The sequence below is a fragment of the Mus caroli genome, unplaced genomic scaffold, assembly GCF_978045245.1.
Source record: "Mus caroli unplaced genomic scaffold, Mus_caroli_1 scaffold_2, whole genome shotgun sequence".
Classification (NCBI taxonomy): Eukaryota; Metazoa; Chordata; class Mammalia; order Rodentia; family Muridae; genus Mus; species Mus caroli.
The window spans coordinates 48088868-48160956 of NW_028227257.1; the positions used below are offsets into that span (position 1 = coordinate 48088868).

A 72089-nucleotide genomic window follows, 5' to 3' on the forward strand; every position below is an offset into this window, starting at 1 on the left:
AGTATAGTATTCATTCAGGAAGACAGGAAAGTTCTGGGATAGTGGCGGTGGCGGCATAACCATGTGATTGAACATAATCTCACTGGATGGTACACTTGGAGGCAGTCAAAATGGTGACTTACTTTCTGAGAGTGTACCACAATTAGGAGAGGGAGAGGAGGAGGGAGGGAGGGAGGGAGGGAGGGAGGGAGGGAGAGAGAGAGAGAGAGAGAGAGAGAGAGAGAGAGAGAGAGAGAGAGAGAGAGAGAGAGAGAGAGATTATGTGGTCACTGCAAATGTCTCGAGGTCCAGGGTGTCTATGGAGGGCCAAGCCACACCTGTGGATCAGGTGTTATCAATGACAGAGAAGTGGAACTGGGATGGAATCTGATTCTGTCACTTCCTTGCTTTGGAGCTATGGGAATATCATTGTCCCTTTCTGTGCCTTGGGAATCAGGGCCTGTGTTATAGGAAGGCTTTAATAGGTGGTGGCTGTCACCTGTCCAGCACATCCAGTCCAGGAGAGCTGGGATTGGGCAGTCTGGGCTCCCTGATGGAGAAACTGCAGCATCTGGAAGCTCAGCCTGTTTATAATAGGGTTGACATGGAAGTAGGTTGTTGCATACATATAAATAAGAAGGCAGTGATTGTATATAGAACAGGGAGATGAGCTTATCTGATCTCTGCAGGTGAGCTGCTTTCAGGCTGTGGGTGGGGTGTGTAGGGAGAAAGCAATGGTAGGCATCTTCTATGCACACTATTAACAACCACACATAAACTGGAGGAAGGCATTGCCGTCCCCCTGAGCCTCACCCAGGGCAGGCTTGGCCACTACCACTGGTCTAAGGCACTGGGGTCTTTAACACAGCTGTGCCAATGTTAAACAATCCACACTCACATGCTCCCTGTGGTGGGGCTCAGAGAGTGGACAGGAGTCCAGCTGCATCAAAGCCAGCTGGGGGTAGACCCTGCCGAGTCAGAGATGGAGATGACACCTAGGGAGACTCTACAGCTGATCTCTGAGGGACCCTGAGGTTGTAGCCTAAGCTCAGGTGTACCAACATCTGGTTAAGTTAGAAGAGTCCTCGGAGACCAGTTCTCGGCCTGGGGAGGCACAGAGCCCACTGTGAACTTTGGTCCTTGGGGCGGGGATCATGATTTTGTTGTCACTGGAAGCAACAGAGGGGCAGCACCAGCTCACAGAGCAGGTTGTGTCCCAGGACTCTGCAGCTCTGCACTGATGGCAGGGCAGGGAGGTCCGTGCAATGTGACAAGCAACAAAACAACTCGATTATCCCTCTTGGGGCACCGTTCCCAGGAGGGGGGGCAAGGGAGGTCATGGGAGAGACACAAGGTGTCCATGTCTGTTTATCTCAGGGAAAGAGAGTTGAGATGCCGTCTCCTTGCGTGCTGAAAAGAACAGAAAAAGCAACATGACAACAAAGGACACTAGCCTGGGAAGATGTCACAAGACCACGTGCTGCTCTCAGAGGGGCACCCTGTCCTTGGACCTCCCTCACTCAAGGGTGCTAACCTGAAGGAACACAAGGACCCCGTGACAAAGCCACCAGTTCTCTGCCTCCAGGCCTCGAGACCAAGCCTGTTCCTGCTGCTCCTGAGAGACTCAGCCGATGACCCGGAATAGGACACAAGGTTCCATTCTTTTGTTTAAAGCAAGTGGCACATGGTCTACTCATGAACTGCCAGGGACAGAAAGATTGTCTCTAAAGCAGGGGACAGTGTCCCTCGGGACTGGAGGTCTTCTGGGGAAGGTCCGGATGTGTCTTACAAAACCCATCTCAGATATGGGTGTTTACTGTCAAAAGAACACACTGTCATGGATCAATCACAGACAGAATTTATTCATGGTCACTACTGTTGCTCGGTAGACTCGGGACAAGGACAAGGAATTAATTTTTATGTCCAATGGGGACCTTCAGCTTGGGGGCCACATAAAGAGTAGAATGAAAGAATAGTGTATGCAAGAGATATAGGGAACACTGTCAGCTGCATGTGTCTGTGAGAGGCTGGAAGGCTTTTGACATCTTAAATGTTTATTTAATTGTGTTGAAATTCCCATAAATCTAACTATCCTTTTAAAATATTTATTATATTTTATTTTATGTGTGTGTACATGTGTGTATGCCTGAGTGTATGTCTGTGCACAACATTTAAGCAGGAGCCCAAGCATGCTGCAAGAAGGTGTCAGATCCCCTGGAACTGGAGTTATAAGCAGTGTGAGCTGCCATATGATATGGGAACTGAATCCAGGTCTTCTGCAAGATGCCCCTGAGCCGTCTTTCCAGCCCCTAACCTAACGTAACAGGTGCTATTCCGTGGATCTTAGCACAACCACAACGCTGTTAGACATCCCTCTAACAATGGTTGTGAGTCTATCTGAGGAGGCAGTGACAGCTGTCTGAGGAAGGAAGTGAGCCTGTTAGCAGGTTCTAGGGCTTTGAGGAGGGCCTCAAGGGATCTGGTGGGAAGAGTAGGTTCCAGGGCTTGGAGGTGCAGTGTAGGGGCAGAAAGACAGTGTGGGGCTCAAGGAGCACACTGATTCTGCATATGAGTGATCCCCGAGTGAAAGAAAAGTCAGGGGGAAGGAAGAAGACACTAGGTGAAATCTAAGAGCCCTTAACATCTACAGAGGTCTGGAGGAGGGAGAGGAGGAGGAGGAGGAGGAGGCTGAAAAGTCCATGTAAGGCCAGAGGAAGGCCCCTTACGGCCAGGACTCCTCTCTCTGCTGGCCTGAGACACTGGAGGGCTGTGGCTATCAGTGTATGGACATGACTTTCTCAGACTTTAATGAGGCCTAGTTACTTTCCATTAATGGCTGGCTCTTTCTTTTCCATCTGCCTAGATGTATTGGGATGACATTGTAATTTAAACTTTCTCTGAGCAGAAGTGCACTCTGGGATCCCAGTGACCCCAGTATCCAGAAGAACCGGGTACCTGGCCTAGGCCAGGGCTCCCCAGGCTCTTTGATGAGCCCCTGCTAACCACACCCTCCATGGAAGAGAGGCACATTGGTCAGGAGACATGTGGACTGTATCTTCCCTTTCCATGGTCTGAGTATCTAGGATGCAAGAATTCTTCCTCTGCTGCCTCTGAGCCTGATTCTCCCATGATTACCCCGTGGGCCTGCATTTCTAGCACAATACCCTTGTGCTTGGCTTTTGTGTTGAAGGGGCTGGGGGCTGCTTGCCTGGGACAGTGTAGATTGATCTCACACATGCCAATCTGGGTGACTGTGCTTTGTTGAAAATCCTAAGGAGCCTGGGCAGGGATGGCAGGCAGGCTTCTCAGTGTCTGGTATGAGTTCCAGGAGTCCAGCCAACCCTGCAGCTCATGAGTAGAGTGCATTCGTTAATAGAATTTTCTTTTACTGATTCATTTTGCTTTCAATTAGCATATAAAATGACGGACTGCAGGTCAAATTTCATAATGCTTCCCTCTTGGTGATTCTCCTTCCTGACTCTGCCTGCCTCCAACACATCCTCCCTCTGGTGGCCAGTCACCCTTGGAAAGTTCTGGTCCCCTTGTACCCTCCCTTGGGGCTTGAGAAATGATGGTTCTGTGGCTAAGAACCATTGTGTCTCCTCCAAGAAGCCCTGCTCATAGCCACCTGCAACTCCCATCTCTAGGGAATGCAAGGCACTCTCCTGGCCTCCACAGGCAGCCCCTCCCCCCGACACCTCACACACCCTGCATATAAAAATAAATCTTAAAAAAATCATATTTTTAAAGCAAAAACCCCTCCAAAGTATTTCATATATTTTACTCTTAGAAAATTTCATGTTTATATAATGTACTTTGATCATAGCCATCCACCATTTTCTCTCCAGCTCCCCCTGCTGGCTCAGTTTTTCACTTTACAGCAAGCAGCTCCTCCCTGGGCACTTGGTGTTAAACATAAGCAGGCACAGTCTTGCCTGTGGCTCCTCACCCAGTCATGTGCTGGGCTGATCTGTAGGTTTGATGTGTTTTCTTCTCTTTGGAGCCTCAACTGTGACTGGAATGAATTGAACAAGTGATAGCTGACTGTGCCTTCTGGCTTCTCACATCACTCACACAGGAGGGACAGGAGTGTGGTGCCCCCACCCCACCCCACCCCACATATATTCATATATATATATAAATATATATACATATACATACATACATATACATACATACATATACATACATATATACATACACATATATACATACATATATATACATATATATACATATATATATTTATATTTATTTATTTGCACATGTATATACATGTGCATGAGGGACCAATCCTCCCTATTTCCACCTAGGAATTGAGTGCCAGAACTCACACGCTGACAAAGCTCTTTCAATGGTTGAGATCTCTAGAACCTTCTAGAAGTCATCTGGTCTTAGGTTTGGATTCCATTTTCCCAGATTACCCTGGCCAACCATAAGATGATAAGTATCATGGCAACGGCTACAGCATCAGCTGCTGTTCCTTGCGCTGACCCACTGCCATCTCCACTATAACCACCTTCAAAGCCGTTGCCACCATCATTACAAATCCCCATCAGCACCATTCTTATACAATCATTTACCCAGCAAACACTTGCTGTACATCTCTCTCGGGCTTGTGGTATACATATTAGGACGAAACAGTCTCCTGAGAACTTACACTTCAGGAGCTAAAGGGACCTGAAACCATAAGAAGGAAATTATCAAAAAAAAAAAAAAAAAAAAACCCGCTAGGATTCGATATATACTGTAGAAAGGAAGCAGAGAGTGGTAGCGGCTGGAGGGCGGGGCCAGTGGCAGGCTACAGTTTCCTACAGCATGGTCAGCGGCAAGACTGAGTCAAGATCAAAGTGAGGGATTTGACGGTACTCTCATCGTTCTTACTGAATGATTATTATTGTGTGATTTTTATACACGAAACACTTAATAAAAACAGTTTGGGAAGAGTCTAAAATGTCAAGGACAGATCTTCAACTTAAGGTCTAACTGGATGAACATTTCATGATGCTTTGGAGGATCCTTGCTGGGTTTCTTTCACAATGCTGCCCTCCAGTGTTCAGTGTGAGTAGTGCATGATCAGGAATTCAAGCGCTTACTATGAGTCCCAATTTCTCACCCAGACATTAGCAAACTATATTAAAGTTCTCAAATATACAAAAATATTATGAAGTAAATATGTTTTAAATTTCAAATCCTCACAAGGGTGAAGCCAAATTAAAAGGGACAGATTCGCCTGAAATTCCCACAATTTGTAAAAATATAAGTAAAATAAAATTTATTTTTATATCAATAGTCATATGCACTTGTGATATTTATGGACACTATGTGTCACAAAATAGGCTGGTTATTGCCTTTAATTTTCTGTTAAACTTCACAATGTTTGATAAGGGAAGTATTAAAGCATTTTATATGAGGCTCAGATCATTAATACTCTATTCCTGGAACATATATATTAAGACTAATTAAAATGAGATTTATTTAGTTTCAACCCAAGGGACTAGATGTGATGGAGTCTTTCTTAAGCATCTAGAAAACATGCATGTTAAATTTCATGGTAAGTACTAAGTAAAAAGAGGTTGCTGGACATACCCTTAGTTAGAAACAACATTGGCATCCAACCCCCACACCAGCACCATGCTTTAAGAAAAAGCAACAGACTCATCCTCGTGCAAGTTTGGAATGAGACAGGTCGTTCATCCTGGAGGTGCACGCCATGACTGCTTGTTTGTTGGTTTGATTTGGTTTAATTTTGTTTTGTTTCTTTGTGTGAAGCCCTGGTTGTCCTAGAACTCACTCTGTAGAGCAGGCTGGCCTTGAACTCACAGCCTGCCTCTGCCTCCTGAGTGATGGGGTTAAAGGAGTGCCCCACCACCTCCTGGCCAAAAGCCTGATTTTATTAATTTAAACATTAGAAACGAGGGGGTAAAATCACCAGTAGCCTTGAGGTGAGAAACAATGTGTACTCAGCAAAAGGGGGAAACAGTGGGGATGGACAGAAGGTGACAGGGACCAACACACACTCAAACCCAAAGCTTCCAGATAGCAATCGGTAGATGGCAGAGGGGGCGAGACCCCTTTGCCACACCAGCTAGGAAAAGAAAGCCTTGGGCTTAAACTTAATGTAAAAGGGATAAAGTAACAGGACTCAAAAGGCTTCTGAAGATCAGGGACTTAGACAAATGGAAGTGCAAACTGCATGCTTAGACTGAAAGATCCCATGTCATAAACATAGCCACATAAAATGTAAGGTGAAGGGGGCCATAATGCAATCGCCCATAAGGATTTGTGGAGGGGAGAATGAAGTTTATTACTCCTAAGGCTCACAAAAACATGTCTTTCACACTAAATTCATGATGAGCAGAGCTAATAATGATCTATCCTATCTTTCAAAGTTACTGTGAATACATTTAAAATATTTTTCCTACAAAAACAAGAATGTGAAGTGATATGTACATTAACTAAATTTGACCATCCTACATCATATTCATGGGAGGGTCATGGTGGCGCATGCTTATAACGCCAGTCTTTGGAGGCTGAAGTAGGAAGACCATAGTTTATGGCCAACCTAGGCAACACAGGGACGGTCTTAAAACAAAAACAAGACTCACCATGTACTCCCATAATACACTCAATTATTATTGGTCAATTAAAAAAAGAATGGCTAGAAAATCTTTTCTAGGAAGAATCATGAGATAGGATAATTCTACCAATTATTAAAACGCTGTGAAATTATAAGCATTTGAGCAAATTAGACAGATCAGTGGGAAGCCTCTGAAAGGAGAGTCAAGAGGCAGGCTCATGCAAATAGATTTTCCTGTATTATTATTATTAATTACGATTATTTTAAGAGATTTATTTTATTTTATTTTATACATGAGTGTTTGCCTGCACGTATGTCTATGTGCCATGTGCTTGGTTGATGCCGTGGCATTTCTTATACTTTAAAGATGGAGTTTTGAATTCCTGGGGGCGGGGGATAAGTAGTGGGACCTGGGGAACCCGCAGGCACCTGGCACTTTGCAAATGTGGCTGTGCCCTTTATCTTCCATAAACATAGACCCTAGATTCAGAGCTGGGAGTCTAAATGGTCACCCCGTAAATGCCCTTAATGACCTCAGAGGGATGATGGTTTACAAAGTATGACACGAAAACAGGAGGCCATTTTAAGAAATGCCTGACAAGCTGGCTCAGCAGTGCAGCCTTTTAATCCTGGCACCTGGAAGGCTGAGGCTGGAAGGTCATCGAATTCAAGATCAGCTTGGGCCACAGAGAAAGATTGATCTCAAAAACAGTGTGTCAAATTCTAATCACCATCAAGAAACGAGGAAGAAGGGCTGGAGAGATGGCTCAGCAGTTAAAAGCACTGGCTGCTCTTCCAGAGTTCCTGAGTTAATTTCCCAGCAACCACATGGTGGCTCACAGCCATCTATAACGGGATCCAATGCCTTCTTCTGGTGTGTGTCTGAAGATGGTGACAGTGTACTCATATAAATTAAAATAAATAAATCTAAAAAAAAAAAAAAACAAGTGAGGAAGAAGATGGCAAGTTAAAGTTGGCAAATTCTAGAAGACAATGACGATGCGGGTTAGTGTTACAATTTCATATTGTGCATGGCCAGAGCCACTGAGGGTCATCTGAGCCATGGGTGGAAACTGGCCAATTCCCTGCACAGGGTTTGTTACATGATTTTGTGAGGTGTGAGGAGCAGGTGTGGCAGCAGTCCCAAGATGGCGCCTGGGACTGCAGCTAAGTCTTATGACTTGCACCTGACCTCCTCATACACCTGAAAATAAGCCACGGCCATTGTGAGAGCTGCACAGGTGCACAATGATGCTGGCAGTGTAAACAAGTCCATATTTGGTGGAGACATGCCCCTGCCACCCTGATTGGCTGAAGCTGCGTGCCTGGTGAGGTGACGTGGCCTGCTGTGAGTGGATGGGGGCTGAGAGTATTTAAGCAGACCTCCCTGGGTGCCCGGGGTCCCCGTAGCAGCATCGAGGCATTCCTGCAATAAAGGCTGTTGAGAAGAATCCGACCTTGTTGTGTCTCCTTGCTGGCCGAGGTGGACGCAGCATCTGGTGGCCCTACAGAGACCCGGGGACAACGACCTCGCGGATTCAGAACTCTTCAGCTGAGGAACGGTGGTACCGGTAAGTCTCCTAAATTGATCCCCGGGTTTAAGGGGGATATGTTTTTCTCGCCCATAGACCCAGTGTGGGTAGCTCTTGCCATTGTTGTTTTGTTTTTTGTAAAACCCGGCGTGAAACCGCTTTGGCGTGTACGAGCTTGTTTAGAAGATAAGCGGTGTGTCGAAGCAGTAAAGGCAGGTCAAGAAATTCTTACAGAACAACAAAGTATGTCAGAGGAAGATAAGGAACGAATGAGCAGAAAAAAGAAAAAGGGCGAAAGGGGCGAGAAAGAGAAAGAAAAGGAAAGAGGAAAGGAAAGAAAAGGGGGAAGGGAAGGGGAAAGGGAAGGAAAGGGGAAAGGGAAAGGGAAGGGAGGGGGAAAGGGAAGAGAAGGGGAAAGGGAAGGGAGGGGGAAGGGAAGGGGAAAGGGAAGGGAAGGAAAAAGGGAAGGGAAAAGGGAAGGGAAGGAAGGATTGAGATGATAAGGTTCCCGGGTAAGTGGGACAAGTTAAGGTTCCCGGCTTTGGGACAAGTTAAGGTTCCCGGCTTTGGGACAAGTTAAGGTTCATGAGTTATGCTTTTTTCTCCCACTGACCCTTTGTGGGTAGGTCTGATAGTTTTGGTCTTGTTTGTTCTGATATATGGACTCTGTTACTGTTTGAATTGTCAGGCAGTCAAGACAGGTCAGAAAATCCTTACAGAGCAACAAGAGAGTATGTCGGAAGAGGAGAAGGGCTTAAAAAGAAAAAAGAAAAAGAAAGGTGACATAGTGTTATCAGGTGGACAGAAAGGACAAAACAAAAGAACTGAGGCAGAGGAGGAAGGTGAATTAGCTTCCGCGCCCCCTCCCTATGCCTCCTCGGCAGCCGCCTATAGGTGGACCTTCTGTCCGGAGGTTTGGAGAGAGGTTAGATTCTCCTTGCTGGGATGTCCTATTTTCACCGACCAAGCAGGGCAGAGATATCACGAGCCTCTAGATTTCAAAGTAATCAGGAATTTGGCTTAATCCGTGCAGACATACGGTTTAACTGCCTCCTATACTGTGACTCAAGTAGAGGCCTTGAATAGACACTGTATGACGCCGTCCGATTGGGCAGTCTTGGTGAAGGCATGCCTTTCACCTGGGCAGTATTTAGATTGGAAAGCCTTCCTTATTGAATTTGCAAATGAACAGGCAGCTGCTAATGCTGCTGCAGGAAATTCAGCATGGGATAGGGATACGCTGCTTGGTCAAGGTTGCTTTGCACAACAACAGACGGTGCAGGTGAATCAGATTGCCATAAGGACGTGGAAATCATTGCCCACTGGTGTTGACATGGGCGAGAGGAGCTGTTTGTGTTTTTCCCCAGGAACAAAAAAATCCAATCTGGGTACTGGAGCGATTGACTCGAAAGCTGCCTACAACTTCTGTCCCCCCCCCCACCCCCCTGAAGATGAAACTATGGATCCTGTGGCTGGGAATGCTCCCGCTAGTGAGAACTGAAGAGCTCTGTGTTCCTGAGGCCCATGCTGTTGACGCATTCAAGTGTTTCCTCAATTCTTTACATCTCATGCTTCGCTAAAATTGCCTTTTTTCAGCTAAAGGGATTGTTGTGTTTTCAGATGATTCAAAATATTTCACAGATGAGTGATTGTGTTCAGCTGTATCTACTAAAGCTAATGCTACCTGGATTCGAGGGGTGTGGCCTGCCAGTATATCCAAGGGCAATGTTACTATACCCTCCCAACCTAGATGGGCCCCCTTCCTTTTTGTAGGAGTGTTCATGATTCCCTTCCACCTTGAGCAGTGCCCCCTTAAATTATAGTTATGTGGGGTGAATGGTAGTTGCACTGATCCCTTGCCTCAGGGCTGATGGGAGCCCTGGGATGTATGCTTGTAATAGTGTGTGTGTTGTGTGTTTGTATGTGTCGGGTGCAGGGTGTGCAGGCCTGCACTTCCGCCATGGTGGCACAGGCCTTTGCCACAGTGGAGGTGGGACAATCTCCTCAGATTTGGCTTGCCGCTCTAAAGAAATAATGCTGCATTATGCCGTGGGTTGCGAGGCTAAGCACTGCACAGAGGATAGCTTGCTGTTGGCATCCTGTGGAAGGCATGTCTGATTGCATGAAGGTTCAGTGTTCTAGTTCCCTTCCCCCAGGAAAAATGACACGGGAGCTGGCCAAGACCTCTTTGGGTGATGAGCCCAAGGGATGGTTTTGTGTAGGGCCCCTATGCTTGCACACTGGGGATCAGACCTCTACCTTCACCCATGAGGCTTGCTTGCAGCAACCAAAATTGGGCCATAGGTTAATCAGTGTCCTGGCCTTCTGGTGCACCTGCCGCATGCAGACAGGACAATCTCTCAAGTGTGGCTTGGAATGATAGAGAAGTCGTCAATGACGGATAAGACTCCCTGGGCGTGTCACCAACCTAAGACAGGGATCAAACCAATGCTGTTTGTCTCCCAAGGACGGGTAAGGGGCATTGCTGCAGGGGGCAATCTAAGACAGACATTCTCTCTGCCAAAAGAAAAGAAAAAAAAGGGGGAGATGTGAGGAGCGGTGTGGCAGCAGTCCCAAGATGGCGCCCGGGACTGCAGCTAAGTCTTATGACTTGCACCTGACTTCTTCATACACCTGAAAAGCCACGACCATCGTGAGAGCTGCGCAGGTGTACCATGATGCTGGCAATGTAAACAAGTCCATATTTGGTGGAGATATGCCCCTGCCACCCTGATTGGCTGAAGCTGCGTGCCTGGTGAGGTGACGTGGCCTGCTGTGAGTGGATGGGGGCTGAGAGTATATAAGCAGACCTCCCTGGGTTCCCTGGGTGCCCTGGGTTCCCGGGGTCCCCGTAGTAGCATCGAGGCGTTCCTGCAATAAAGGCTGTTGAGAAGAATCCGACCGTGTTGTGTCATTCTTGCTGGTTGAGAGCAGACGCAGCAGTGAGGAAAGATGTGTTTGGTACCAACACAAGCATCCCCCTCTCTGGCAAATATCAGCCAGGGTTTGGTAAGAAAAGCTTTGCCCTCAATAAATGATCAAGAGAAAAGAACTAAACTTTAATGAAAGCCCAAGATGATGAGAGTCACTGTCCAGAGTACTGACAGAGAGGGCATGATAAAGGTCAAAGGTCAGCCTAGCGCTTCCGAACACGCCTGCTTTAAGAACGACAATATGATGGGCTGTAATACTGGAGCATCCTGGGTAATTAAAAAAATAAACTGAAAGTGGATGGCCAGGAGAGCATCAGAAGATGCTGGGCTTTAGTTAGTACACTCTTCCACGCACTGGGAGGGAAGTGTCGAGGCCTTTACTTGCTGGGCTGAACTGGGACCATGAGGTAGTGCCATTGTCAAGGGTCTGTCTTGTAGAGACGGACAGCCTCAGGAGCAGAGGTAATGCCTGGCAGGTCTTGTCACATGGTTCAAGCTAGGCTTAAAGTCAAGATTCTCCTGCCTCAGCATCCCTCATCTGGGATTACAGGTGTGCACCACCACACCAAGGTCTCTTGCCTTTCTTGAAGTTTGTTACATCAGTAAATGAGACTCCTTTCTTGTTTGTTGAATCATGTATCTGTCCCTGAGGGCCAAAGAATCTTTTTAGAACTTAAACATTTTTTGAGATATAATTTACCTCTTCACTTCCCTCCCTAACAAACCTCTCACATTAGCACTCCCATTTGTACTCTTTCTAGTTAATGGCCTCTTTTTTCCATAATTGTTATGTTTCCATGTACATTAGACACACACACACAGAGCCTGCTCCATCTGTATAACATTGCTTGTATGTATGCTTTCAGAGCTGACCATCTGGTATTGGCTAACCATTGCGCTCTTCTCTGGGGAAGGCTGCTCCTCCTGCTCTCGGCTTTCCTTAGTTCCCCGTGGTTCTCTGTTTAAGGTCGAGGCCTTGTGAGCTTTCCTCTGTCTACCTGTCCGAATGTCCACATGTCTGTCTGTTGATGTTGTCTTTCGGCAGTCATGTTGTGAGGCATTAGCTTCTGGCGTCCCTAAGAGAAACAATCTCACAGCAGACTCCCTGTTCCCTGGACTCCTACAATCTTTCTGCCCCTCTTCTGTCCCGAGGCTTCGGAGCAGCACTGTATTGCAGATGTATCAAAGGGGACTGGGCTCCGCAACTCTGCACTTGTACTGCGAGGTTTCTGTAATGGTCTCTGTCTGCTGCAAGAGAAGTTTCCTTTATGGGGCAGCGGGACTCCTTCTCTGTGAGTGAAAGGACAAATGGAGGGCAGCTAGGGACTGTGTGGGTTTTTGTAAAGTGGCAGCTGTAGATTATGCTCCAAGATTGCATCCTGTTACCTCTCTTATACAGCCCAGGCCAAGCTGCCCAATCAAAAACACGCTCCAGAGACATGTCCATAGGCCAGTCTGATGGAGGCAAGTCCCAAATGAGACTCCTACAGATAGCTCGGTTATGGAGAGGGAAGAGGAAGAGAGGAAGGGAGAGAGAGAGAGAGAGAGAGAGACTTGTAGTGCACAGAGCACATTTCTCCCAGCATACAAAGAACACGCCCCCCCCATGACAACATATTGAACTACAAAAAATTTTTAAAAAAGCTCAACATATTCCAAATAATTATTTTGCAGACCACAATTTTTTCACAATGAATAAAAATTGGAAGCAATCTGTGAGTTAACAAGGAAAACATAATAAAAATCAGATGAGTTTGGAACCACATTTACTTACTAAACTGTAAAGACAGTCGCCATTGTCAAGTAAAACTTTAATTTTAAAATGGACTCATTAGAAAAAGAGGACGGAGGAAAATCAAGTCACTTGCTGGAAACTGAAATCCAGAATAACCCACACGTGAGGGAAACAGCTCACCAAACCGAAAACTCTCCTAAACACACTCCCTACTGTGGTTACTCGTTAAATCAAGGTAAGTGGTCTAAAGCCCGCCACTCTTTCTAAAGATGGACTGTGAATCGGATCATGAGGAAACAATCTCAGCATAGTGTGGCTTAGGTTGGAATTATTCATATACACATATGATGACATTTCAGGAATACGGTCAAGGATAATGTGTTCTAACTCACCCAAAGGCCAGCACACTGGAAACCAATGAGTATGTGAACTGTGACATAGTCTCTTGACATAAACTGCAGAAACAACGAGCAGTTACAGCACCCCATATCTGCACAGAGGAGTCTCACAAACTCACGCAAAAGGACAAGTTGCAGAGGTTTTGATGTGCAGTAATATATTCATGCACAAGATGATGCTCCAGGGACACATGCATTCACATTTGATGTGCAGTAATATATTCATGCACAAGATGATGCTCCAGGGACACATGCATTCATGGTGAATGTATGTACGAAGGCACAGAAATCACAACTGATAGATCTGAGATGCCCAAGCCCGAGGAACACGGGCTGGAGACAGGATCCTGGAGGAACCAGAGAGGAGTCAGGGCAACCATGGGTGTGGACTAAGGGATTGCATTTTAAACCTTGGTGCTGGGTGTGTGAGGGTGCAGCTCACTACTGTTCACCCTCTTCTGTAATTTTAACCACCATGCACGGGCACTGTTACACGTGTTGCACGTTATTAGAGTATAAAGCACACACAGCACACATCTCTTTCAAAAGGCTTTCAGGTCTCAGATCTATGCTGGATGCTCTGGAACCTTGCTCTTGCCTGACTGTTGGACTTGAAGCCCATGAGGGAAGTGGATGGCTGTGCCTACCTAGCACAGATAACAAGCAGGCTTTAGCTCTTCCATTTGTGTGGGCTGCTTACTGGGTAAATGGAAAGATCAGCTGGATCTCTGAAAAACCGCATGCAAGGGTGTTAGCTGGAACAGTTGTATCTGAGGCCTGTCTGTCTAGGGGAGGTGAAGCAGAATCATGTCCCATATCCGTTTCAGCTTTTCTTCTAAAGCCTTTAACCACAGCACGTTGGTAGAAGTAACTATAGTCACCCTGTGTCTATAGCACATCGAGTTTAACAAAACAATGCCTTTAAGCATCGTTCATTTAAGGCACTGGGTGTAAACAAGGTAGGTATTGGCCTGCGCCACAGCTGAGTCCAGGAGAAGCTGCATAAAGACAGAACATTTATTGACTCAGCACTTTCCTCCCACAGACTCACACCATAATCTCAGATGCCTTCTTTCCCCATTGACAGCCTTTCAGTGAAGGGTAAAAAGAGCCGATAATGTTTTAGCTACAGAAATCTCCTGACGTCACTAATGAACTCTTTTCAATTGCTTTAGGCTCACTTCTAATGGAAATCTTTCCTGATATATGTATTTATAGTCCTATTCACCAAGACCCGTCCACCAAACCCTTCCACGCACATATAATTATCCATCTAATTACTGTCACATGGTGTTGTTATCAGCCAGGCTCTGCTGCGCTGCACAGAATGAAGAGCACATAAAAGCACAGCCATGGGCTTTGAGATGGCTCAGTGGTTAAGAGCATCGACTGCTCTTCCAAAGGTCCCGAGTTCAAATCCCAGCAACCACATGGTGGCTCATAACCATCCATAATGAAATCTGATGCCCTCTTCTGGAGTATCTGAGGACAGCTACAGTGTACTTACATATAATAAATAAATCTTTAAAAAAAAAAAAGCATGGCCATGAGTAAAGCTCTCGCTGTGTTTCTGCAAGCCTGGGAGCTGGGCAGAAAATACCATGACTTCTCCTTTGCCACAGGAATGCCTTGTTTCTATTTGGCCGTGCACTTGGGGACGTCGTTTGTCAATCTCTAACCTTTGTAATGACGGTTGATGTCCAGAAATTTCAGGAAAGGAAAGGGCGGGCTGTTTTTGGCAAAATGAATGGTTCCTGTCAGTTAGGACTGCTGGAAAACAGATTTCTGCACGGCAGAGGGCAGGAGATCTGAAGTTGTGAATTCAGGCAAGGTGTGAGTGAGATGTGGTGAGCTCCTGCTCTTTTTTGCAGGGATAGACCTTGGGATGGAGGCTGGTTTCAGAGAAGAAACTCGGTGCCCTGTGGACAAGGTGTTCAGACATCTTAAATAGCCAGATAACTACTGATGGTGCCCATGGCTTCTTAGACACACTCCCAACTGTCCAGCCTCTGCCTTGAGTGGACTTCCCTCCCAAGTTCCCCCAACTACCTGGCATGGCTTAAGCCAGGGGAGCTGTGATAGTTCATTATATGTCAACTTGATGGGTGTGCTAGGCATTTGGTCTCACACTGTTCTAGGTGTTTCTATGATGGAACCTGGATGAGGTAAACATCTAAATAAATCAAACAAATCAAACTGCCCTACTAATGTGGGTGGACACCATCAAATTAGTGCATAGAAATTGTGACCTTCATTGAGGTAAGAGGAGCGTTTTACTGTTTGACAGCCTTCAGGCTTAGACACCCCAAGCCTTTTCTTGCCTTGGCACTTCATTGAAAATAGTAGTTCTGCTCAGGTCTCCTGTCCTTGGGATTAGAACCGCCCCTTTGGATCTCCTAGTCTTTAGTTTGTATTGGGAAGATGGCGTGAATCTGTTCAGTTACAGATATGGAGACAATGAATCCGTTTTACTCCACAAAGTAGAATTCAAGTGTGTGTGTGTGTGTGGGGGGGAGGTTATCAGGAGGAGCGCTGGGGACAGAGAACTGATAGCAACTTGGAAAGAAGCGGGTACATGTAGAACTCAGTCTAGTTTGGACCTCAGACGGACTGCAGTAGGCACGACTTCTGCGGATAGCCTTCTTTCTCACACTCCAGCCTCTCTGTTGTGGGCTATGCCAAGAGCGAACCTTCGGATCCCATCCAGGATGCTCACGCTTTGTGGGAGGAGGATTAGATGCCGCCACTAGGCGGCGCTACGACCACGGGTACCAACTGCGTAGTGCAAAATGTTCTAATAGTCCTGTCTAAGGCAGCAGGCGGCAGGCAGAGCCCAGCCCTCCTACCATACGCTGCTCTTCCTGCCTAAGTGGAGGTGTGGTGTTGGGATTTAGATCGCGTGGAACCTTAGGACAGGGCATATCTTTTTACCCTGTCGGAAACCTGGCTGAGGGATTGGTCTTGTTGGATTCCTGAGAGCTAGCAAATATAGACAAAGTTCTCCGTTTGGGTTATACTCTCCCCGCAAGCCCACTTGACAGTGGCCTCCTCCACAGGAAGGCTTACCCACGAGTAGATCCTCTGCACCTCCGCAGATTTTCCCATCTGTCGTGGGAAAACACCCGGGAGGGGCCACAGATCCAGAGCCCCTGCGGATCAGTGATAGTTTCTCTCCAGACGAACTTTAGAGTCCACGGGCATACAAGAAAGGTAATTATGGAATCCCTATATTCAGGCCAAAGCTGGCTGCACAAGTCTGTGTAATGTTGAGTGTTGCGCAGAGCTAGAAACTCAATAGATGAAGAAGGAAAAGGGGAAGGGGCGGGGCAACTAGTGTTCCACTGGGATTTGAAATGAGTATTATACTTCGGTACAGGAAATTATCCTAGCTAGGATCACCCTAGTAATCTCTTATAATCCAATCACAATCAAACGAACTGAGCTGAGTCCAAAGAATCAACCAAATGGTAATTTTGAATGGCAATCAGCTTCTTTAAACAGTGAAGGGCTCCATTCTTCCACGTTCAAAACTATGAAGTTACAGAGTTTGTGGTATAATATGGAGGGCAAGGAGCAGTAACCTGGAGGCACTGATTTGCCCTTGCCCATATGACCCAGACCGGACAGTTTACCCTCTTACACCCAGGACACTTCCTCCCATCAGAGAGCAAGAGAGCATTTATATCAAGAACGAAGAGTCGTTGACTGTTTGCCCATTGCATCCGTAGAAACAGGAAATGCCCAGGCAACTCAGTAGCTCCGAACTGAATCAATCACAGTTGAGTCAGCACTGTTGAGAACATGCCTCCTGGAAGGATGGAGCAACACCTCTCAAAACCTAAATCTGTCTAGTGCTCCATTAGCAGCCAATGCTGTGCTTTAAATTTAAACAGGAAAGGCAGTGTTTGGGGTCTTGGGGGTTGCTATAACAAAACGCCACAACTGTGTAGAACTATAAACAACACACATTCTCTCAATTCGTGAGGCTGGGAGGTCCAAGATGGAGGAAATGGCAGATTCACTGACTGGTTTGAAGGGCTGGCTTGCTGGCTTGCTGAGAAGCCAGGACCTTCTCAGGGTCTGTTCACTTGGTGAAAGGGGCTAAATATCTTAATGGCTTCCCTTTTCTACAGCATTTACACCAGTCAGGAGGACTATTACCTCCCAACACCCCTCACGGTTCAAAACTTAACACAAAAAATTTAGGTGTGTGTGTAAGCACAAATGTTTAGGATACACACAGCAGACATTCTCATTAGAACAAGCAAAGTCTAAAGCTCAAAGCATTTTTATTTTTTGCTTGAATATTTTAAGATTCTGTACATTTTTAAAGATTAGCAATTATAAAAAGCTTATTCTCAGATATAACTGAATAAAGCTAGAAACCAATGTTAAAAAATACCTGGATAAATTCTCCTGAATATCTATAAATTAGAATATATATATATATATATATATATATATATATATATATATATATATGTTTAGTTTTTTTGAGACAGGGTTTCTCTGTGCAGTCCTGGCTGTCCTGGAACTCACTCTGTAGACCAGGCTGGCCTCAAACTCAGAAATCTGCCTGCCTCTACCTCCCAAGTGCTGGGATTAAAGGCGTGCACCACCACTGCCAGGCAATATATTTCTTTATAACATACAATGAGGAAAAACAGGCTAAAGATGAATTAAAGATTACTTTGAACAAGTTAGATGCTCAGATACAATCTATTGAAACACATAGGCTGCAGCAATCTTGGTGACTAGAATTTGTAGCAGTGTAGTGTAGTATATACCCTAGAAAGGAAGATGTGAATCTCATCAGCATGGGAGCCTTGAGAAAGAAGAGAAATTTAAATCTAAAGCAAGACAAGCCCCCCCCCCCATCAAACCAAGCAAAAAGCAGCAGCAGCAGCAACAACAACAACAACAACAAAAACCAAACACAAGTGAATAGAAAAAAAATCGATAAAGTTCATAAGTGTCTGGCCTGCTAACTATGGAAAAAAACCCATCCAAATTGCCAATATCCAAGATAAAAGAGGGGTCATTGTTAGTGATGCCTGGCTGTTGTACAAATTACTGAGGAGCACTGTGGACACCATCATGTCCACAAATTTGATAACTTGGACGAATGGACCACATACTTAAAGGATATTATAAAAACCCATCCAAGACAAAATGAAGAACATAATATCCCTGTTCCTGTCAAAGGGACTGAGTGAAGATCCTGTGCATTTTAATAAAGATCTTATTTAGTTTTGGAAAAGACCTCACATAGATGCGGCTGGGTACACCATCACTAAGTAGCTGAGCCTGACCCTGATTCTTCTGACTCTACCTCCCAAGCACGAGGCCAGCAAACCCAGCCATAAATAGCTTAGAAATCAGATGTTTTCATGAGTTGAGAAGAGGAGTAGGTGTGGTGGCTCACACCTCTTTAATCCCAGTGGAGGCAGAGGCAGATGGATCTCCATGAGTTCAAAGACAGCCTGATACATAGAGTGAGTTCCAGGCCAGTGAGTATGACATCCCGGGACCGCCTCTCAAAACAAAACAAGAGTTGAGAAAGAAGGAAAGTTCCTTAAAGGCAGATTTCTTTTAATGTTTCTATTTGGAAATGTTGTAACTTGATACTGGAAACTAAAAACAGAAATCTTTTACTGCGTTTACACTGTGCAAACTGAGAAACTAACTACAAGCTGTAAAATAAAGAAAAAACTCCTGTTAACTGGAGCATTCATAATTTCTCCTTAACATTCATAAAACATTAACTGTTTGTTAAAACCACGGAGTAAGACTGCCTGAGTTCAAATCCTGGCTGCACCGTCTGTTGGTTGTGTGACCCTTGGCAAGATCATCTCTCCTCTCTGGGCCTCAGTTTCCTCTGTTGTAAAATGGGGACAATAATGTAGTTGCCATGAAGAAAACTAGATAATCTGCATGATAAGTCAGATTGGACTATGAAATTGATGTTTTCAAAGCTGAAGAACCATTGCTCTGCCCGGAGTTACAGTCCTCCACCAGCCCTGAGCTGATGAAATGTGAATGCTTTAGTATATAACATAGTAGCAAATATAGTGATGTAGGGGTTATGAAAGAGGATTATACAACAATTAATAAACAGTTAAAAAGCCAAGCAACGCCACTCTTTGTGAAATGTAAATAAAATTGGGGACAATTTTGTCTTTAAAATTAGCAAAGCTTTCTTTTTTTCCCCTCTTAGTTCTTTAAGAGCTTCATACAACACGTTTGATGGTATGCAACCCCTCCCCCAACTCCCCCCAGATCCACCCCTCCCATCCCTACTTACCCAACTTTGTCTCCTATATTCTTTTACATCTGTCAGGACCAGCGTATGCTCCCCAAATAGTCTTCCACAGCAGAGTGTTCAATGTGGCAGGGGCCACACTCTTAAAAAAAATGTCTCCTTTCCCAATAGCTCATAATTACCCTCACCTCCACATCTAGGGGTGGGATTGTATTCTCCTCTCCATGCTGGGATTCGGTCTGGCGTGGGCCCACACAGGTCTTTTGCATGCTGTTGCAGCTATTTTGACTTCCTACATGCAGCTGCCCCACTGTGTCTGAAGACATTGCTTCCTTGCGGTCACCCACTGCTCTGGCTCTTAGACTCTTTTGGTCTCTCTTCTGCAATGATCCTGAGCCATGTCCAGTGTGGGGTGGTGGCTTATGTTCCCTTTAGGGCTGAGCCTTCTGTAGTCTCTTATTCTCTGTACCCTGGCCAGTTGTGCTCAGTATGTTAATTACCATCTAGTGCAAACAGGGGCTTCTCAGATGAGGGTGGGGCCTGCATTGATGTGAAAGGGATGTGAGAAGGGGCCCAGGAAATCAGGATGGATTGGGTATTTCTTCCCAAGTTTCCCTTTAAGCCATCAGTTCTGTTGTTTGTGAGGAAGCATAAGAAGCACTTTCGTTTCCTGTTGGGGGTCTGGAGTCCATGCCACCTATCCTTCTAGTAAGCATGGAGAACCACCATGCTTGTCACCCATTTGTGCTTTTTAGGGGTTGATTTGAAAAGCATAAGTCAGTTTTTTCAGAGAGATATGTGTGGCGAGGTTTGCCACAGCAGGTTTTATTTATTTATTTTTTTATTGCTATGCTGAAGCACAAACCCAGAGCATGCTGGGTAAATGTTATACCACTAAAGCCATACTCCCAGCCCCCACAAGCCCACAGAAGAGTGAATGTCCAGCAGGGAGAGAATATATTTTACTGCAACCTTATTTGGTATACACGCAGTCAGAAATGATTTTAAATACAATTTAACAATGTAGGAAAATACAATACAACATTAAGAAGAAAATAGTTCAAACTGCGCGTGCTTTGCTCCAGATTTTTGGAAATAGGTTGCACTTGTAACTAATGAATATGTTATAATCTCAGAAAACACTTATTTTTTCCACTTATTTATGATGCTTCCTGTATACACAGAATAAACCCCGAGAGTCTCAGATTTGCATCTGTAAATGAATATATGTTTAAAATTATGTTTGTAAATGAAAATAAGAGCATGGACTCAAATCCAATTGGATTTAAGTGGAAGATGGACAGAAAAGGCAAGAGAGGGGCAGCCTAGAAGACCTGTCAGCAAATGTCCCAGAACTGCAGCTTGGTTACGATTGCGTCCCTCCCACTGAGAGTGGGCCAGAGGCCTGGGACACTCTCTGCTCAGCTCTGGCTCTGCGCTTTCTCAGAGGGGCTGGGGGGCAGCGGGAACAATGAAACCTCTGTGCCCGAGAGTCATCCTAGCATTGTTTGGACCTTGGCTTCACTCTGCAATCTGGGGATGATGATGATGATGATTGATGATGATGATGATTTATTTTATGTGTGTGATTGCTCTGCTGCGTGTACACCTGCATGCCAGAAGAGGGCATCGGATCCCTTTATAGATGGTTGTGAGCCACCATGTGGTTGCTGGAAATTGAACTCAGGACCTCTGGAAGGGCTCTTAACTGTGGAGCCACCTACCTCTCCAGTCCAGCAATCGAGTGAATCCTATGCAGACTGCTCGGTAATCTCATATCTAAAGAATAAAGTACTCGGAATGACAAAGGAAAGTAAGCCCATCCAATCCCACTTACCAAAGTGCTTTACAAAAACCAAATCGGGCGAAGGGGAGATAGCCGTGCGTCTCTTTGAAGGGGCCATGTAGCTGAAAAATAACACGACATAACAATAACATGACCCGGCTGAAAAATAAATTCCAAATGTCAATGGCAGCTGCCATGTCAGCTGGAAAGCAGTGTGCCAACAAACACCTGCACTGTTTTTCCATCCGAGTTTGTCGACCCTCAGCTCTGCCGTGGGCCCTAGGTCAAGCTCCTGCAACTGCTGAGAGCCAGACCCCAACTTTCTATTCCAGCCCTTCAGGGCACTGGGATACCGGCTTTGGTTTATTTGTGTCCAGAAGAAATTGAAGCCAGCATGCCTGTGAGAGAAAAGCAGTTAAGCCAAGCCGGGCTTGCTGGGCCTGATCAGAGTGGGAGATGCTCAGAGCAGTGAAGAAGGATGGAAGGCTTTAAACACACAGATGCAGATGTACACGAGTGTCAGAAATTCCAGTTCTTTATCACCACTCCAGGTCCAAGGTCAGTTACTCCCTCAGGCACTTGCAGATATTTCTCCTCTCCCATTGACTTAATCCATTCTCTGTGGCTGTAACAGAATACTACAGCTTTGCATAAGTCAGCATCTGGTAAGGGATTCCTTTCTGTATCACAACATAGCAAAGAGTGTCATGTGGCAACTCAGGTCACCTGTACTGACTCCGACCTCCTTTTTTTTTTTTTTTTTTTTTTTTTAAGATTTATTTATTTATTTATTATATGTAAGTACACTGTAGCTGTCCTCAGACACTCCAGAAGAGGGAGTCAGATCTTGTTACAGATGGTTGTGAGCCACCATGTGGTTGCTGGGATTTGAACTCCTGACCTTCTGAAGAGCAGTCGGGTGCTCTTACCCACTGAGCCATCTCACCAGCCCCCGACCTCCTTTTTTATCAAACCACTGACCCTACCCCAGAGGTCATTTCAGGACCTTGCCTAATCCTGATTCCCTCCCAGAGACCTCACCTCTGAGTACCACAGGCACATGCACTTGGTATTAAGTTTACAGCCTATGAGCTTTTGGAGGAATGTATGAGCCAAAGCAAGGACCAGGGAGCCAGCCTGTTGCAGGAGCGGGACCAGCCGCTGATCTCATGGTCTCCACTCTGTCTTTCATTTCCACCAATCAGAGACTGCTTTTCTCACATATCCGACTTGAGTGTGTGCTTTGCTAAGCCTGTGTGGTTTACTTAGAACGTTGCCTGTCAACTTCAGTGACTCCACAGCGAACCATCCTTTCAAAGGAACCGCAGTGATCCGCGGGCTTCCCTCCCTGGAGATGGAGCAGGTTGTATGGCTAGCAGGACTCTTGAGATCCGTTACACCTACACTGGGTGTAACCGATTATACTTCATTGCAGAATGAAGGTCTTTGTTCCATGCAATGCCTTGAATTCTGTGCAATCTGAAACGTATGTATCTTGTTATCTTGGCTCTTCTTTATTGGCCTGATAAATCTCAGTTCTCCTTTTTTAAAAAAAAAAAAAACATTTATTTTTAACCGTCCGATAACCATTTTGTTTGGCGTTTGTTTCTTGGAAGCACCATATAATTTAAGTTTCTATTTTAACCTATAATTTGAGTCCTTCTTTAAAGATGTTTTTCCTCCTGCTTTGGTTGTTGTGTATTTGCAGGTTCTCTGCTGAAGGCACAGATAAGAGAAGGACTGAAGTTACTCGGTCTTCTCTCCTCAGAGGTAAGTATGGGTTTCTGGACACGGCTTCTGCAGTGCTCCTGGCTTTGTTAACTCTCTTGATGGTTTCCAGCACACCCCTCTTCTTCCCGAATCACAGACTCAGTTCTCACTGCTCTCCCTGGAGGGCTCACACAAGTCTCCTTTCACCTCCCAGGTTTGGGAAGGTTTGGAAGGGCATCTTGGAGTCCCCCCACCCCAGGTTCCGGTGGCACTGCTCTGTTCACCCTTTCTCAGGGGTCACCTTTTCCACTGAGTGGGAGAGAGTGTTGGGGCCACAGCAGAGTGGGCACATAGAGGGCAGAGCAGGGAGGCAACCATGAAGGGCTTACTTAGAACATCACTCAAGTGCCCATCACTTATCTGCAATCCTGTCTTCTGTGGTTGTTAGAATGAAAATGGCTGCCACAGGCTCACAGGGAGTGGCACTGTTAGGAGGTCTGTCCTTCTGGGTGTGCCTTTTCAGTAACCAGAAGCCCTCTGCAGGTGGCCTTGTTACCTCCTCTAGGACTGGCACTCTCTTCCCCAGGAAAGGCTTTCTTCTTCTGGAACTTGACTCTAGTTCTTCTCTGGTTTCCCCGATGCCATCCACCTGCCTGTGGACTTGTGTCGGTTTTCTTACTCATTCTTGGGGTGACCATTTGTCCCTAGGACTTTCAATTTTTTTAATGTGTATAAACTGCTGTTACTAGTTTAAGAATTTCCTTTCTCCTGTTTTATTTATTTATTTTTTTAATAGGCTCTCAAAAGCCTCCCCTTCCGAAGTGCAGAGATTATATGCACGTGTCACACACTCTATTCTAATTTATTGCCTTACAATTAAAACAAGATTTAGTTATTTTATGCATAAGAAGTTTTCTGCTGGCATCCATGTATATACATTACATGTGTGAGGTTCCGTGTTTCTCTCTCACTGCTGGGGTGTGGGAACTTCACTGGGGCAGATGAAATGGAGGCACTGGACTACATTTTATCCTATGCTGGTGTTGGGTGAACGCAGCTGAAGGGTCCCAGCCCAGGTGAGAGACGATGCAGGCTAAGGCTAAAGCTGGGGTTCCCCAACTTGTGGAAACTCAGACTCTGCTGGGAAGCACAGGAGTCAGGAATGAGGGGCCAAGGGCCTGTGATGAGCCTAGGGCTTGTGTGTGTGTGTGTGTGTGTGTGTGTGTGTGTGTGTGTGCTCAGGGGATGAGCGTCTGGGAGCACAGAGGGCCTTCTTCAGGAGGCAGGGCTCTGTATGACAAAGGCTTTCCCCCAAGGGAGATGACTGTCTCTTGATGAGAGAGGACAGAACCTGGTTGGGAGTAGATGAAACTCCTACTATCCTCAGGTATGAGGGTACCAGAGTTTCTGAACCCACTCAACCTCACCAAGTGTCCTGGCATGGTCCACTGCCCCACAATGTGTGCCTGAGGAAGTCAGAGAAGGCCATAGGATCCCTAGGAACTGGAGTTACAGATAGATATTAGCTCTCTTGTGGGAGCTGGGAACTGAACGTGGGTCCTATGCAAGAGCAGAAAGTGGTCTTAACAGCTGAGCCATCTCCTCCGCCCCCCACCAACCCATTATCTTTCCTAACTCTTCTCAAGTTCTCTTTATTCAATCGTCTCATTATAGTTACGGGAAATGATTATAGTTGCATGTTGACAGAGTATGCGATCTACTCACCATTTAACTGAACAATGAGATCTAAGAGTGTCTTGTCTCTTGTGCAATTTTACATTTCCTGGTAGCCTGGGGCTATAAGCAAGCAGTGAAGTGTGTATGCATAGGCTCTGAGTTCATCAGGATTTGTTTGTTTGTTTCTTTTCTTTTCTAGAACTGCACCATTTTAAAGCTTGCTTAATTTTCTCTATGACTGCTAACTATTTCTTGCCTCTATTTCTTACTCTTTAAAATTAAATATCTATTAGCTATCAGGGAGGGGTGGAGCCATATCTTGAAGGTCATCTGGAGAATGGTTCAAAGAAAAGAGAGTGACTCAATGTGTTTCATACGAGCCAAGTGAGCCAAGGCTGAGAACTGTTTGGCCAATGGATTTGGTAACGTGAAAGTCGCTGGTGACCTTGACAAGACTTGGGTTGTGGGAACAAATGTCTTGCTGGAAGGGATTCAAATGAGCATGGGGGACAGGAAATCAGAGACTCTGACTGACACAGAAAATGTTTGAAAACATGAGTTTTTCTCTACAGGGACTAGAGAAATGTAGAGAAGAATGTAGGACAGAGGACGGGATTTGAGGAGGTCAGCCTCCAGAGTGGACCTGAGGAGCTACTCACCTCCTGGGATGCACGATTCTGCAAGGAAGTCTCCTTCCTTGTTATAGCTGGGTTAGTGTGTGCATGACCTCAGCATGTGGCAGAAGAGATGATATGTCACATGTGTCACATGTGTCGTCGTCACATGTGAGGGGAGTTTATAGAAGAGTGAAGTTTCCAGTTTGGATGTTCTTTTATCCTGTCTCTGTCTCTGTCTCTGTCTCTCTCTCTCTTATGCTTCATTTTGTGAGAAGCAATAAACTGTATCAAGTGTGGCCCCTGGGATAGGTCTACCTAATGACGGATGTGCCAGCCAACAAGCAGTGAGACTGAAGCCTGCCAGTAACCATGCAGCTGAGCTTCAAGCCCCATTTGAAGTTAAGCCCTGGAGTCATAACCAACAAGGAAAGTCACTCCCAGTTCCCTGGCCTTCATGGAGTGCCTGAGAGAGTAAGTGTTCCAAGCTGCTGACTGGGAGGATGACTTATCTATAATATAGGCTCTTGTAGGCTTTTTAAAGAAGAGATGGTGAACAGCACACTTGTGTGCTGATGGGAAGAACTGGGTAGCACGGAAAAAGTGATAATGGAGGAGAGAGGAATTTTCTGAAAGATGTTCTGTGCACGTGGGGCAAGCTGGGTCCCTTCCTCTGGCCCCCCCTTCTTGGTTTCTTCTCTAGCTCCATCTCTTCTGTACTTTCTCAGTTTTTCTCCTGTCATTTGGTCCTCTCCTCTGTCCCAGAGACATAGCTGTCTAGGTTGAACAAGTCCTTGATAATTCTTAAAGGACCCACAGGAAGCCCCTAGGATACACAGTGAAGTTTAGGGATGACAAGTCGTCAGTGTGGAGCCCCAGGAGGCTCAGCACCAGCTCCTCTGCCACAAAGCAGTGCATCTCACATCCCAGAAGCTGGCCTGTAGCTGGTTCATCTCCTGAAGAAGTCATAAATCTCTGGAGAGGGCTCCAGCTTTGCATGAAGGTATTTTATCTTCCCCCTGCGTCCTGCCACAGATTGTATGGAGGCTACAGACAGACACTTTGTATATTTAGTTTCACGGGCCCAGGGATGGGGAAGACTTTTAAATAACTTACTTATTTTTATGTACACTGGTGTTTTGCCTGCATGTACATCTGTGTAAGGGAGTCAAATCCCCTGGAACGGGAGTTACAGATAGTTGTGAGCTGTCATGTAGGTGCTGGGAATTGAATTTGGGTCCTCTAGAAAAGCACCCAGTGCTCTTAACCACTGAGCCATCTCTAGCCCTTGGGAGAGACTTTTAAGACATGAAGTTTCATAACCCAGAGCCTCATGATCATCCAATTGGTATTATAAGTATTTAGGCTTTGAAATAACAAAGTATGTTTTTATTGTGGCAAGACACAACGTGGCATTGTTTGCTCAGCAGATTTCAAATTCATACGACCACGTTTATTATTGTAAGAGCAATATTGCAGGACAGGTCTCTAGAATTCATTCGTCTGAAGAAAACACACAAATAGGCAACAGATGCCTGAAGATGTGCAACACCGCTGACAAGTAGGGTAGTGCAAATGGAAAGCACAACAACAACAACGCGATGCGATGTCAGATCTGGGGAGGAGGCTCAGTTAGTAAAGTGCTTTTTACACACACATGAAGACCTGATTTCGGATCCTGATACCAACATAAAAAGCAGGGCGTAGCAGGGTGCCCCTGAAATATCAGTGCAAGGGAGGCAGATATAGGAAGATGCCTGTGGTTCACTGGCTGGCTAGTCAGTCAAACTAAATAAGCAAGCTTTGGGTTTAGAGAGATGAGCAGTTCAAAAAATAATGGGAAAGCAACAGAGGGGAAGAGACACCCCATATCTACCTCTGGCCACTGTCTATATATGCACCAGCATCTTCACTATCCCTTCTCATACAAGGAGACAGAATTCCACACTCTGTAAGAGGGCTGGTCTTACAGATCAAAAGATAACGAGTGTTGTCCAGAAAGTGGAGAAAGAAATGGTTTAGCTATGGGAAAAAAAATGTCAAGGCTATGCAAAACAAAAGGAAAGTTAAAAAGAGACACGGCTGAAGCTTCCACAGTGTCACAACTGGTCATCTTTAAGGGGCAGAGCCATCTCATTTTGTAGCAGCGTTATCCACAGTAGTCAAGATACTGTAGCAACAGAAATACCTACCAACAGAAAAAAGTGACCTCAGAGATTTCAGTCCACTCTCAGTTGCCCGAGTGTCTCCTCCTCTGGAGGGGCAGTACCTCACAGCAGCGGATACAGGCTGGCAAAGGCTGCTCACCTCACGTGTCACGGCAGTTTGTGCGCATGTGCAAAGGCTGCTCACCTTATCCATTACCACAGCGTGTGACTGTAGAAAGGCCACACACCTCCTCCATCAGGGTAGTATGTGCAAGTGGCAATGGCTAAACACCTCGTGGCAGACAGGAAGCAGAGTGGAGAGACAGGAAGGGGCCAGGCACAAGATCACTGCAGGAAGCCATGTATCGTGGCACATGCCTATAAACCTAGCACTTAGAGAAGTCTGAGACAGGAAAGTCAAAAGTTCAAGGCCAGGTTAGGCTTTATAGGGCATTCAAAACCAGCCTATATAAAGCAAGACCCTATCAGAAAGGAAAACAACAAACAAACAAACAAATGCACAAAAAGAAACACACAAGGATCTGTCCCCAGTGTGGCATTCTCTTCCTGCTGCCTGCCAATCTGGATGTAGAACTCTCAACCCTTTTCCCAACCATGTCTGCCTGTGTGCCACCATGCTTCCCTGTGATAATAATGGACCAAACCTTTGAACCTATAAGCCAGTCCCAATTAAATGTTTTCCTTTGTGACAGTTGCCTTGGTCATGGAGTCTTCACAGCAATGGAAACCCTAACTAAGAGCCCCATGCATGCATTCATTAATACTCAATAAATGCTTCCAACAGATACTGGTGGATAACTAATTAATATCACTGGAGTTTTATGGCAACTTGATATGACAACAATGTTTTGCAATATGTACTTGGCACGCATGTTTAGTAACTTGGATTTTCATACCCTTGACCTACTTTTGGAAGGGAGAGAATGTAGCTCAGACGAGAGCCAACTCTCCCTCTGTCCTTTAGCCTACTCTAACTCTGTAGTCCTGAGAAAATTACGACCATTCTTCACAACCACAGAGACACACGTGAGACTTCTCGCTGGTCACGTTGAAGATCTCCTCATTAGGCTTGGGTGAAGAGAGAAGCATCTTTGTCCTTTCTCTTTGTGGGAAGGTTTGTGTCTATTATTCGAAGAAAGTTTTCTTTTGAGTCCTCTGCATCACTTCAGCTATCTAGCACCCTCTCCCTTGTTCCATGTGGGAAAGGGTTTTGACGGAACCTGTGAGAATTCACATGATGATTTGGCAACTTATTTCGTAACGTGTTGTGATAGCTTTATTGGAAGCTTCCACTTCATTACCTCATTACACTGAGTTTGATTGGCATTTCTCTCTCCTCTACTAGAGTCAGCCCCACAAGGCTCCTCTTGTTCAAGCTTTGAACACAAGCAGCAAGGACAATGCCAGACACACACAACGGCCCACAAACACTGAACAATGTAAATGAAACCACTGTAACGTGGGTCATGAATACTATGGATACATTTTTATATTTTTCTTTCACAGAGGCTAGATCGGGTCATTTTCAACAAACCTTTTAAGAAAAGCCACAGCGAATAGCCTTTTTCAGAAATGCTCAGACAGGTAGACTCCCCACTGGTTTTCACACTTGTCGCCTGGGAGAGAACACAAGAAAGTAATTTTTATATAAGACTTCCCTTATAAAACTTCCCTAATAAAGTTCACCTAAAAGCCCTTCAATCTCCAACTCAAAGAACAAAACGAGACTGTTACCAACGCGAGTGCTTTATCCCACTCCCTTGTATCTGCAATGCCAACCCTGGCTCCTCTAACTAGAGCATCCATCATGAGGCTACCCAGAGCAGGAATGAGGCTCTTCCTGTTCTAATTTTAAGGAAGTGCAATTAAAGTGCCTGACTCATCCAAGCCATTCATGAGGAGCATTCACGAGTTCATAAATGATGGAATGTGCTCAGAGTCTGAACGCTCCCTGGCAGCTCTTTTAGCATCTCGCTGGATAAGAAATGAACCAAGATTCTCTGTCTTTTCTATTACGGTTACTCATTATTATCCATATTAAACAGTATGATTCATGTCTGGCTATCAAGAGAACAGGAGAATTTTAAGGGCAAACTATAAAAGTGAGAGTAAAAGAAGGAGAACGGAAGTGACCAAGAGTTGGGGATCAGTGGATTCTTTCTGCCCATGCCTTTTTTTATTCAGAGGTACATTAAGAGTCAAAATAATTTAGTACACACTTACTTGTGAGATGAGCAACATTTATCATGAAGCTTTGGTAATCAAAGCCCAACCCATTTTAGTATGGCCAAAGCTCCAAAGCAAAAGGCTAATATTCTATGGTGGAGTAGTTAAGTTATGAACAACCTTGGAGTGACATCTATCAGGACTGATGTTTATATAGACCGATAGAGACTGCCAGCATGCACAAGTTCAAGTCAGACAGTGTCTCAGGGAAGTGAACACATGGTCTCACCTGTAACCAAGAAGCTATTTGTGATTGCTACCCACTGGCAAAGGCAACGGTGTGTGTGTGGGGGGGGGGTGGGGGTGGGAATCGGATCTGGGAGGAGTTGGATAGGAAGGGAAAACATGGTCAAAATACATTGCATGAAAAATATTAAAGAAAAGGTACGAATGACTAGTGTTGAAGCAGAAGGAGTGGTCCCGGAGGTCTGGGAACCATCAGGGGCAAAGTCATGAGATGAACTATTTTCCTTACAGAAGAGTCCAGTGGTGCTACTCCTGGGCTGGTGGTCTTGGGTTCTATAAGAAAGCAAGCATCCTGAGCACCCATTAACACCTCTGCATCAGCTCCCGACTCCACGTTTCTGCCCTGTTTGAGTTCCTGTTCTGACTTCCTCTGAGGATGAACAACGATACAGAAGTGTAAGCTGAATAAATCCCATTCTCCCCTACTTGCTTTGGTCATGGTATCTCATCACAGAAATAATAATTCTAATTAAGACATAGAGCTTTTAACATGTTATAAATATGGAGTTGAGATTTCAAATAACAGCATCTGCAATGTTCTTTAGAAAGGAGCCAATCTAGTTATCACAGTGATTTATCAATATGCATCTACCTCCTTGTAGAAGTATGTACATTGCTCTTTAACAGGTGAAGATTTTTATAAGGTTTACATTTTATCCTTGAGTTTGTATTCATATCTCACATATACTCTAAACTATGTCATAAAGGTATTTATGCTTAAACGTCTTGTATCACCCTAGTGTGTTTCTTCGTCAAAGGGTAAGTTTATAAAATAAAACTTAGTATTGGGTATTTTCAGTGACTATAAAATCATCAAATTTTAGAATGTCCATAGGAATTACTGCTATTACAGTTACAGGTGTATATAATAAAAGATTAATATATTATACCTCAGACAGGCAATCATCAAACTTTAAAGTTAGGGCCACTGGAAACATTTCTTTCAGTGAGATGAATGAAAGCAGTTTTCCCACTGAGTGTGTATCTACATCAGTGATGTTACTTTTTTACTTAAGAATGAGATGATTTCAACAGAAACTGTAGGTCTAATGTTCATACACGAGCACTAAAAAGCCCATTCACAGAGATAGATGGTGGGGAATGGAAGGAACTGTGTTAGAGCAATGGCATTCAATGCATTGAGCTATTTCCTTAAAAGTTGTTAAAATTATTTTAATGATTTTCAAGAAGTTGCAATGGCTCTCCTTCAGCTTTTAAAAACAACATAACAATAAAAAAATAGGAGCTTCCTAAGTTAAAGAGAAAATTTTTGCTTTGTTACCAAATTCACCCACCTTTTCCGTTTCTGGGAAATGTACCAAAAGGCTTTACCAAGACATAGCAGTGACTATTAATTATACCTATTTCTCTTTCACTTAAACATTGTATTTGGATTACATCAAAATTATCATTCATTATGACCAAGGTGGCTTCATTCCAGGAGGCAGGGCTGAGTCAACATAATCAAAATGACAAATGTAGTACATGACATAGATGGGCTTAAAGCCACAAATCCTATGATTTTCTCAAGAGACACAAAAAGGCCTTCAACAAAATCCGATTTTCCTTTTTATTTTTTATTTATTTATTTATTTTTTTGTTTTTCGGGACAGGGTTTCTCTGTGTAGCCCTGGCTGTCCTGGCACTCACTTTGTAGACCAGGCTGGCCTCGAACTCAGAAATCCGCCTGCCTCTGCTTCCCGAGTGCTGGGATTAAAGGCGTGCGCCACCACGCCTGGCCGATTTTCCTTTTTAAAAATTATTTTATTTATTTACATCCCAGTTGTTGCTCCCCCTCATTCCCTTTCCACAGTTCCTCATTCCATTCCTCCTCCCCCTTGCCTCCGAGGGAGTGCTCCCTCCGACCAGGCTTCCCCCTTCCCTGGGGCCTCAAGTCTCTTGAGGATTAAGTACATCTTCTCCCACTGAGGTCTGACTAGCCAGATGCCACACACACTCCAGTGAAGTCTGCTTGACAGGCTGAGAAGCCTGGGAGCACTCACGAGGCAAAGAGTTTCGCAGAAACTCACCTCCTGGAGCTTTGGCGTTCTCATTAACCTGTATACTCATACCCTATCCCCGCGTTAGTCTGGTGTATGGATCCACGTGCTCTCTTTTAGTATTATTTTATTATAAGTGCCTTTTAAGATTGAATTCTGATATAGTTAAGCCTCCCGCCAGTGTTCCAATGTTCCAGAAGCCAACGAGCTTGGAATCTGGTAGGAATGCAGTAAGGAAGTTACCTATTCAGTAACTAATTAAGCATTACAAAAGACGGAGCCAGCAGCTCAGGGCTGGTCTGCAGAGTGTTTACGAAGGACAGTAGCCAGTCTCACACAAACAAGGGAATACCATGAAAGAGCCAGGGAATCCCACTGAGATAGAAATCTTCAGTACAAGCTACATTGCATATTAGAACCAAGTTGGTGAATTCTTCTGACAAATGGAGATTCTCCACAGATACTTAAAAATTACACTCATACTAGAAATTATCAGGGCCCAGGAAATAGGGGCGTTGTGGTATTGCAGTATTCATGAGAAGGTCTGCTAAAGTAGAACCCCTGGTGGTGGGCTTAACAATAGACTAGCTTTACACCTGGCTCCCTTCTTAGTGACAGCGGCCTGGTCCCCACCTTCTTTTGATGTATACATTCCTTTTGTATTATGTCACTGTAACTTGGTAGATTGTATCTCGGCTGGTTTCTTGCTATTCTTCGGTATAAAAAGTTTGATGCTTGACTTGACAAAATACATTCAGATTCTACACAATCTCCTGTGTGCATCTGTCTATCATTCCCACTGACTCCTTGCCCATTTGCACCCAGAGCCCCGTCCACGAAGACAAAGGGACCCAGAGGTTCTGCGGCAGCCAGACCTCTGCTATATTTGTGCCAGGGGACTCTGACAGTCCAGTCGGTGTCCGCTCCTGGTGACTCAATCTCTGGGAGCTCCCTGGAGTCTGGGTAAGTTGAGACTGCTGGTCTTCCTGTGGGGTCACTCTTCCCTTCAGTGTCTTCAATCCTTCTCCTAATTCAACCCTAAGGGTCCCTGACTTCAGTTCAATGGTTGGGTGTAAGTATCTGCTTCTGTCTAGTCGGCTGCTGGTAGGGCCTCTCAGAGGACAGCCATTCCCGGTTCCTGTCTATAAGCACATCATAGCATCAGTAATAGTGTCAGGCCTTGGTGCCCTTCTATGAGATGGATCCCAACTTGGGCTGGTCATTGGACAGCCTTTTCTGCAGTCTCTTCTTCATTTTTGCTCCTGCAGTTCTTTTAGACAGGAACAGCTCTGGGTCAGAAATTTTGACTGTGGCTTAGTAACCCTGTCCCTCTGCTTGAGGCCCTGTCTATCTACTGGAGGTGGACTCTTCGAGTTCCTTTTCCCCAGTGTTGGGCATTTTGGCTAAGGTCACCCCCATTGAGTCCTTAGAGTCTTTCACCTCCTGTGTTTCTGGTACTTTCTAGAGGGTTCCCCCTACTTCCCCTTCCCCCTGCCCCCATGCTGCCTATCTCTATTTATTTTCTTGGCCCTCTGGGCTTCTCTCTTGTCTCCCTGCCCCCTATACCTGATCCTGTTCCCTTTTCCCCTTCCCCTCCCCTTTCCCACCCAGGTCCCTCCCTCTTTCTGTCTCCTGTGATTATTTCCTTCCACCTTCTAAGTGGGATTGAAGCATCCTCACTTGGGCCTTTCTGCTTGTTACACTAATACCATCTGTGGGTTATATCCTGGGTATTCTGTACTTCTTGGTTAATACTCACTAATCAGTGCATACACACCATGCATGTCCTTTTGAGTCTGAGTTACCTCACTCAGGATGATATTTTTTAGTTCCATTCATTTGCCTGCAAAATTCATGGTGTCTTTGTTTTTAATAGCTGAATATTATTCCGTTGTGTAAATGAGCCACATTTTCTGTGTCCATTCTTCAGATGAGGGACATCATCTGGCTATCATAAATAAGGCTGCTATGAACATAGTGGAGCATGTGCCCTTGTGGCATGGTGGGGTGTCTTTTGGGTATATGCCCAAGAGTGGTATAGCTGGGTCTTCTGGTAGAACTATTTCCAATTCTACGATGAACCTCTAGATTGATTTCCAGAGTAGTTGAACCAGTTTGCAATCCCACCAGCAATGGAACAATGTTCCTCTTTCTCCATATTTTCAACAGCATGTGCTGTCATTTGAGTTTTTGATCTTAGCCATTCTGATTGGTGTGGGGTGGAATCTCAGGGTTGTTTTGATTTGCATTCCTCTGATGATTAAGGACATTGAACATTTCTTTAGGTGCCCCTCAGCCATTCAAGGTTCTTCCATTGTGAATTCTCTGTTTAGCTCTGTACACCATTTTAAAATTGGGTTGTTTGGTGATTTTTTTTTGGAGGTTAACTTCTTGAGTTCTTTATATATTTTGGATATCAGCCCTCTGTCGGATGTAGGGTTAGTGAAGATCTTTTCCCCAATGTGTAAGTTGCTGATTTGTCCTACTAATGGTGTCTCTTGCCTTACAGAAGCTTTAAAGTTTCATGAGGTTCCATTTATCAATTGTTGATCTTAGAGCCTGAGCCATTGGTGTTCTGTTCAGGAAATCTCCCCCTGTGGCAATGAGTTTGAGGCTCTTTCTCTCTTTCTCTTCTATTAGATTTGGTGTATTTGGTTTATGTTGAGGTCCTTGATCCACTTGAACTTGAGCTTTGTGCAAGGCGATAAATATGGATCTATTGTCATTCACCTACATATAGACCACCAGTTAGACCAACACCATTTCTTGAGCATGCTTTCTTTTTTCCACTGTATGTTCTTGGCTTCTTTGACAAAGATCAAGTGTCTAAAGGTGTGTGGGTTTACTTCTGGATCTTCGATTCTATTCCATTGATCAACCTGTTTGTTTCTGTCCCAGTACCATGAGGTTTTTTAAAGTCACTATTGCTTTGTAGTACAGCTTGAGGTCAGCGATGGTGATTCCCCCAGAAGATCTTTTGTTGTTGAGAATTGTTTTTGCTATCCTAGGTTTTTGTTTTTCCATATGAAGTTGAGAATTGCTTTTTCCGTGTCTGAGAATAATTGTGTTGGGATTTTGATGGGGGTAGCATTGAATATGTAGATTGTGTTAAGCCCTGATTCTGAGGGAAATCCAGAAGGGCTCAAGAATTTTGAAGTCTGCTGCAATTTGCAAAAGAGTCTTTTTATTTAAAGCCCTGACTCTGGTCACAACCTACCCCCCTACCCCACCCCAAGCATAGGTTCGGAGTGTGTGACCCCTGGCTCTGGTGTTTTAATGCTTGTATACAGAAGAGTTAGAAATTCTGATTACCCATTTCCTGTGATTTAAGTGTGGGACCCTAAACTCCTTTCTCCAAGGATAGGCACCAGCTGCACCTGGTTATCTAGGAGAGTGCTGGCCTTGGTGCTACTGAAGCTGAGGAATTTTTGTCATTTGTCTTACTTGGGCTGGCACTCGTGGCCCCTTGAGTCCTCTTGAAGTGGCTATGGAGGTGGAATGACCCCCCAACATTTGCAGAAGGGGGACTTCTGCAGGAGAGTGCAGAAGCAAACTGTCTGTGCACCTCAATGCTTTTGGTAAGATGGCCATTTTCACTATGTTAATCCTACCAATCCATGAGCATGGGAGATCTTTCCATCTTCTGAGGTATTCTTTGATTTCTTTTTTTCAAGGATTTGAAGTTCTTGTCATATAGATCTTCCACTTGCTTGGTAAGAGTTACACCAAGATATTTTATACTATTTGTAGCTGTGAGTGTTCTCTGATTCGCCCGCGAATGAGGACACCACACACGATAGGGTTCTTCTGCAGCAAGCTTTATGCGTCTTGAGAGGGAGAGCATAAGCTTCACAACCGGAGACCCCAGGCAATCCGAGCCCCTCCCTTTTATAAGAAATTCTCCCCGCCTCGGACGTAGCAAGCCATGATTGGCTCAACACTGATCACCCCATCCCTGAGGCGGAGCTGCCCGGGGCGGGGATTTCCAGCGCAGGCGCAAACTAGGTGTTTACTAGTTGGTGCTGAGGAAATGACTCAGCACCGGAAGATAGCGGCGCCCCACATCTCCCCCTTTTTTATCTAATAAAACCAACTGGACACCCAGTATGAGAGGACGGGAACATTGGCCGAATCCTCTTACTCAGAGATGTAAGAACTATGTCCGCAAGCAACAACTAGGCTTGAGTGGGACCCGAAGTTGCTCCGACCTGTCCCTCTGCCATTTTTTCGAGGAGGGGAAGACTAGGGCAGGAAACCCCCACTAGACGGCATATTCCCCAGGTGGGACGGGGGGACCACCTGTGCGATGCATTGCTCTACAATCCTCTAGGGCTGCTGAAGCTCACCCGCTAAAGCGTGGGCAGCCAGCGACCAGTGGTGCAAATCAATTTTGTTTAAGCGCCGCCAACCATACCTGTGCAGATTGCCCCTGCTCCAGGGCAGCAAGCGCCTGGGATATCATGATTTTGTCTCTATTGTTTTTCTTATATAATTTGCAGATTAACCATAAGCTAAGTGCCAGTCCAAAGCAGAGGAGGATTCCGAATAAGCCCACCCCCACCCATTCTTTAAAATAAGAGAAGGCCGATGAAATCCAGGACGCGAAGCCTTCAGTCAGGGAAAAATCAAGTCGCGTGGAGTTGATCTCTACTATAGCCATCCGAAGCTCTTGGAGAGTCTGATCAAATTCCATCGACCAATTATTTCTCAGCTGTAAGGACAAATTCTTAGAAAGGTTTGCAGCACGGGTAAAATTTTTAAATTGTATGGAGGTAATACAGAGGCCTGGCAGTTTCATTTCACATCCCAATTGGGCAATTTGCCAAAGAATGTCTATTTGTTCTTGAACCAAGTCTATACGTTGGTTCACCAATAACAGACCCCCCTGTAATTGGGAGTATGCGAAATGCCCCTTATCCATGGCTACAGTGATTGAGGCCGAGAGTTGGTTGATGGTATCGGCCGTTTGTATTGTCCCGCTCAAAGCTAACGCAGAGGCGGTAACCGAGGCAGTGATCCCCACTGCCGCTAAGGTACCAACTATAACTGCCGATACTCCAAAATCTCTTTTTTCTCTAAACAAGGCCAAAGAGCTGGGCGCCACCACCGGGACCGGAATAAATCGGGGCAAGCGCATTATCAAAGCTAAAGGAAATTTAGTAGCATTCCAGCACATCACATAATAACAGGCATTCTCACTACAATTTAACTGACTAAAATCATGTGAGCTGGTGGAATTACTAACTACCCATAAAAAAGGGGGCCAAACGCATACAGGCACCGGCCCAAAATCCTTAGTCTGTTGGAAGGCCCAGGGGGACTCATCGCCAAATGACTGTGAGCACAATACCCCCTTTCTAATACGTGCTCCTTGCACAAAGCCTATGGGGGTTAAATCTGTGCAACTGCCATTAAGGCCGCACAGCAACCACAAATCAAAAGGGTTGCCGGTGGCCCTGGGGTTATCCAGACCATTGAGTTTTGCAATATGGAATGATCCATTGGCCAGAGGGGGAGAAAAGGTAAAGTGATTCCCAATAGTCCCTGTTCTGCGAGATTGGCAACCGGACCATGGTAAGATTGACAATGTCTCTTCCTTAGTAGAGCAAAAGGGTGCCAATTTGGGTTGTTTAACAAGTTGGATAATGCTTTTAGGCCAAACTGCTATAATTGAAGTTGCATTTGCACACCAGTGGGTTCCATTAGCGGCCCATACATTGGAAATGAGTGTAGAGACCTGTGACAATAACCCAATACAGTAATTTGATGGGTTGCCGCTGATGAAACACAAGCTCCCTTTAAATATAAAGGTTCTATTATCTATTACCCGTTCAGCTTGTGGGTCCCATGGTAAATATGGTAAACCTAAGGTATCTTCGGTCACAAACAAGCGGGGGAATACTTGCGCATCATGTGTCACTGGCATTGGCAGCGGGAACGTCGACATTATTCCCCATCGGAGCTCCTCCCGTTTGGATGTCACTTGCAGGGGCAGGGTGATTCCCAATATCAGCAGGGCGATCTTCATCATCTTGGGGTATTGATCGTGTTAGTCTTTCTGGGACCCAGAATGGATTTTGTTCGTTCTGCGGGAAAACACAAACAGCTCCCCTGGATCTTATTAGAATAGGATCCGGGCCTCTCCATTTGTTGGTTAGGACATCTTTCCATTTTATTAATTCTTTGGGTCTAGTTGGTTCAGAACAATGTCGTTCTGCTGCAGTATGGCCATGTGCATCAAGATTTAAAAAATTGAGGGTGAATAGTGCCAATGACACAGACACTTTTGGCGTACGGGGTATAGCTTCGTCAGCGCCCCCTTTTTGTTTAACAACATAAGATTTAAGGGTCCGATGTGCTCTCTCAACAATGCCTTGACCTTGTGGGTTATATGGGATGCCAGTTAGATGCGTTACTCCCATTTGGCGACAAAAGCTTTGAAATTTTTGTGAAGTATAGGCTGGTCCGTTATCAGTTTTAATAAATTTAGGTTGTCCCCAAGCGCTCCAAGCCTCGAGGCAGTGTTGGATCGCATGTGTTGCCTTTTCTCCCACATGGGGAGATGCAAAAATAATGCCAGAGCAGGTATCAACGGACACATGAAGATATTGTAATTTGCCAAAGGAGGGGACATGTGTGACATCCATTTGCCATATTTGTAAAGGCTGAACGCCGCGGGGGTTGATCCCCACATGAGGGAGGGGCAGAAATTCACAGCAATTTTGGCAGCTAGTGACGATGTCACGAGCTTCTTTCCTAGTCAAGGAGAAGCGACGGCGCAACGTTTCTGCCGTTACATGAAAGCGATTGTGGAATCCTTTTGCAGCTTCCACAGAGGATGACAGGGCTGTGGCTATTAATTTGGTGGCTTTGTCTGCCAAGTCATTACCCAGGGACATGGGGCCAGGTAGGCCTGAATGAGCCCTGATATGAGTGATGAAAACTGGGAATTTTCTTTGAAGCAACACTGATTGTATTTCTTGAAAAATTTGTGCTAAAGTGCTAGAGGGTTTGATTACTCCAGCCACCTCCAGCAAGTTTACTGCATTTACTACATAACTAGAGTCTGACACAATATTGAGGGGTTCAGAGAAGGTTTTTAATACCTCCAGAACCACTAGACACTCTATTACTTGAGGTGATGCTTCTTTATATTGTTTGGAACATATTTTGCCATTGACCACAAAGGCCCCTACACCATTCTTGGAGCCATCGGTATACACCATGAGCCCTTCCTTAATTGGGTTTCTTACCGTTACCTGCGGGAACACAATTGACTGGCTCTGGGCAAAGTGTAGGATCGGGTGTTTGGGATAGTGATTGTCTATGCTTCCAGGGAAAGTTGTAACTAGTATAGCCCAGTCATTAGATGTGGCGGCCAAGGTCTGAACTTGCACAGAGGTATAAGGCACCACCAAGAGGTGGGGGCTACGCCCGAAATGGGTGATGGCTGCTTTATAGCCTCTGAGTGCAAGCTGAGCTATGGCTTCAGGATACCAATGTATTATTTTTGCTGGGGATACATTTGGGTGAACCCATAGCAGGGGCCCATTCTGCCAAAGAACGGCAGTTGGCAAATGGGCAGTTTGTAAGACACACAGACTAAAGGGTTGTGATTCTTCGATACGGAGCAGCTGCGCTTGTGCCAGGGCCATTTCCACCTTTTGTAGGGCCAGATCAGCAGCTGGAGTCAATGTTCGGGGGGACGTGATGTGCGAATCTCCTTCTAAGATATTGAACAAAGATCTTAATTCCGAAGTGGGGATTTTTAAAAAGGGTCTAAGCCAGTTAATGTCCCCCAACAATTTCTGAAAATCATTTAGGGTATGGAGGTGGTCCCTTCTTATCTCTAATTTTTGAGGTATGATGTTATTTGGTGTCACCATGGTACCCAGGAACTGTCCAGTATTTGAAATTTGGACCTTTTCTACAGCTATTTGAAGTCCCCATTGACTCAAAGTTCTAAGTAAAAGGGGGTAGGCCCTTTGAAGCAGGCCAAGGTCCTTGTGGCACAGAAGGATGTCGTCCATATAATGGAGCATGACTAACGAGGGAAATTGATCCCTTACTGGAGAAAGGGCCTCCTGCACATAAAGTTGGCACATAGTAGGGCTGTTGGACATTCCTTGTGGCAGAACCTTCCATTGGTACCTTTTATCGGGTTCCATATGATTAACAGAGGGTATGGTGAAGGCAAATCTGGGCCTATCTATTGGACATAGAGGTATAGAAAAGAAACAGTCTTTAATATCTATTATAATCAAATTCCAACCCCTGGGCAGGGCGGAGAGCACAGGAAGGCCTCTTTGCACAGGGCCGAACAAATGCATTTGTTCATTAATGGCTCTAAGGTCATGGAGCAACCTCCATTTCCCTGATCTTTTCTTAATAACAAATATGGGCGTATTCCAGGGGGAGGTAGAAGGTTCTATATGATCCAATTTTAGTTGTTCATTTACTAATTGTATTGCGGCCTCCATTTTTTCAGAGGATAGGGGCCATTGGGGGACCCACACCGGGTCCTCTGTTTTCCACGGTATAGGCCGAACCGTCCCCATGGCCCCTAGGAAAAACCCAGTCCTTGTCGGGCTATATTTCCTACTGGTGAAATAGGCTCAATTCCTCCTTGCTCTGACCGTCCTAATCCTTTGCCTGTCCTGTAGCCCATCTTTAGCATCATGTTTTTTGCCTTGTTCAAACCTTCCCCCAACACGATTTTTTCATTGGACAGGGTTAGGCCCAAATGTTGCATAATGTCTCTCCCCCAAAGGTTTACTGGGAGCGGGAGCACATAAGGTTCGAATTTACCCTTTTGTCCCTCAGGAGCCTTCCAAGTCAAACTCATTGAGCTTATGGCAGGGCATGAATGATATCCCAGGCCTTGTAGAGAGTGGGACGATTTTGTAGTGGGCCAAGCTTTTGGCCACCAGTGCGTGGATATAATACTTTTGTCTGCCCCGGTATCAAGAATACCTTCAAACCTTTTTCCATTTACTTCGAGGCAGAGTTTGGGCCTTTCATTCAGGGATACAACAAGGTAAGCTGAATCAGTTCCTGACGACCCCATCGTTTTGGGACTGGGGCCTGGGGAGCCCTCCCAGAGGGTGTCGGGGAGGAGCAGCAATTGAGCTATCCTATCTCCTGCACTGATGGAAAACACGCCCCTGGGGCTGGAACATAAGACCTGTATTTCGGGGGAGTGTAGGTGGTCAACAACCCCAGGATGGACCACTAGGCCCCGTAAGGTGAGTGATCCTCGTCCGAGGATAAGGCCCATGGTCCCAGGGGGCAAAGGTGACATTGGCTCTATAGGTACTGGTTGGATACTCATTTGGGGCATTAGTAGGAGGTCGGAGGCGGCGCGCAGGTCCACCCTTGTGGGTCTTCCTGGGTCGCTTCTTCCGCCATCCCGGAGGTTCTGACAAACCGGTTCCCATATCTTTGAGGGCCCTGGGACCGTGGGCCCAATGACCCGTTTTTTGACACATTGGGAGCAGGAACATTTAATGGAGGCAAAAGCCTTCCCTGTATATCTCGCACTGAGCGACATTGATCTGCTCTATGGTACCCTTTACCACACCTCGTGCAGAGGGTCAAGACCCCCCCTTTCTTGTCTGGGGCTTTGCAATCTCTTTTGAAATGTCCAGGCTTACCACAATTAAAACAGGTCCGTTCACCGGTCTTCTTTTGTGGAGGATGCTTTTGTGCTAACATGATGGCGGCCGCGAGGCCAGTATTGCTAAGTGGACCTCCAAGCTCTCTACACACTCTTAGCCATTCTTGCAACCCCTTTGATTTTCTAGGAGCAATGGCATTCCTGCATTCCTGGGTGGCTTGTTCAAAAATCAGTTGCTCAATAAAGGGTCCTATCCCCTCTGGGTCCCCAAAGATTTTCCCTGCCGCCTCCATCATGCGTGCGACGAAGTCGGCAAAGGGCTCCTGGGGCCCTTGAACAATTTTTGTAAGCTGATTGGTGGTTTCTCCCTTGCGATTAAGTGACTTCCAGGCCCGTATGGCTGTGCTGGAAATCTGGGCGTACGCCCCCCAATGGTAATTAATTTGATCTGCGGCCCACGGGCCTTGGCCTGTTAAAAGGTCAAATGTCCAATCCCGCTGCTCTTGCGTAAGGGCTATTGCGTTGGCCCTGGCCTGGGACTGGGCTGCCTCATGCCACAAGGCTTTCCATTCTATGTATTGTCCCATAGTAGGCAAGGCGGCCTTAACCACCATTTGCCAATCACTAGGTGTCATGGCAGTTTGTGCCATTCTTTCAAGAATCATAATAGTAAAATTAGCATTGGGACCATATTTTCTTACTGATTCTGCAAGATCTTTTATCTGACTATAGTCTACAGGAGCGTAGATTCTCCCCCCTTCTTGTTCATAAACAGGAAATGCTAATTGTAGCTTGCGGAGGATCTTTTGGGGAAAAAAGGAAGTTGTGGATGACCGGGCCTCATAAGGTGGGGGAGCGGAGGGAATGGCGGCAGCCAACAATCTCCTATCCTTAGAGGAGACACCGGACGCGGGCTTACTTGACTTAGGTCGCCCGCCTTCATCTGGGTGATACCTTTCTCCTTTATATCTAACTGCTTCTTCTTCTAACTCGCCCTCTTCCTCCGAGGTCAGTTTACTGTCCTCGGTTTCGGAAGAATCCGAGGTATCTCTTAGGTGGAGGGCAGCCAGTTCTCGGGTCGGATATAACCCGGGCCTGCTGCTCCCCTTCTCTCCCTTTCTGTTTCTCCCGGGAGGTCCTTTTTCACTTCCCTTTTTTTGCCTTTTTTACAGTTTTTGTGCGCACACCCATCCTCTCACTACGCTCGGATTCTGACATACCTTCCTGCATAGCTTCTAAAACCTTTTGCCCTTTCCTTCGCTCCTCCTCACAGGCCTCATCTTCAAGACAACTCTTAACTAGTTTCCATATGGCCTTAACTCCCAACCTGAGGTCTGAACAGGTTTCTAGATCGTTGCCTAGCTTATTCCATGACAGCAGCGTCAGAGATCCTGACACCGCATACCAGGGAGCTACTCGATCAACTTCCTCGACAAAGCGGCGAAGAACTCTGTCCCCAAGCTTCAGGTCCCTTCTTTTGAGAAGTTCTTTTAATGAAGTTTGTACTGATTGAGAAGCCCCCATGATACTCTAAAGGAGACTGCAGTTTTATGTCTCCGAGATCGTAAGAACTTCAATTTAACACAACCTTCTATGTTCACAAAAGAAGAGGGCTAGGAACCATACAACCAAGGCCACGAGGACGATAATTAAAGCCTCGGGCAATCCCTCCCACGGCCCAGTTAGTTGAAGGGAGTGCGAAAGGGTCAGGTAAAATTCAGGCATACCTTTCCGAGACGTAGTTCCTGCAGTTCTGGACCCTCCCCGTCACCGAGGGATCTCCGACGGTGCTCGCGATGTTCTTCTGTTCTTCGTTTTCCCGGGATTTCGGCACCAGATGTGAGTGTTCTCTGATTCGCCCGCGAATGAGGACACCACACACGATAGGGTTCTTCTGCAGCAAGCTTTATGCGTCTTGAGAGGGAGGGCATAAGCTTCACAACCGGAGACCCCAGGCAATCCGAGCCCCTCCCTTTTATAAGAAATTCTCCCCGCCTCGGACGTAGCAAGCCATGATTGGCTCAACACTGATCACCCCATCCCTGAGGCGGAGCTGCCCGGGGCGGGGATTTCCAGCGCAGGCGCAAACTAGGTGTTTACTAGTTGGTGCTGAGGAAATGACTCAGCACCGGAAGATAGCGGCGCCCCACATGTAGCTATTGGGAAGGGTGTTGTTTCCCTAATTTCTTTCTTAGCCGGTTTATCATTTGTGTATAGGAAGGCTACTGATTTGTTTGAGTTAATTTTATATCCTGCCACTTTGATGAAGTTGTTTATCAGCTGTGGGAGTTCTCTAGTGGGATTTTGGGGCTTGCTTATGTGTACTGTTGTTTGCCAGCCTGCGGCCTACTTGAACCTGGTACACCTGGTAGGCAGGCTGGGGCTAAAAGAGACTTAGATGGGCAAGAAGTTAATGGAGACCAAGACATGATTCTGTTCAAGGCCCGCCAGTTTACTAAGAGAGTGTGCTTATAAAAGGGGAAGGCCCATCCTCTGCCAGTCCATTCTTGGTGTCTGGAGCCAGCCTGTAGGCAACATGCAGAATAGGATGTTCCTCTGGAATACCTCAGGGGCTTCTCAGCAGGTAGCAATGTTTTGGAGAGAGCAGTGGCAGGTGACAGAACAAAAGCGCCATCTAGGTCAGAAGGCTCCACCCTAGGTAATCTTCTTAGTGGCAGCAAGGTCAAAGTCTGGATCAGCCTGCTTCAGGGCTGAGGGAGGCTACAGTGTACTATCATATCATCTGCAGAGAGTGATACTTTGACTTCTTCCTTTCCAACTTGTATCCCTTTGATCTCCTTTTGTTGTCTAATTGCTCTAGCTATAACTTTGAGAATTATATTGAATAGATAAGGAGAGAGTGGGCAACCTTGTTTTGTTCTGGATTTTTAGTGAGATTGCTTCTAGTTTCTCTCCATTTAATTTGATGTTGGCTGTTGGTTTGCTATATATTGCTTTTATTATGTTTAAGTATGTGCCATGAATTCCTGTTCTCTCTAAGACTTTTAACATGAAGGACTGCTGTATTTCATCAAAGGCTTTTTCAGCATCTAATGAAATGATCATGTGCCCCCCGAGGTTGTTTATATAGTGTATTATGTTGATGGATTTTCATATATTGAACCATCCCTGCATTCCTGGGATGAAACCTACTTGAATCATGGTGAATGATGGTTTTGATGTGTTCTTGAGTTTGGCTTGCTAGAATTTTATTGAGTATATTTGCACTGATATTCATAAGTGAGATTGGTCTGAAGTTCTCTTTCTTTGTTGGGTATTTGTGTAGTTTAGGTATCAGAGTAATCATGGTTTTGTAGAATAAATTAGTGTTTCTTTCATTTCTGTTTTGTGGAACTATTTGAGGAGTATTGGTATTAGCTCTTCTTTGAAGGGCTGGTAGAATTCTGCACTAAAACCATCTGGCCCTGGGCTTTTATTGGTTGGGAAGTTTTTGATGACTATTTCTATTTCCTTAGGGGTTATGGGACTGTTTAGAAAGTTTACCTGATCTTGATTTAACTTTGGTACGTGGTATCTGTCTACAAAACCATCCATTTCATCTAGATTTCCCAGTTGTGTAGAGTATAGGTTTTTGTGGTAGGTTCTCATCATTATTTTTTTAATTTCCTCAGTTTCTGTTGTAATGTCTCCCTTTTCTTTTTTGATTTTGTTAATTTGGATACTGTCTATTTGCCCTTTAGTTAGTTTGGCTAAAGGTTTATCTATCTTGTTGATTTTCTCAAAGAACCAGCTCTTGGTTTTGTTGATTCTTTGTATCATTCTTTGTTTCTAATTGATTTCAGCCCTGAGCTTGACTATTTCCTGCTATCTACTCCTCTTGTGTTTGTTTCTTTCTGTCCTAGAGCTTTCAGGTGTGCTGTTAAGTTGCTTGTATGGGATCTCTTCAATTTCTTTATGTAGGCACTTAATGCTATGAATTTTCCTCTTAATACTGCTTTCATTGTGTCCCATGAGTTTGGATATGATATGTCTTCATTTTCATTGAATTCTATAAAGTCCTTGATTTCTTTACTTCTTCTCTGACCAAGTTATCACTGAGCAGAGAGTTGTTTAGTTTCCACAAGTATGTGTACTTCCTGTTGTTATTGAAGTCCAGCCTTAGTCTGTGGTGATCTGATCAGCAAAACATCACGAGTCTGAATCACATGACACAACCAGAAATTTCTACTTCATAAATGGTTTAATAAATATTGTTATTGTTATTGCCAGCTTGAGCATGAGAAGGGGTTACGGAGTGTGGCATGGTGACATGGGATATTTAAAGTTCCCCCAAATGCACTGTCGCCATAGCTAGGAGGGAAGTGACTTAGTTAGTGATTGTGTCTACAGAGAATGAAGGCTTGGGAGAAAATCAGCCTGCCTTTCAGTGTGTAATTGTTCTCTGGTTTTAAGTTTTCTAAATCTGGGTTTTCTACATTTTGAGTTTTTTGGAAACTGGGCTTCTTGTTGTCATGAATATTCTTGATCACATCTGGAATTAACTAAAATCCAAGCAGTTGGGTACACCTGAAAGAAAGATGAAATTTCAAGACCTGTAAGTCATATAAAGTACTCAGAAATTGCTGGTTGTTTGTGAGCCTAGAGGCTGCCTGGGGCTGAGAAAAAAAGAAAAACAAACCCGGGCATGCCCCGTAGTTAAAACATTCCTGGGAACAGCTTGACCATAAAGATAAAGAGGAATGTGAAGACATAACAGGGCTATCTGAACTGAGTCAACAACTCACAGAACCCTGACACCCTGCACGTACATGTAATTTTTCTGCTGATGTTTGAATAAGCCAATAGTGTGTCACTATGCTGAATTCCACACCCCTAAGCCCCTTACCCCATAGAAACCCTTAGCTTTCGAGCCTCGTGGCCGACATCCGTTATCTCCTGTGTGGGATGCATGTCGGTCCAGAGCTCCGTCATTAAACTACCTTGTGTAATTACATCAAGATGATCTATTCATGATTCTTTGGGTGCCCACCGAATTGGGAATTGGAATTGAGTGGGGGTTTCCCCACTAGGTTCTATCACACCTATGTGGGATTTGCTTGTTCAAATCATTTAAAGTATGAAGACCCACCTTCTGCTGGATATGAAAGCAGGGAGTATTGCTACTTGAGAGAGATTAGTAGGTGTGGCCTTACTAAAGGAAGTGTGTCATTGGGGGTGGGTTTTGGGGCTTTGAATGCTTAAGCCAGGCCCTATGACTCTTCCTTCTCTCTCTTCCTGCTGTCTTCAGGTCCAGATGTCTTCTTTCAATAGATTCAGACCTACTCCAACAGATCACACCCACTACAACAGGCCACACCTACTTCAACAGACCACACCCAGTCCAACAGGCCCTACCTACTAATCTCTCTCAAGTAGCAACATTCCCTAATGGCCAAGCATTTAAATATTTGAGCCTATGGGACCCATTCTTATTCAAACTAAACATGGACACACACACATGGACGGACACACACACACACATTCTATTTCTCTAGAGAATCCTGACTAATATGCCTGTGTTAATATCTATGCTCTCAGTGTAAAAAGTCAGAGATGCTTTTTTCCCTCCTAGGTTTATAGGACCTCTACTCTGTGAGCCCAAAACTCTATTCTACAGTATAAAAGGATCTGAATGATACTTAGCTACTAACTGCTCAGAGCACTTTTAATAAGCTGATTTTGTTCAACTTATAACTTTACATCTGCAGATAGCTTTATACAGGTAAAATGAAGTCCAATGCATCCTACAGACTAAAATATCACCAACCTAGCAATGGACAAGCCATAATCAAAGCAAGGAATTAATTGTCATAGCTGAATAATTACCAAACAGGAAAGAGATTCATAAAGATTATGATGGGCTTGATTCCCATTTTAATTTGTTTTTGGCTTTAGCCTCTGATTTATGAGCCAACTATAAATGTCTGCAGGAGAATTTAATGCCAACTTTTGTCCAAGTAAATCTCACTCTCTATTTAGGTAAGTAATGGAGGCTGTTACAGCAGGTTGAATTTGGATTTTTTTTTTTAATCATCAGTTCCTTCCTAGGATTCAGATTGAGAGTCCTGTGCCAGGCATGGTGGCACACAGCGTTAATCTCAGCACTTGTGAGGCAGGGGCAGAAGAATCTGAGTTTGAGGACAGCCTTGTCTACAGAGTATGTTCCAAAACAGCCATGGCTACACAGAGAAATCCTGGAAAGAGAGAGAGAGAGAGGGAGAGAGGGAGAGAAAGAGAGAGAGAGAGAGAGAGAGAGAGAGAGAGAGAGAGAGAGAGAGAGAGAGAGAGAGAGAGAGAGAGAGAGAGAGACTGAGCTTGAACTTGCAGCCATAAAGTGGTTCTGCTTACTGCTTGCTCCTCATGGCTTGCTCAGCCTGATTCTTTATAGAACTCAGGACACCATGCTAGGGATGGCACCACCCACAATGTGCTGGACCCTCCCCCATCCATCACTAATTAAGAAGTGCCCTACAAGCTTTCCTACAGACTGATCTTATGGAAGCATTTTCTCAATTGAGGTTCCTTTTTCTCAGGTGACTTTCACTGGTGTCAAGTTGGTGTAAAACTAGCTAGCACAGGATCAAAAAGAAATCAAAAGAGAAAATAGTGTATAACTTTGGAGAAATGAAAATGAAACAACATACAAAAATTTACATAATGCAGACAGTTAGCAATATAAGAAAGTTAACAGAGATCTGACATGAATCTCAAAAAGAAGGATCTCAAACAACATAATTTTACATCTTAAGGAACCTGAGGAAAAAGAACAAATTAACCCAAAAGATAGTAGAAGAAAGAAAAATAAAAGTTAGAACAGAAGTACGTAAGACTAGAGAGACAATGGCAAAAAGCAACTGAAACAAGAAGTTGGCTTTTAGGAAAGATAAACAAGATTACAGACTTTTAGTTGATCTAATTAACAGAAAGGAAAAAAACGCTCAGCTAAGACAGAAATGAAAGCAAAGCATTGTAATTACTGCGAGGAACAGAAAAAGAGCATGAAGCTATTATGAGCAATCACTTACCAACACCTTAGAAGCACATAAAATATAAATACCAAGTGATAGGAAGATACAGACACATCAGGTGCTGAGTAAGGAATTGGATCAGTAATCATGGCATTGCTGGGGAAATCTACCAGTTCTTAGAGAATTTCATGCAATGTGTCTTGAACATATTCCCTCAACTCCTGCCCCCAACGTCTCCCACATCCACCCCTCCCCCTCCCCATTTATGATCTCTTTTATTCTTTTAGAAGAGACCAGCTCTCAGCAGCTATCTGAGTTCTTCAGCTCTTACAATCTTTCTGCTCGTTCTTCCATCCTTTCTTCTGTGCCCCAAGTGCAGGGATTGTTTGTTAAACCATTACTTATTGTTTTTCAGGAAATGTGTTAACATGACATGGTCTGTCATGGCAGGATAGGCTGGAAACAATCAGCTCAGTTTGTGGCAGTGGAGGCATCCTGGTGTGAACACTGTCCACCACATGCTCCCACTGACACAAATTCAGTTTCTCAGCACTGAAACCTTCCATCCTGAAGGGATCTCATTAAGACGCAAGGAGTAAACAAAACCAGCAAGGCCTAGGAAGAAAACAGAACTGTCAAGGCTCAGGAAGTAAAGAAAACTGGCAAGGCTCAGGAAGTAAAGAAAACTAGCAAGGCTCAGGAAGTAAAGAAAACTAGCAAGGCTCAGGAAGTAAAGAACACTGGCAAGGCTCAGGAAGTAAAGAACACTGGCAAGGCTCAGGAAGTAAAGAACACTGGCAAGGCTCAGGAAGGAAACAACTCAGAAGTGTCAAGAAGTCTCCAGGGAGCTCTGAGATCCTTGAAGTCATCAACAGTAGGCCTTTTGGTGACACAGATTTTGTAAGTTACCTCTCACCCATTCTTCTGTAAACAATCCCAATATACCGGTTTCAGAGGTAGACTTAGGTAGGATCATTTCTTTGCTCTGTCACCAGTGCCTGATGTTGAATGAATAAACATTTGTTCATATCTCCCCAGGAAAAGTCACATACAAGACTGAACACATGTGACTGTGAGAAGAAAGCAATTGTTTCTCCTTTAAGCTGTTTTGGTCATATATAATGACCACACAAGGCAAGAGCGACGTAAACATGCCTCCACTCCCCAAAGCAATGTACAGATGCAACATTTTTTTCTCATAAAAATGCCAATACATCCCTTACTAAAATGGATTAAAGCAATTCTAATAGCCACAGGGTACGAGGAAAGATGCAGAATTGGCCAAGAGATCTTGAGAAGTAACAAGGATGGAGGCATCACACTTCCAGATTTCAAAACTTGTTCTAATTAAAATAAGATGATGTTGACATATAGCCAGGCATACCGACCAATAGGAAAAGGTAGAGAGCCTAGGATTGAACCAACACATACTCACCGAACTGACCTTTGAGAACAGTGTCAAGAGTAACTAATGACTAAAGTACAGTTTCTCCCCACAATAGGGAAACTGGCTGTCCACTAAGAAGGGACGAACTTGTATCTCTAATTTATATACATGAAAATCCAAAATGGTGAAAGACTTAAGCACATATAGCCAGCACTATACCTGGCACTATAAAACTTCTGAAAGAAGATATGGGAGGAGCTGAATGGGCGTGGCACCCACATTGCTTAGGCAATGGAAACAAACCCGACTGGGATTACAGCCCACAGCACTTCTGCAGAGCCAAAGGACAGGCCACAGAACAGAAATATCTAAATTGTATATTTTAAATATTTGTTTGTTTATTTACTTTATGTATATGGGTGTTTTGTCTGTGCATGTGTTCAACACATACATGCCTAGTGTCTTCAGAGCCCTGAAGAGGACAACAGATCCCTTGGAACTGCAGTTCCAGATGGTTGAGAGCCACCATATGCATGCTGGGAACCAATCCCAGGTCTTCTGCAAGAGCAGCAGGTGTGCTTAACTTCTGAGACATCGCCCTAGCCTCCACAAATCCATGCTTTTGGTAGAGGATGAATTTATAAAATAAGAAACTCCCACAACTCAGCAAAGGACTTGAGAAGATATACAGATGGTCAGAAAATATGTGTTTAACATTACTTACTGTAGGGAAAGGCAAACAAAACCACCTTAAATTATCTTCGCATACATATTAGTGCAACCATAGTAAATAATAAATATGTGTGTTGACAGAGATGCAGAAAATTTGGAACTCATGGCCTATCGAAAAATGGGAAACCATGCAGCAGCTACAAAAAACACTGTTTCCTCAAAACATTAAAAATAGAAGGGTTGTGTGATCGGCGAGTCTGCTCTGGGTATATATATGAAAGAACTGAAGTCAGGAATTCGAAGACACACTGGCCATCTCATGTTCACTGAAGCAGAATTTATAATAGACAAGACATGCAAACAACCTCAATGTGTATCAGTAGAGGAATAAGTAAAGAAAGTCACACATACACACTCTCACACATGTACACACACACACACACACACACACACTCACAGAAGCATACACATACATATACTCATGCACAAACTCACATGCATGCACACACACTTACATACACATGGACACACAAACTCACACACACACTCACACATACACTCACACCCACTCTCATATACTCACACACACATGCTCACACACTATTACACACACTTTCACACACAGTCTCTCTCTTCCTCTCTCTCTCTCTCTCTCTCTCTCTCTCTCTCTCTCTCACACACACACACACACACACACACACACCTAAAATAAAAATATGAAGGAAATTCTATCTTGCTACAATATGGAGGTCATGGAAGACACGCTAGATGAAATTACCCAGTCCAGAAGGATACATACTGCATGAGTTGTGTTTAGAGAGCAGGGAGAATGGGAGAGCAGTAGCTTGATGGTGCGGGCCACCACCACAAGGGTTCTATCGGCAGCGCGCTGTCTGCGCATTCCGCACCTATCTTCCCTGGACTATCCCGTCCAACACAGTTCTGTGTCCTTTACCTACTCTGTTAGCTGGCTTTGTGTTACCACGACAGAATAGCCCATAAAAGTCAACTGATGAGAAGGGAAGCTTTGGTTGAGTTCATGGTGTTAGACGTCCGAGTCCTTGGTCAGCTGACCATGTTGATTCTGTGTCTATGACAGCAAACCACCTCAGGAAATCAGAAAAGGGAAGGGGTGCATATACCCTCCACTCTACATTCAGATGCCGTAAGTAAAAATAATAAAATAAAAAGTGAAGAGCCAGGCTACCCTTTTCAAGAGCAAAACCACACAACCCAACGTCCTTTCACAAGATACTACTCCTGAAGGTTCCAGTACCTTCGAACAGAGTCACAGCCTAGGTATTAACACCTCAGCGCAGGTGGCCTTTTAGGATAGTCAAATCCAGATGACAACCCCTGTACAACATAGACTCTGGTGTTTGATAGAGTCCTGGCATTTTGGAGATGTTCAGTTACAAAAATCTTTATGGGGATACCAGTCAGGCACCACAAAAATTTCCACTGTAAATTACGTAACTTAAAGAGATTCTTAGTGTATTTCTGGGTGGTGTAACTTTCAACAATTTTAGAACTTGTTTAACATTGCATAAAGAAACTGTATACTGGCCAGCAGTTATCACCCTTGCCCCCGCAACACCTCTCTGAAAGTCACCAGCATCTTCAGTCTCTATGGATTCCCCTGTGCACTGGCAGAAAACACATTTTTATAATACAAGGGGCTTATAGCCAGAAACGATAAAGAATGTTAAGCTTGACAATAAAAAAAAATCCCAACCCACTCAACTTAAAATTGGGCCTGGCATATTGCTAGTGGGATTGTAAAAAGGCCCAGAAACTTTGAAAAAGAGTTTAAAAGTTTCTCAAAATGTTAAGACACAGAGGCTAAACATAGCAATGCTATGTGACCTGATCATTTTAATCTTAGGGACATGTTCAAAGGAAATTAAAACCATACGCCCTGGACACACAAAAACTGTACATGTGAGTGCTCATACAAGATTAGTCACAAAAGCTCAGAAGTGGAAACAATCTAAATTTTCATCAACTGATGAGTGAGCTTTAAAAATAATGTCTACCCCTACCTAAAAATCCTCCTTGGCATTAGTGAGGAATGAAACACTGCAACATTGAAGACCTACTGTGCCTCTGAAGACCTACTGTGCCTCTGAAAGCTGTAGGTATTCAGATGAAAGTCCTCATGGTATAAGCTAATGTGACCAAGGGGCCCAGGAAAATGCCCAGTGTGGGGAAGCAGGGAGTGGGGTGGTGCTAATGTCAGTGACAGCATTCTCAGACACAGGACTAGTTAGGTCAAAGGCTTGGGAAAAGACATCTTGACAGCTTGAATTTCAACTCCAAGGAACTTCCCAGTTGGCTAAAATTTGGCTAAATTCACAGTTGGCTGAGCTATATCTGATTCCAAATCATGACTTTTGTTGTTGCTAATTGGGTGGAGAAATGTTTCTAATTTTGTGGTCCAAGTCCTCACTTCAGGTGTGATAAAACTCCACATGTTCTCCCTGGGGAGTGTATCAGTAGGCATCAATCCAATGTGCAGAAACACTGATATTCTAAGGAGGTTTGAATCTGGTCTCTGGGAAGTCCAAGTTTGAGGCTTCTCCCTTGATGTTCTGTCAGTGGATGTCAATGGATTCTTTACCCACCGAGTCAGTGGCAACACAGAGGCACACATTGGTGGAGACTCTCAGAGGAGAGTCTGCAAGCCAAGGAGAGTCCTGCTTGCCACAGTAACCTAACCCCCAAAAGACAACGCCCTTGGAAGACAGTCCAGGGTTGGCAAGATGGCTCATCTGTGAAAGTCACTTACCCCCAAGCCTCTGACCTGCCTTTGCTCCTGCTTGAATTCCTGTCCTGGCTATTAATGATGGACCATGATGTGGAAGAGTAGACCAAGCCCCAGAACACCCCCAAGCTGATTTTGATCACTGTTTTATCACCACAAGAGGGAAGCAAACTAATACAGTATTGGTCGTATGGAAGTTTTTCCTTTATTCTTTCCTTAAGATAGGGATTTGGATGTGGTCTAGGATGGCTTCAAGCCCACAATCCTTCTACCTTCAGCTTCCACATTCTGAGAGTACAGACCCACCCCACTATGCTGTCTAGTGGCTCTAGTTTCCGTGTGTGTGTGTGCGTGTTTAGTAACCCCACAGTGTCCTAAAACGGCTGTACTAATTTACATTCCCCTCACAGTGCATCCTGGTTCCTTTGCCCACTCCCCTGTTCTTGCCAACTTCTGTTATTTTTTGTTTTATTGCGTAGTTGTTTTAGCTGTGGTGACATTCACTCCCAGTGTAGTTTTGATTGGCATTTTCTTGATGGTTAAAGATTTTGAGCATTTTAAGTGTACTTTGTGGGTTATATGTCTCTCTTTGAGAACTGTCACTTGCTCCTGTTTAAGAATCGCATGATTAGTCACAGTTTAATATTTGTAGTCACTGTCTTCCTTCCTTCAGCTGCTTTATTGTTTTTAAACAATGTTTTTACTAATTCATGTTTGAAGCAGTGTGGTCAGATATCAAATGGCTATAATTTCATGCACTCATTTCTGGGGTTTTACTCTGTTCCATTGACCTACATGTCTGTTTTTGTGCCAGTGCCATGTTATTTTTTACTATAATAGCTTTTTAAAATTAAATTTATTTAATTATTCACTTTACAACCTAATATAAGCCTTTCCTTTCCTCCTGGTACTCCCTCAGTAAGTCCTCCCCCCATTCTCCTCCCAGCCCCCACGCTGCACATCGAGCTGCTGAGGGAGGGACTGGGCACATCCTCTCCCACAGAGGACCGACAAGGCTGTCCATTTAGGTGTGCAGGATCCACAGGCAGGCAGATCGGCAACAGGCTCAGGGACAGTCCCTGCTCCAGTTGTTTGGGGGCCCTGCATGAAGACCAAGCTGACATCTGCTACATATGTGAAAGGGTCCTAGGTCCAGCCCATGCTCGCTTTTCGGTTGGTGATTCAGTCTCTGGGAGCCCCCAAGGGTCCAAGTTAGTTGACTTCCTGTGGAGTCTTTGTCCTCTTCCGGCCCCTCAATCTTTAGCTCAGATGTTTATTATCAATACCATTAAGCCCCAAACAGGTCTCCTAATGATCTGCAACTTTAACTCAGGGGTTCCCCATCTGAAAGTGTGGGTCTGAGTATTCACACAGTTTCTGCCACTGAAGGGGCCCTAAAGCATCCCCAGATCCCCGTTCTTACTGCTCCAGGCCGCCTATAAGCTGCTTGCTAGATTCTTGGTATGCATTAAATCTTGGTTGCCTCCTAAGCTCGCTGGTTTTGCAGTGGCTGTTCCTAGGTTCCTGTGATGCAAGCCTTGCCCACCTCTAGAAAAGCCTAGGGGAAATCTGGGAAGGAGAAACAATTCCTTCTTGGCAGTACAGTCCCGATACCTCTAGGGGGCACTGTTGATCCCAGTTGTAGAATCATGAATGCACCAAATCCTTGTGCACCTTGGAGAAAACTCCAGTGCCAGGACAGCCCTGGATGCCAACACACAGTCACTCTGCAGTCAGCCATCTTGTGTTGTTGGATCCTAGCGGCACTTCATCCTTAAATACAAAGTAGTAAAAGTGTGGGAACTGCAATACGGGAACTACATGAGTCACTCCTATCGTGAGTTATTTCTTGTCCTCCTTGCTAGAAGGTCAAATCCCAGTGTGCTTGGAGCAGGGTGCAACACTCCAAGTAGTTGCATGTGCATAAGGGGTGCATTGCTCGGTCTTTGGAGGTCCCTAGTGAAGGCCATCGGGCAGTTGGCTGGGTGGCCTTTCCCCTGTCCCCCTAACTGTGAGGTGGGGATAAAGAAAACACACGTTCCACGGTGTCTTTAGAGTTACATTAGGGTAATGTGCTTTCTTCCATGTTTGACACAATGGGGCATTATGAGTGATCAGAAGCTTGCATGAGTCTGCCTGAGTATCGTGATACTAACTACAATTCTGAAAGCACGGGCTTCCGGTGTATCCCTTTGCCTGCTCCGGCTATTGTTTCTGACAGATTCCAGCTTTAATGCTCTGAGTGGCTTTTACGAGCTATTCCCCACTTAGGCTGCTCCTCCTCTCCTAGCCCCACAATCTGTGAACCCAGACAGTGAAAGGCTGAGCTTTGAAGGAAAGCCTTCCCGTGGTGTGTGAGACACTACCTCCTCTTCTAGCATTAACGATCTAAGGCAGGGGACTCAAATGGGGCATACTGAGGACTTGGGAAAGAACTTGGGAAGTGGATGGACTTAAGAAAAAAATATATCTTCATTTTCATGAACTTATAGTTTAAGTTTCGCTCTATTATAAAAATGTTAGTAAAAGCCAGTCGTAGAGGTCTATGTCTATAATCTCAGCACATGTGAGGCCGAGGAAACAGGAGGCCAGCCTGAGATACATAGTATCACAACAACAAATAACCAAGGACTGCTACAGATCAGTGGTCGAGTGCTGGCTGAACTGGAGCAGGGCCCTGGGCTGGCTCTCCAGTGCCACACAGGGACATTCTGAGTGTGTTCTAATGAAGTTAGCTATGACTGAGACTTGGCCATCCATAGAATCCATGCATATTTTCATGTCACGTGCCAGTCATCAGTTATACTCCCTATGACTTCAGACTCACATAATTTAGACACACCAGTGGGTTTTGTAGTTAATGAAGAACCACAGAGAGGGTGGCCCATGACCTGGCACTCAACCGTGAGTGACCACAGGTTGCCGTCAGGTGAGTACAGGCACTAGAATGAAACATTGTTAGCGATTTAATAGAACAGTTTAACATCTTTTGAATGAGGTAATAAACAAACTGATACTTGTGTTTCATCTTTTTCATTCATGTTTTTCATCTCATAAGAGATGTCAGTCTGAGATAGGTGGGAAACATAAATCAGACCTTCCCCACAGACTGAAAACAACCCACTTAATGAGGAGGACAAGAAGTGAACTTTAAAAACGCATTTGATTACTGTACTTTGACATGGTTAGATCCTTTGTATCGATACAGTATTTCCTGTGACAGAGGCAGTCAGTTTCACAGAGTGCCAGAACCCAGGGTGTAGAGAGTAAAGTATAAATTCCAACAGTGTTCTCTGTTACCTGTGCATTGCCAGGCCAGTCCCAAATCCATTCCTAGACATACTGACTGCTTTGAATCAATTTTGAGGATCAAGATCATTGTTTCCTTCTTTCACTTAAAAACATCTCTATTTGGGGGCTCCAATCTTCCTTCATAAGAGCACAGACTCCTGTATTCACGTTTAGAGTTGGAATGCCAACAAGTTCCACAGTCCACAGGTTGTTGGCATTTTCTGGCTAAACTCCTAATCCTTATCCCTGAACCACTGAAGCGAGTTGGGTGTCCACGAGGGCGATTTCCATTGTAAGATTGGAAAGTTATGAATTGAGCACACCGAGGAAGCACAGGATTTCTCATCTTTGTTGCTAGGCTTTCATAGCCAGTGTCTCCATTTGTTTTATCTTCATGTTTCCATCAGGCTGGAAAGTTCTTATCTGATTTTGCTTGAAATCCAACTTTTCCATTAGAGGTCTTAATGTACTGCACACTGTCATGTCAGATTCTGTCTGATAGCTTTAATATTTGTGTCATGTCTAATAATGCTTCTTGGTAGTGTGCTTTTTCTTCTTGCCTTTTGTATGCATCATAAAAAGATGTGCATAGTTTGTAAGCAATATTGTTAAAGTAAAAGGTCAGATAGCCAAGAAAAAGAAATACAGGTCTGCTTTGTCCAAGCAGGAGTTCAGGGGCACCCAGTGCCCTTGCTCCTAGATCTCCTATCTTGTCTGAGTGCTGAATCACACAAGGCACACTCTTCTACCACATCTCCTGCCTATGATGAAGACATGGCTCACCTGTTCTAGTTTCATTCTGTTGCTGTAATATGACACTCTGACTAAAAGCAAATGGGGAGGAAAGGGTTTCTTTCATCTTACACTTCCAGGCCGCAGTCCACCACTGAGGGAAGTTAGCAGGAACTCAAGGCAGGAACCTGAAAACAGGACTATTTGCTGTGCCACCTAGCACCACCTCTGACTGGAGATCTCACAGCCAAGGAAGCAGGAAAGGAACCATGGAGAACGACACTTGCCAGCTGATCCACTTGCTCGTGTTTAGCTGCACAAACTTCAACCATGACCCCATAAATTGACTTTAATTGAATGTGTTAGTGTTTCAAAGGTTTTGTTTTGTTTTGCTTTGCTTTGTTTGAATCAGGCTTTCTCTGTTTTAGCTCTGGCTGTCCTGGGCTCACTCTGTAGACCAGGCTGGATTTAATCTTACAGAGATCTGTCTGCCTTTGCCTCTGGAGTGCTGAGATTAAAGGTGTGTGCCACTACCTCCCGGAATGTTACAGAGTTCTTACACTGCCAAGTAATGCTTGTGAATCTGAAGAAAGAAATGGTACAGCGGACAATCTTATCCACCCGTTATCCTTGCATAGTCTAGACCCACTGACTAGGGATGTCCTGGAAGTGTTGGGCCCTCTTACATCAATTAAGACAGGCAAGACCATCCCTCTCAGATACCTCCACAGACCAACGTGATAAAGAGAATTCCTCCATCAGGATTCTTTTTGCTCCTAGGCTGTGTTGGGCTGCACCAACTTAAATGTTGGCTGCACTGAGCTCTTAGTTAATGCTAACCAGGACACCACCCTTCCCTTGGTGCCTTGACTTCCTGTCCCACCATACTTCCTTCCCTAGGTCTGTCATAGAGTCCAGTCTCTTGCCTTTTTGACACTACACCCTTTTTACCTTTTCTGAAAATAGGAATAACTGCTCTTAGAATTTGTACTGGCCTGTACCCTGCTAATGCTAAAACTCAGCTGAAGCTCAACCTCCTCAACAGAAGACAGGAAGATGTGTCCATCACACATTAAAATCTCTTCCTTTTTTGAATTCTTGTCCTGGTGTGACCTGGCAGATGGCTAGATGGAAACAGGGACAGTTAGTGGAGAGTTTAGCTGGCCATTACAGCCATCCTGGGGGAGGAACCATGTTAGCTAGCACTGTTAAATGGTGCCAAGTTTCAGGGAGGTGAATGAGGATTCACATAGCCACTAGAATGAAGAACTGCGTCATTCGGGTAGTGTTAATGCAGTGTTGCTCCCTGAGTCAGGTATGCATCAGGTGGGCAAGAGGTTCAGAGAGAGGAGGAGGGGGCGTAACAAAAGCCAAGACACCTTACTTTTGTAGAAAATTAATTTTTTAAAAATCACCAATAAAATATTTCAAAATTTAAAAAGGCACAGGCATGTTTTATTAGGAAATTTCTTTAGATTTGTGTTCATCAGGAGGATCTTCTAAAGGTTTAAACAATGCCCACATATATGCACATAAACATATGTATACACCTATGTGCATATACACATACTATACACATATGTGCATATGTACATAACATTGGTCTAGTTCTTTTAACTATGCTTAGAATCGCTTATTTTCAAACTTACAGCAATATCCCCACCACCCAGGATTCACTGAAGAGTAAATGACTTAATGTTGGAAATATAAATAAATAATCCCTAGTAAAGTGCTTGCAAAAAAAAATCTCCATTTTTATTGTCAAGGAATTAGAGGTATGTAATATGTACATGTGATGGAGAGAGAGAGAGAAACCGACAGACAGACACAGACACAGACACAGACACAGACACAGACACAGACACAGACACAGACACAGACACAGACACAGACACAGACACAGACACAGACACAGAGAGACAGAGGTTGGAAGAGCTCTCCTCTTGCTTCTATGCTTATGGGCTTTGCCCACTCCTTACCAGTATTTGTCTGTTATAAAGGCAGAGCTGTGCTCGATTGCTCAGTGTAGCTGAAATCCATGTAGGCTGGAATCCCTGGTTCTCGAGGCCTCCTTTTTGGCTCTCTCTTTGCCTTTATAATGAGCTCCCTTGCCCACGCTATCTCAGACACATATGAAAATGTTGATCTTTGCTCTTGGCTTAGACTCACTTCTTCCAGACAGCTTTGAAGGCCTCAGGTAAATAATATTCAGTCATTGGCCTGTCATTAATATTTTTAGTTCTTACTAAGCAAAGGCCTTTGCTCTTCTGACAGCTAAATTGCTCTCCCCTAACTCTTAACTTCTCTTTTCCCAAGAGAGGCCTCAACAATGGGCATAGGCTCCTTGTACACTAATGTTTGAGGCCTACAGTGTGGCCCTTAGGACATGGACAGTTGACCTCAGTGCCACCTGAGACTAAAATCTGAATGAGGACAAGACCCATTGTCAGTGTGAAAGCTGCCTCCAGTCCCTTCCACCTTCCTCCGATGCTGTCATCTTATCTGGCCCTCTGAAGTCATTCCAGGGTAAGGAAATAAACACCTGATCAGTCTAACAGAATATCTCCAATTTCTGTTGGAAACAAGGGGAACACTGTGACATCTCAACATCTAAGAGCAAACACTTCTTCTGTCTTTACATGGATGAAAGTTTTCTCCAGGTGCCACTTAGCTCACTGATGACAAAAGCGATTAAGGAAAGATTTATCTTGGCTCGTGGTTCTAGGGTATGGTCCCCCACAGTAGGGAAGTCATGGCCTCACATTGCAGCTACAGTCAGAAGACCCTAGCCCATAGCAGGGTGCCACCCACATTAGAGCGAGTGTTTCCATCTCATTGAACCCAACCTAGGAAACTGCCCGCAGACTTTTCTAGAGATTTGCTTGCATTGTGATTCTAAAGCTTGTCAAGTTGACAAGCAAGATTAATGACAACACCTCCTAATTGTTCTTTTTCTCACTATAATGACTACTCACTCAGACACAGCTCACACAATCACAAGGCACTGGGGTGGAGAGAGGGGACAGATGAGATGCAGGTGTTGCCCTCTTGTCTCTGACCGGCCACATTTGCAGCACCATCAACCCATTATCATTTCTGACACTAATATTTGTTACCTCTCGCCATGTTGCAGGGGCTGAATCTAGATGGCATCATTTAACCTCAGTCAATATCCTTATAAGCTAGAAGCAATCTGTGTCAGGATTTTTTGTCATCGTGGAGGAGGAGGGGCTGGGGGAAGGAGCCAGCTGACAGCATAATGGTTAACTCAAAGCTCTGGGGTCAGAGGACTTGAGTCAAAGCTCAATCCAACATCTATTTATGAAACCAGTTATTTAAACACTTTACATATATTTTTTCACCTACAAATAAAGATAATATGGAGCCCACCTAGTGCCCAAGATTCAACTGAAAGTAGAAAGTAAAGGAGGGAAATAGAAATGATTAGATACAGTTATTGGAAAGATACTTTATTTTAAACAAGCAAATAGTGTGACTGAGCTGTAAGCTGTTGAAAAATTAATATGTAAATAAGTGATTAAAGAGCATCAGTTAGATTAGAAGATCTGAAACTTGCCCCAGAGGTCATGAGAGCCACATAGTTACGATCTATGTGCTCTGTTTCAGAGACTAGAACCCTGTGCTCTGGAATGACCAGATGCTAGCCTTTCATCAGTTATAAAATGCTCAAGATAGCCAATTAATAAAGAGAAATCATTGTTTGGGTTCACAGTGTTGGAGGCTCATGTCCTTGATCATCAGTTGGTCCTCCTTACTTTGGGTCATGATGAGACCACATAACAGGAGGTTCATGTGTCCGAGAAAATCTGTTACCTCATGTCCAAGACACAAGGAAGTTGGAGAAGATGGCTAAGGCCCCACAATCCCCTTCAAGGGCTTTCCCCAATGTCCTTAGAGACCTCCTGCTTAACCCTGCCTCTTAGAGGTTCCATAAATTCTCAACAGCATCACGTACAGGACCTTTTTTCTTGCTCTTTATCTTATTTTTTTGAGACAAGGTCTACCATTCATCTGGAGTTTACCATTTGGACTAGACTGGCTGACCCATAAAGATCTGCTTGTCACTGACAGCCTAGAGCTGGGGTTACAGGTGGGCATGTTGTCCATGGCTTCGCATGCACACTAGGGATCTGAAGTCAGGTATTCATGGTTTCATAGCAAGTCATCTACTCACTGAGCCTTCTTCCTGGTCCCTTTGTGCATGTGTAAGTGTGTGCCTGTGTGTGTGTGAACATGTGTGAGCATGTGCGTGTGTATATGACGTACATGTGTATGATTTGTAGATGTGTGGACACAGGTGTGGGGGTCAGAGGTCAACTTTCAGGAGTTGGTTCTTACCTTCCATTTGTTTGAGGCAAAGCCTCTTGTTTCCACACTGTGAACTGTAGGCTAGTTGGCCCACTGATCTAAGAATGCTAGGATCACAGATACATGCTACTGCATTTAGTAACTGATGTGGGTTCTGAGGGTCAAACTCAAGTCATCAGGTTTGCACAGGAAACTCTTTTATCTTCTGAATCATCTCTCTTGTCTCCAATAGTGACATTCTTAATGTTCCTGTGTCCCCATAAAAATCACTTAGTATGTCTGAAATTCTGAAATGTATATGTTATCCCTTTTCAGTATTTATGAATGGAGTACCAAATGATAATGTGGAATATGATCAAGGTTATTTTTGTTTTGTCTTGAATGTTGACAGTTGATAACAGGAAGAATTGCCGGAGGAGGAAGAATTTTATAATTCAATTAAGAATTTTATAGTCTCTGGACACACATAGGTAGCAATAAACATTTCCATTTCCTTGAAGTTCAGCCCAAGCATTGCTCATCTCAACCTTGGCCAGGGTTGCTTTTTTGGCTTACATTTTAAACTGCAGAGAGTGGGAGAGGACTCAAGACAGATCAAAGAGGGAGGAGGAAGGAAAGGAACAAGAGGAGGAGGAGGAGGAGGAGGCATGTTTATAATGGATTCCTGTGCTGTTTGGAGCAAACTGGCCACAGGTAGATAATAAGTTGACAGAAAGAGGCAAAATAGGATTAAATGTCAAGGCAGGAAAATATTTGTCACAACTTCCTCCTTGTATGCTGGCCACAACAGGGAAGGTGAGGCACAGAATAAAAGGGATTCCAGACTGCTCACTGAATCAAAATTAACTTTTGCCTGTCGAGTCTTCAGAGAGTGGGTATCTCTAACTGTGGAGTCCTTGTTTTTGCTGTATCTATGATAAGTTCTCATTAGATATTTACAAAAGTGGATGTGTTCTGTGATCTCATTCTGTGACCACTCTTTAGAGTCGAACATTCTCTCTGCCAGAAAATGAGATTTTTGAGTCCAAACTACACCCTCTCATCCTCCCGCTGGGTCAATGTGTTCCATGCCTTCAATCATGTGTATGACTGTCCTTTCCCCAGGCATCCCCGATACTCCTGACCCACCACAAACTCCACCTCTAATTGAATTATGCGTCCTCATCCTATTGAAAATCTTGACTAAATGCACAGTGAGTCTTTACTTCTGTGGTAAGAAAGAAAAAAGAATTTTGTTAATGGAACCATTTCTTTCAGCTAGACAGAACAGTTCAATAGAAATGGTTATCTGATGACTCACCTTTGACTCACCATCTATGAGTGGAAAGTTAAGCTGGGCAGTGAATTTTCTAGCCTTTGTTCTCAAGTCTGGGATGTCTCAAAGGATAGGTTATTGCCTAAGAAATCAAGATTGTAATAGTTAGTGCCTTGATAATAAAAGTGCTTTTCAAGGTGAAGAGATCCAAAATGTATGTGCTTGATTATGTAATATACCAGAATCAGATATCTAAAGGATTCCCAGTAAATTATTTGTTGAATGAAAGTTTCTGAATGAGTAAATTGGGGAGGGAGGGAGGGAGGGAGGGAGGGAGGGAGGGAGGGAGGGAGGGAGGGAAGGAGGGAGGGAGGGAGGGAAGGAGAGAGAGAGAGAGTCTGTGTGTCTGTGTATGTGTGAAAGAGAATGTGCATATCTGTGTCTGTATAAGTGTGTGTGTATGTGTGTATGTGTGTGTGTGTGTAGACCAGAAGTCAATTCCAACTTTCTTTCTCTATCATGTCCCCCTTATTTTGCTAGACAAGGTCTTTCACATTCCTTACTAACTGGCTACTCTGGCTGGACAGTGCTCTGTTTTCCCCATCACTTACCTCTTTAGCTACTGAACCTGGCCTTTATAAGGTGCTGAGGATCTGAATGCAGGCCCCCAGGCTTATACAACATGAGCCATCTCTCCAGCCTCTTAATCCAGAATATTAAACTGGACACTGTTCATGAAAAGAACAGTCTTTGGCCCTTGACTCTACATCACTGCCCGGGTTCCCATTGGACAGGGTGGTGTTTCAGTCATCATACCTGTTAACACACTGCTGTCTGGATAAATGTGGTTCCTTTAGAAAGATTTTAATTCATTTAAGTGACATTCAATAAGTAAATAATTGGTAAAATCCAAATACCATTTTGTCTGTAGTGCAGGGCATTCTTTAATATAAAATATTACTTAAAATCAAATATGTGGTAAAGCAAGACACACTTTCCTCTTCAGCAGGCATCAGTTGAGCCATTCAATTCTAGTCCTTCTTGCTGGGGGTTGATCTGGTGTGTATACAAATGCTAAATTCTGAACTCTAAGATCTGGTTGCCCCCAGAAGAGTGTATCTTCACATATACTGACTGACCTTTGTTATGTAAACTTTGCTCCCAAATTTAAAGCTATTGATTAATAAAACTCTAGAGCCTGTGATTGGGCAGTAGACAGAAAAGGACAGGATCTGAGAATTGAATGGAGGGGGGAGGAAGAGAGAGAGAGAGAGAGAGAGAGAGAGAGAGAGAGAGAGACCGACCATGGGGGCAGGGGAGGAGAAAGGAGATGGAGAGAGAAGAAGGCTGCCATGAGAGGAGGACCAGGAGTATGTGGCTGGAAAAGTGGCCCCTGAGGACATGGACACTCAGGCAAAAAAGATGGAGCAAAAGGCAACCTAGGTAAGGCTCACACAGCAAAGGCCATATGGCTGGGATGGAAGTTAGAGTAGCTCACAACCTGCCCAGTCTAGGCTTACAGCTTGTAAATAAAACATGGGGATCTTGTGTCTTTTGTATGGGCTACCTAGAATAAATAATTCCTTTTACTCCTTCTTGCTACAGTGACCCTTCTAAGCATCTGTACTTCAAGAGAACAAAACTAACCACAGTATAAATGGTAAAAATAAGACACCCCTTAGGTTTTTAAATGTCTGTGTTCCAGGAAGAGACACGAGGCTTTGAAAGGACCTTTGGTAATAAGAATGCAAACTTTTACTGGTATCCATTACTGTAATTGCTGCCTTCTCAAGGTGAGATGATCTCATTCTATCCCCTAAGCATCGCTCCACAAATGCAAATGTCCAAAACAACAAAACAGTTTGGCTGCTCTGATTTTAATACTAATCCTGTCATCATTGAGACATGTCATCTTAAAAAAATCTTACCAAGAAGCACAAATCAGAACTATGATATCCAGCCAACAGAATACAGGATAATTAAAAAGTGGAGATATCAAAGGTTGGCAAAGACTGGAGCTGTTATAATTATCATTTTTATCTTGAGTCAAAATTACTGCACATACTTCAAAAATTACACTATAATTTCTTATCAAGTTAATCACCAGCTTATGATTCATGGCTACATTGTAACAGGAAATGAGTGCCTATTTTTTCTAACAAACAGTGACAAAAAATACCTCCAGCAGCATAATATCTGAGGCTAGAAACAACCCAACTATTGATCAATAACAAACAGTTGAGTTGGCAAATGCCTATGCTTCTATGAGATACTATTTGAGAATGAAAAATAACACACTCTTTGTCCCACACAATAGCACAGATGGTGTGTAGCAAAAGAATAAGAAGGAGGAGGAGGAGGAGGAAGAGAAGGGGGAGGATGAGGAGGAGGATGAGGAGGAGAGGAGAAGGAGAAAGAAGGAGAAGGAGAAGAAGGAGAAGAAGAAGAAGAAGAAGAAGAAGAAGAAGAAGAAGAAGAAGAAGAAGAAGAAGAAGAAGAAGAAGAAGAAGAAGAAGAAGAAAGAAGGAGGAGGAGGAGGAAGAGGAAGGAGAAGGAGAAGGAGAAGGAGAAGGAGAAGGAGAAGGAGAAGGAGAAGGAGAAGGAGAAGGAGAAGGAGAAGGAGAAGGAGAAGGAGAAGAAGAAGAAGAAGAAGAAGAAGAAGAAGAAGAAGAAGAAGAAGAAGAAGAAGAAGAAGAAGAAGAAGAAGAAGAAGAAGCCTACCCCAAAACACATGCTTCCATGAGCTCAGTCACTGACCTCTCAGGCTCCGGAGAGGAAAAATGAAAAGGCTGGTATGAAAATATTGGTATGAAGTTAAGCATGCTCTCAATTGAAAAGGTAAATGACTGGGACAGATGTTTGAGAAAGAACATGGATGGGTTCCCCAAGGCAGATGAAAAACAGAGTGATGCATCTTCAACAAGACGCAAGTTAGTGCTAAGGGTATCTCAGGCTGACTGGAGTAGAGCATCTAAGGCCGAGCTGGCAGTTCCGAGTGTTGTTAGAAGGCAGCACAGCCAGGGCCCTCATTTTGGTGTGAATGTTAGAAAACAATATGCTGAATTATTTAAAAAGTTTGATACACAGAACACAGAAATTAAATTCCTAGCTCTCTCTCTCTCTCTCTGTGTCTGTCTCTGTCTCTCTCTGTACATACCCATGTATGTATGTATGTATGTATGTATGTATGTATGTATGTATATTTGTGGGCATGTATACTCAATACCCAAGATAAATAAAGGCTAATAACCATAGAAATACTTGTACAGAAATATTTATAGCAGCTCCTCTACCCCATAATAATCTTACTAACAATCTAAATATTCATGATATAATAGAATATTGTGCAGCAATAAAAAGAAATCAGCTGAATATGACATAGACAAGTTTATTTATTCCTTCTCTCTCTCTTCTTTCTTTCCTCTTTCATCTTTGTTCATTTTGAACACTGCACACAAAGTTCTTGGTTTCATGTGGCCTTTTCAAACAAATATGTTACACGTTGTCCTAATTCATTTCCAACCCTGTGCCCCTTACAGCACCCATCCTGTCCCCTGACAGCACCCACTTCTGCTTTCATGCCACATGTATTCCATCACTCTCTCTTTTCCTTCCTCCCTTAAAATACCCCCCACAGTCCCCTCCTTTCATCACCCACCCTAACTTAAATCTCAGTGTCACATATGAGAGAAAACACGTGGCTTATGACTTTCTGAATGTATTTTGCTCAGACATAATGTTTGTCAGTTCATTCATTTCCTTCAAATGTCTTAATTTCACTTTTCTTTACTGCTGAGTAAGATTCCATTGTGCACATGTATCACGTGTACTTTATGCATTCCTCTGTGGATGGGCTAGGCTGGTTCGATGCTCTAACTAATGTGAGTAGTGCAGCGATAAACATGGATGTCTAAGGATCTTTTTGGTATGCTGACTGGAATTCTTTAGGTGTCCAATCAAGAATGGTATAGCGGGGTCATATGGGAGCTCTGCTTTTAGTTCCTTGATGAACTTCAGTGTTGACTTCCAGAGTGACTGCACAGTTGACACTCTGCCAGCAGCATGTAAGTTCCTCTTTCCTCACACAGCATTTGTTGGCATTTGTCTCCCTGCCCACCATGATAGCCATTCTGCCTGTCCTGAGAAGGAATCCCAAGGCAGTTTTAATTTACATGTCCTTGATAGCTAATGATGTTCAATGCATCTCAAAGGCTCACAGGCCATTTTTATTCCTTTTGAGAACTGCCCAATTCAATGCATTAGCGTATTTATTGATTGAGTGATTGGTCCTGGGATTAATTCTTGCGGTCCCTTGTGAATTCCGCAGGTGCTCATATCCTGTTGGGTGTCAGGTTGGCAGAGATGTCCTCCTATTGGGCAGGCTGCCCTTTGCTATGGTAATTGTTTGGCTTTGTGTAATTAATCACGTGTGTCAGTCCTTGGCATTATTCCCTGTTCTATGGGTGTCTTTTCCAGAAAGTCCTTGCCTGTGCCTATATTGAGTTGGTTTAGTGATATTTTTGTTCTGGTAGTTTCAAATTTCCAGACTCTGATTCACTTTGAACTGAATTCGGGGTGAGAGATATGGATCCAGCTCCATTTTTTTTCTACAGGTGGACACAGTTTTCATGCTTGTTGAAGAGGCTGTCTGTTATGTCCAATGTATGCTTTAACACCTTGTTGAAAAATAGGTAGCTACAAGATGCTATAAGACATGTTTTAGGGCCACATGTTTGCTTTTGGGAGACTCCCGTGCTGTTGTTACAATAGACTGTGGGATACAGTTTGAGTCCAGGAATTGTTACGCCTCAAGCATTGCTCTTCCTGCTTATGCTGACTTTAACTATTGGATTTTGTTGTTATTGTTCATTTGTTTGTTTTTGTTTTTCCTGTATGAACTTCAGAATTGCATAGTCCAGTTCTCTGAAGGATAACATTGCATTTTTGATGGAGATTTCATTGACTCTGTAGATTACTTTGGATACCATAGCCATGTTTACAACATTAATTTTGCCAACCCAACAGCACGAATGTAGCTCAACCCACTATCCCAAGAGACCGAGAACAGTGCAGTGGAGCACAGGCTGTGTCCCCTGCTTATGTGAAGTTTAAGAATAGCTCAAACAAGGGTGTACGTTCAGATCAGAGTAAGGGTGGCTTGGGGTGAGATGGGACAGGACTTTCAGGGTAGTGGAATGTACTTCATCTTGATGTGGGTGTTTGTAGAGGTTAATTAAATTGTCAAAACATTATCAAATGTTGTATATTTTAAGTATAAAATAACTCAAAAATATTTAAAGTGTTTATAAAGTAAAGAAAATGTGGACATAATTTAGCAATTAGATTAGAATAGTCTCCTGTGAAGATGATCCTTATTAATGATGTCATCATAGATTTGAAAGAAAATGAGATTTTGTATCTTGTGATTCATGTAAAAGAGTTGTCTATGAACCTGTGGCCTGGGGCCGAGAACAAAGCAGAACAGACAGGGCTGTTGTTAAGACATTCTTAAGAACAGCTTGATTGTACAAGAAGGGCTATCTTGTCTGGGTCAACACCACCTGGCCGGAACCTCCCCTCTGTCTACTGTCCCTTGACGCTGAGTAAAGTCATACATCAACTGGTTGCTATATGAACAAATATAAGCCCCCAGCCCACAGGAACAAAGTCCTGATGCCCTGTAATCTTTCTGTTAATGTTTGAATAAGCCAATAGTGTGTCGCTATGCTGAATTACACACTCCTAAGCCCCTTACCCCATAAAAACCCCTAGCTTTCTAGCCTTGGGGCCGACATCCGTTATCTCCTGTGTGGGATGCATGTCGGGCCGGGGCTCCGTAATTAAATGTCCTCATGTAATTACATCAAGAGATGGTCCTTCGTGATTTTTTGGGTGCACGCCGAATCCGGAATTGGGTGGGGGTTTTCCCGTTCTTTCAGATTGTTCTGGTGTTTTTCTATGTATACATTATTTTCTTTGTTGAATCAAGGTTTTAAAAGGCAATATTACAGAAGAAGATACTATATTCCAGGTGGGCAATGAAACCAAGGTAATCCTGTCTAAGCCAGATATTTCTCCAGAGAGAGAGAGTACATACAAGAGAGAGTACATCCCTGATCTTTGACAAAGCATCAAAAGCTCTTGAGATTTCAGTGGGTTGCTGAAGGGATGGAAGCTGGTCATTAGAGACAGGGGACAAGTGACCAGAGAGTTATGACCTTCTGTCACTCAGTTCTGTGGCTTCAATGTGAAATGACCCCCACAGGTTCAGATGCTTGAAGACTTGGTTCCTTGCAGGTGGCATCATTTTAAGAGATTGCAGAATTTTTGACAAGGAATCTAGCTGGCAGGAGCATGGGCTGGGGTTATGTTGTGGTAAATCTCTTCATCCAAATATGCCCCAGCAATGAAAACACAACTCAATTAATATGAATACATGCTGTGCACCTATATTGGGCAGATCTACTGCTACACTACCATCTTCCACATCTATGACACCCCTTAGAACTTGCGGTTTCTCCAGGCCGTGTGCTTCTGCTCCGCTTTTCTTCTTCTTCCCTTCTTCCTCCTCTTCTGAGTCCTCTCCCTCTCCCATTTTCTCCTTCCTTCCTCTCCCTACTTTCCCTTCCACCTTCCCTTTTATCTGCCCAATCATCAGCTCTCCTTTATTTGACAAATTATGGGGGAAAGCAGGTTTCACCTGAGTGCTGACTCATTCCTTGTTCGAAGCCACACACAGGAGAATGGAATTAACATCAAATATAATTATTCCCAGGGCTCTCCACAACAGCGTTATGAGGTCCAGCTTTGCCCCGCCACCCCTCTGGCTCCAGGTCTGCTAAGGTTTGAAGAGATTCATCAACATATTCCATCTGTTATGCACACACCAGGCCTTCCCCACCAGGGTGGGCTGTGCCCCGCCCAAGTCATGAACTAAACAAATCTTCCTCTCTGCCTCAGTCAGGAATGTTTTCATAGTGAAGAGAATGCTAACACTCCAGCATCCCCAGGGAAGAGTCTGGAGATGGAGGTCAATGTCTAGGCTTATTATTTCATCAGTTGTGGCTTCATAATGAAACTTCAGTGAAATACCTAGACACTGGGGCTCAGTGCAGCTCATTCTTGGCTGCTGAACACACTGGTATGCAGGGTAAGCAAAGTGCCCTGGCTCCAGAGGCATTATAAATCATATAAATGCTCTTTGTGTATCCGTCATAGTAAAACTGCAGTTAAGATTACAGTGCCTTGGTGACTCTGTGAGTCTTTCTTGTGAATTATTAAAACTCAGAGGGTCTGGGAGCCACATGCTTTCATACCTAAGTTAGTCTAAAATGGTCTAGGGATCCCAAAGTACAGTTGGCATCTGAAGATATTGTTGAGGATATTGCCTATCACAAGTGAAGTCTGTGCAAATTCCAGGTACTTGATGTCTGATATGAACTGAAGAAGAAAAAAATCAGTTGTTGGTAATAAGTTCAAAGAAAGAGATTGCTACTGAGTTAGTTTTCTATTGCCATGACAAAACATCATGCCCAAGACAACTTATAAAAGAAAGCTCTTAACTGAGGGCTCAGGGTGCCAGAAAGTTGGAGCTCATGACCATCAGGGCATGGCAACAGCAGGTAGGCATGGTGCTGGAGCAGCTAAGAGCTTCCCTTTCTGATCCACAAGCCAAAGGCAGAGAGAGAGAGAGAGAGAGAGAGAGAGAGAGAGAGAGAGAGAGACAGAGACAGAGACAGACAGAGAGAGAGACAGAGAGAGAGACAGAGAGAGACAGAGAGAGACAGAGAGACAAAAAGAGACAAAGACTTAACTGGGAATGTCTCAGGCATTTTGAAACCTCAAAGACCATTCCCAATGACACACCTCTTCCAACAAGACCACATCTTCTAATCCTTCCCAAACAGTTCCATCAAATGGAGACCAAACATTCAAATATATGAGCCTGTGGGCATTGTCTTTGTTAGAGTTACTATTGCTGCAATGAAACACCATGACAGAAACAAATTGGGGAGGAAAGTGTTTATTTGGCTAATGATCCATACCACTATTCATCATCGAAGGGATTGGGACAGGAACTTAAGTAGGGCAGGAACCTGGAGTCAGGAGTTGATGCAGAGGCCATGAAGCATGTTGCTTATTGGTTTGCTTCTCATGGCTTACTCAGCCTGCTTTCTTATAGAACCCAGGACCACAGCACAGGGATGTCCCCACACATGATGGGTGGGGCCCTCTCCCATCAGTCTCTGATTAAGACAATACTGCAGACTTGCCTGCAGCCCCATCTTGTGGAGGCATTTCCTTAAATGAGGCTCCCTCTTCTCAGATGATTTTAGCTTGTGTCAATCCAGTACAGGGACCATCCTCATGCAAACCAACATACCTACTCCAATGGAATGATCTTAACAAGGCAAAACTTGATTCTTAATCAGGAAGAGTAAGCTTCGAAGAGCAAGCACACCAGGGAAAGAAGTCCACTTGATGATTTCTATTCTAATGCAACTGGGGACTGTGTCTTCTCCCCACTAGCTGGGGTCCAACCTCACAGTCTTTCAATATTGACTAGTTTTGAAAGAATTAGGGCAAAGACAATGAAAGAGATATGGGAAGGGTTACCACTCCAGGCCACCATGTTTCAGGAATGCAGGGGTGCTGAGGATCAAAACGTTCATTTGCATAAAAGTTTTACTAGATGGTAGAAATAAAAGGATTTGAATTCCTTGTCATAAACAGAAGTTTTACAGTTCCTTGCAGCCTCTGAACAACCCAAAGCTGCAGCCAATCACAAAGAATCTGTAAGAGTCCTTTGTTTCTGCAGCAGAGGTTGATGGGTCTGGGAGGGGGACTGTGGTGGGTCTATCTCAGAGTGAGTCTTGTTGAATGTTGAAGTGCATGTCTGTAATCTAAGTGAGCTGTGTGAAGGCTTGGTTGAGCTGTGGGTGAGAGGGGAGGGTTGTTGTTACCTCTCTGAGCTTCCATGGAACAGGGACGGAACAAATGTCACCTCGAAGGAAGCTGTGAGGATTGAACTTGTTTTTAAGTACCCTGCACATGGGGTACAGCTGAAATATTTGGTCCTTTTTCCCCTCCCATTTGCATGGAGATTATGATAGGTTTAAACACCTAAAAGCATTTCTAGGGAAACTTAAAGGTAGTGTCTACAAGACTCCTGATAAACTATTGAATTTAAGAATGCACAAAATTAGCTTAGCTCTGGCAGAACCCCAGC

The 72089-nt window shown here is 44.3% G+C and overlaps 1 protein-coding gene across 1 annotated transcript; it reads right to left on the reverse strand.

The window, feature by feature from the left end:
* Nucleotides 1-16047: 16047 nt before the first annotated feature.
* LOC147005811 (uncharacterized) lies at nt 16048-43308 on the reverse strand. Its single transcript, XM_085828236.1, has 4 exons — nt 43190-43308; nt 36408-37932; nt 21257-21327; nt 16048-16339 (listed from the first exon to the last, which is right to left on the reverse strand). Exons 2-4 carry the CDS (start codon nt 37875-37877, stop codon nt 16048-16050), a joined length of 1833 nt encoding a protein of 610 aa, XP_085684362.1. The 5' UTR covers nt 37878-37932; nt 43190-43308.
* Between the last annotated feature and the right edge of the window lie 28781 nt (nt 43309-72089).

Excerpts from the sequence above, each read along its gene's own strand:
- LOC147005811 (XM_085828236.1), bottom strand. The coding sequence starts at position 37,877 with ATGATGAAGATCGCCCTGCTGATATTGGGAATCACCCTGCCCCTGCAA. Across the intron at positions 21,328-36,407 it reads TCTCTTATTTTAAAGAATGG|CTACATGGCCCCTTCAAAGA; the intron begins GTGGGGGTGGGC and ends GTTATTTTTCAG. Across the intron at positions 16,340-21,256 it reads GGTTTTTGTAAAGCACTTTG|TTCGTCTGGAGAGAAACTAT; the intron begins GTAAGTGGGATT and ends TGGACTCTAAAG.